Raw genomic sequence first — 69,828 nt, forward strand, 5'->3', positions numbered from 1 at the left:
AGTTTTTCTTTTCCCCGTGCAAACAAGAGTAGCTTGAGGACGAAACTGTGTATTTGGACAAGGGTAGGAGCCGCCCGGAATTCCTCCCGGATGCGTCAACCACTCCTCCCCCACACGCGGGCCTGCACGAAAATTGTAGCCCGTGTCCTGGCCGCACCGCCCCCCGCCCCCCCAACCCCTCGGCTGCGGGGCAGGCGACCCCAGCGGTCATTTGGAATAAAGAACCGGCGCAGCGCTCACAAAACAGCGCCACCGCTCGGCCGGACCTGGCAACACTCTTTGCTGTGTGGTTTCACTTGGGTTCCGTCCCACGGGAAAAAAATTAAAAAATAAAAAAAAAAAATAAAAAGCCCTGAGCCTGCAAGATCGAAATCGCAAGCATGGCGTGTAACGAGCACACCGTTTGTATCTTCCTTTGGAAGTCTCCCTGGAGATGCCGTCCAGCCTGGGGACTGAGTCCAAGTTTCTTCCTTTCCTTTTTTTCCTTTTTTTCTTTTGCCTTCACGTATCTGATGCATCTTGCGCCCGATTAATCCAAATACGCTCATCGATCCACCCTCCCCAACGCCCTGCCTCGAAGCCATGGGGAAGGCTGGAAGGTCCCGCCTTTGTCAAAGGCTGTGAAACCTTCTGAGAAAGGGGGTCCCTGCCCGGGGAAAGAGGAAAAAAAAATAGCTCCCAGTTGAGAAAGAGTTTCTGACTCCCCAGAAAAGCGGCACAGAGGCCAGGGGGAGCCGGAAGGAGAAATGAGTCACAGTGGCTTCTGACTTTTTCTGGCACCTAGAGTGTCTTGTGTTGGCTGATATACCGTATTTGACCGTGTACGATGTGGTTCCTCCTAGAGTGATGGATATGGATGGAATGCGAGTTTATTTCTGTGCCCGTCACACGCAGGATTATTTACGCTCACGATACCCGTGGTATCTAATCATTATACCCACGGACGAGGCTCATCCTTAGTTTTTCCCTCAAAACTTTGGGCAAAAGGGTGCACATTATACACGGCAAAATACGGTAAGTTGCAGTTTGTGCCAGTGGGGAGAACCTGGATTATTCAAGGAGTGGTTTGGGAATAATGGGATTATCCCAGTCAGGGAGTGGTGGGGAGAATTATACATTCAGGGGAATCTCTTCCTCAGCGCCTGGGCAAATACGAGTGCCTGTGGCATCACATGTCTTAATGTAAAAGAATAAAACCATGAGCAATAGGAGTTTCTTTAAAAATAACAATGGTAGTGTGTTTATTTTTGCTTTTTTAGATTCCACACGTCAGTGAGATTATATGGTGTTTGCTTTCTCTGGCTCATTTCCCTGAGCATAATGCCCTCTAGGTACAGCCATGCTATTGCAAATGGTGAGGGTTTTGTTCTTTTTTATGAGTGAGTAATATTCCTTTATGTGTGTGTATATATATTATTTATACACTCAGAATGCAGCTTTTTTATTCACTGTGTATATATACAGTGTGTACATATAAAAATATATAAGTTAATACTATATAATTATTAATATATTGTATACCAATAATTAATAAATATATCATCTAATGCAATATAATTATTGCTATGTTATTTCTATGTGAATAAATATATAACTTAATATGATAATAGTTATATACACACACAGCTTTTTCATTCACTTGTCTATGCCATACACCCAAAACTAATACCACACTAATTTGGGATGTAAACTGTCACTGAAACGCGAAATTTAAAAAATGGAGAGGAAAGGAAAATGTCTTCATGTTTCAAATAGAATCATATCCAAAAAGGGCACATTATAAACTACAATTTACACTCAGAAGTGCTCATGTTCAATAAAGGGACATTTTTTATGTAAAACAATAATGTCAGAATGATCGATGGTTTTTCTCAGTAGGACAGTAACTGATTTCACGACATAAAAATACCAAAGACCAGAATGGGCAAAACACCCGTTCAAAACCCCAGAGACTAAGGAAAAAGCATGCTTGCTCCCTAGTTCACAGTCTCGTGGCACTACCCTTCATATGTAAATTGTTCCAACACATCAATAAGAAAAGGAGCGATGACACAGCTACAAATGGGCAAAGGGCCCTACTCTGAGAACTTCTCCAGGAAAAAAGAACACCAATAGATTTTGCCCACGGAGATTCTCCGTCTCACTCCTGGTAAGACAAATGCGATGTAAAATAATCCATCGAACACGGCATTTCAACACACAGATTGGCAACGACCAGAAAACTTGCAGGGGTCCCAGGAAACAGATCAGCATATAATTGGGGCTGCTGAAAATTAAACACCCACACACCCTTTTGCGTAACAAATACGACGTGAGGCATTGCTGGGACGCAGGCGTTTACTGGCAAAGTTCCATGCGTACAAAGATATACGTTGTAGCATTTTCTTGAGAGCAAAAAGCCGTGACCACAGCTCACGGGGGTTGGTTCAGGACATTAGGACCCAGACTTGTAACAAAACTTGTGCTATTAGCCCTGGCTGGCGTAGCTCAGTGGATTCAGCATGGGCTGCGAACCAAAGTATCGCAGGTTTGATTCCCAGCCAGGGCACATGCCTGGCTTGCAGGCCACGGCCCCCAGCAACCGCACATGGGTGTTTCTCTCTCTCTCTTTCTCCCTCCCTTCCCTCTCTAAAAATAAAATAAAATAAATCTTTAAAAAAAAACTTCTGCTATGTCACTCTCACCCCTCCACGCTTACATAACTTTTTTATCCTGATTACAAAATCCACTGCTCTGGGATTTCTTTGCCAAGAGCGCAAAGGGATGAAACCAAACATTCTTTTTTTTTTTGCGCCAAACTATTCAATGATGCAACAAACCACTTAATTGAAACAGCATTTTACAGAAGGTCCATGTTTGATAAAGTCATGTGTATTTTTACATAATGTGAAATTACAATGACTCAAGGAAAATGGACATAACACACTCCACAAAAAGCTAGCCTAGCAGACATGTTTCTTAAATGTACGGAGTTATTTAGGAGGCATAATTCCACACACTGTTATTTTGCCATGGACAATGTGCACCCACGTTTTTGGCCCAAACTTTCAGGGAAAAAAAAAACAACAACATACGTTTCAACCTTTGAATTCAATTTTTTTATTGATTTATATTTGGAAACAAAACCAATGCTCATATTCCAAGGTATTGTTTTGCACACAGAGATATCATTATTGCTTTCCACAGTTACACTTTTAACGCCTAAACATACATAAAAGAATTAAAAACATGGATATCGATACAGAATGAGTAACACCCGTGTATCACGTGCATCGTCATTTTTCTCTCGAAAATTTGGGCAAACCCAGTGCGTATGATATATGGCAAAAATGCAAGTCCTTTTTAAAAAAAATACCCACCCTTCCACAATCACCTTCTCTCCACGAGACACGTACACTCACTGCATACCATTAATGCGCTTACAAAAGTCAGTGTTATTCCGGGCAACAAAAACACGCAGGTGTAAGTACCATGGACAAAGCCCGTCGGCGCGCACAGTGGGACCGCAAAGGCCGTCGATGGCTGATCGGGGAGGCAGGTGCATGGTCTTTGCCGCCTTTATAAGGCAGGTGGTAACCGGTCCCTCGGCAAAGGGTCCTGGGCTCCTCAGCTAACCTGAGCTCTGGGGGACGGGTTGGCCCGGCCTCTGGCTCACTGAGAATGCATATGGGTGATGCAGGTGTCCCCTCCCTGGGCATCCAGAAGAAGGTCCCAGCGCCAGCTGCACACACCTGAACCCAGGGGCACCGAGCAGGTATCTGCATGGCCGCAGAAGATCCCCGGGCGGGGGGGGTGCTTGATCACTTTTTTACACCCTACTTTTGATGCCGAGAAGTTATCTCGGTGTCAGAGGCAGAAAAGGGACTGAGATTCCCCGTAGCCAGACACCAGTCCTGACAAGGAAGCTCTCGGAGGTTTTAGACCAGGAAGAGGGGAGCAGGGGCTGGGGGGGGCTACAGGGGGGGCGGGGCACGGGGCATCCTCAGCAGGAGGGCGGGTGGCCGCCTCAGGAGCCCGCTCCGCAGGCCACCAGGGGCAGAGTTGACAAGTTCCAACGTGGGCAAGACCCTCACGCAACGGTGGCCCGGCCCTTTCCCCACCTCTGGCTGCGGACGGTGGCTGCTCCAACACCGAACCCTCGGACAGGGACACAGGCGCCTGAGGCTTGGCTCTGATGACCAGCAGTGGCCCTGACGGGTTTAGGAAGACGCCCTCACTCTCCAGGGGACAAAAACAGGTCAAGGACGTCCACACCTTTCCAGACACTGGGGCTCCCACACTTCAGGAGATACGCACAAAACATCACGCACAGTCCCCTCCACGCAGTCCTGTAGAGTAAGCCCGTGCCAGGCCCTGTGGGTGCAGGTGGCCTCACACGGGGAAATGTCTCCGGCCGTGGCAACATCATTGTTCACAGCGAGGAGAAAGTGAGTGCCTGGGGTTCCTCCCACGGCATCGGGGCGTGGACAAGGGGGTGTTTCTGGCATAAAGCTGTTTTGCCCCTCACTCAGAATGAGATCTCTGGCACCAACGCACTCACAGCATTTCGTAAAGCTGGTGCCGACCTTGGCCCTCCTAGGAGGAGGGGTGTATCTCAATGCTGGGGGGAGGGGGTACCTGCATGCAGGGGGAGTATCTGAATGCAGGTGGAGTATCTGGGTGCAGGGAGTACCTCAGTGCAAGAAGGTAGCGGAATGCAGAAGGAATCTCTGAATGCAGAGGAGTATCTGCATGGAGTATCTGCACGCAGGGGGAGCATCTCAATGCAGAGAAGTAGCTCCATGCCCGGGGGTACCTGCATGCAGGTGGAGTGTCTGAGTGCAGGGAGTGTCTGGGTGCAGGAGGTATCTCAGTGCAAGAAGGTAGCGGAATGCAGAAGGAATATCGGAATGCAGAGGACTGTCTGCATGGAGTATCTGCACGCGGGTGGAGTATCTGGATGCCATGGAGTATCTGGGTGCAGGGAGTACCTCAGTGCAAGAAGGTAGCGGAATGCAGAAGGAATATCGGAATGCAGAGGAGTGTCTGCATGGAGTATTGGCATGCGGGGGAGTATCTCAATGCAGGGGAGTATCTGGGTGCAGGGGATATGTGCATATCGGGGAGTATCTGAGAACAGGGCAAAGAGAAAAACCTCGCGATTGTGAGCCAGGACTCAGGCTGACCCCTCGTCTCACAGCCCCAGCCGTCACTCACCTCGGGGTCCATCCCCCTGGGTTCTGGAGCCTTCTTTACAAGTCGCCCCCGGGGGGGGGGCAAAATTATTTCAGGAAAAAGTACGTGGTTTCTAATTCCTTTTTATTCGCCTGCCGTGAAAAAAAAAAAATCCCCAGACACGAAATTTTGAGGAAGCGGACTGCAGGGTCCTCTCACGGTGTATGAAAGGCCAGTTGCTGGGGAAGTTTCCCGCGTGTCCGGTGAACATTCAGTGCGTCCGTGGCGCGGGGCTTCCGAAACCGGAATGGCGCCCGGGGGGGCGGGGGGGCTTCTCGGTGGACAGTCGGTCCCATCCCGTGGGGACCCTGGAGGGCCTTGGGAGAAGGCGTGGGAAATTTTCCCCTCCCGGATGTCGGACTCCTGGTGGGTCCCCGGCATTGAGCCAGCACAGCGACAGGCGAGCCACTTCTGAGATGTGGACCCCAGGATCCAAGGTGAGCAGGGGGCGGGGCGAGACGAGGCTGGTGCAGGTGGGGCCCTGCAGGGGGCGCTGGTGCAGGGGGCGCTGGTTCCCGGCAGGCTGCCCGGGCCGGCGCCGCCCCGCCCCGCCCCGCCCCATCGTTGGAGGCGCCGCATCCAAACCCCCCTAGTCCCGGTGCGACCTCCAAGTTCAGTGCGCTGGCCGCCTCCTACTTCCCGATGACCGTCTCTTGAACTGCCGAGGACAAAGAGACGAGAAAAGACACGTCAACACGGCGTTCCCAGCCCCCCCCCCGCCCCCCGCCCCGCCCCACCCACGAGGATCTGCTGCTTCCAAGCTGGAGACTCTGCCCGTCTGAGATAAAGGGGCTCATAACCGCTCACGGGCAGCGACAAGCATCCGTGACCTCTGTGGCTGGGTACTAGGTTGATACAATTGTAGCCAAAGACACAATAACCCCTTCAGGGAAAGGACAAGGAAAGGGAGAGAAAGCATGCTGTCCTCGCCACTTCTCTCAGACAGTGGGACACCTTTGTAAGCTCCCCAATTTCAGGCTCGATAATTGCCGGACAAGGGTCCCTGATTTTTGCTGTTGCTGTTATTTTCACAGTAATTTGTGGCTGCACGTTTCTCATCAGCTCCTTGGAGAGGGAGAAGTCTCTGTTGCATTTGTGGTGCTTTCCAGACCACAGCACCCAGAGTTCCTTTTAAATATTCCCCCCCCCCACACCCCGGGGGGTTGGAAGTAGCCCTGAAGTAAACACGAACTTCCTCAAGGTCTCTATTTTTAGAAGGCGGACTACTTTAAAATTTCATTCGACACAGTTGTCGTCCTACTATAGGTGGACGCACGCTTTCTTTCTCTTTGCCGTTTTCAAAAGGGGTCCGAATCTCCAAACACGGGCCTTTCGCCCCAAGAGGTTCCCACCATTGAAACCATCTCCTCGTGACCCCACTCTGCACCCCCCGAGAGAGAGACAATTCCGTCCAAGGGGCCTCGGCAAGGGGGCGCAATGCGGTATCTCAGAAGACGCCCTTGGCTGCTGGCTGGCTCCCCGGCCGTGTCGCCAGGGGGCGCCACTGGGAATATGATCGCCACCCCGGGGTATTTTTTTTTTTCAAGTGTCTGCAGCCTCAAGCGCAGGGAAGTTGAAACGTCACCTCCCTCCCGAGCACATCCCCGCAAAAGGAGTGACAGAGAAAGTGTCACACAGGGGGGTTGGAACAGGGTGGGGGGGGGGGGGCAAGACAGCACGACCGGACGCCGCTTGGAGAGGTACAGCGACACCCCGAACCGGCCGCGGGCCAGCGCAGCGCCCCCCTTCTCACCGAGCGGCTCTGTGTTCATGGTCGGATTGGTCTCCATTTGGATGTCGGTCTGGTCCGCTGCAAAGCAGAGCACAACAGCCCCCCGGTGAGCACGCAGAAGACCCCCCCTCATACCGTCCCCGCGCTCGGCGGGCCCCGCCCCTTCCCCCCAACCCCCCAACCCCAGCGGGAGGCGGCATGCGGCTCCGGGGGCTGCCTGCCTGCGCCTGACTTTTTTTTTTTTTTTTAAAGAAAACAGCACAGGCCTTTATTTCCGTAATGATTAGGACGACATGTTTTGCTGATATGAAAAGTATCTTTGTGCAGCCCTGGCTGGTGTAGCTCAGTGGATTGAGCGTGGGCTGCGAACCAAAGCGTCGCAGGTTCGATTCCCAGTCAGGGCACATGCCTGGGTTGCAGGCCACGGCCCCCAGCAACCGACCGCACATGGATGTTTCTCTCTCTCTCTTTCTCCCTCCCTTCCCTCTCTAAAAATAAATAAATAAAATCTTTTTTTAAAAAAGTATCTTTGTGCCATGAACAGGTATAGAATACCTGTGTATTGTATATAATCAGGGAAACATGAAAAGTTACAGAAAAGAAAATGGAACTAACTGCCCTTAACATTCTGACAGAGATCATTCCAGTCTCTTTTCTAGGAATGTGCTTATTTTTTTTTACAAAAAAAAAAATTATGCTGCCTGTATTTTGTATCTTGCTTCTTTAACCTGACATTTCTAATAGTTGAATGTTATTCTATGACAGGCAAGTGCCATAGTGTGTTAACACATTTTTGCTTCGTTCTGCATGTTTGGATTGTTCCTAACAGTGTGTCGTGGAAATTATGGCGACATGAAGACCTCTACCAACACATCTTTTGTGAGAATGAGTGTTTCCCTAACGTGCATTTCTAAAATGGGGATTCTTGCCCACAAGGTCTGAAGTCTTTGCATGTTTTGACTCTTGACTAGGAAACATTTTCAACCAACAGAAACGTAGAAAGAATGGTAAAACAAACTTCTATTCCAACCGCCTAGATTTTGTGGTTCCTTACATTTTGCCACATTTCCTTCACGTATCTTTAAAACCGTTTTTTAAAAATGCAGAACAAACAAGTTCTCTGGCAGGGCTGCTTAAACATCAGAACGGTATCACGGCGTTCCACACGTAAGAAAACAAACCCCAATTCCTTACTATCACGTATGACTGGAATCTATTTTTTTTTTATTTCCAGAATTTTGCAAACACACAGCAACACAGCCACGACCTTGCGCCCCCACGTGGTCCCCAAGGTGCACAGCCTGAGGTCATCAACCCGACGGCAAGGAGACGTTCGCAGTTCTTTTGTGCACGGGACGACACAACAAGCAAGGCACTTCCCACGGGAAGAGAGACCCGGACAAAGGCATTGGATCCGTGAGAATCCGTGAGAATCCGTGTCCCGGGCACCAAACCGCAAGCTCACGGAAACAGGGACATCGGCGCTGAGAACACCTCCGCCAACAGACACGCAACTTTGCATCCAAGTCACCGAAGAACACGCCATGGCGTGTCGGAAAGGAGGCCGGGACACAGGCACCCTCCCCCAGCCACCAGCGACCCCCGTGTCAGACACCGGACGCCTGCGATTCTCACAAGGAGGAAGCGGACCCAAAGCGGAGGGGACGCCGAGGACCGCGGGGCCCCGGCGTTGTCTGGTGGGGCGGGCGGCCAGCGGGCGGCCAGCGGGCGGCCAGCACCCGCCGGGTTTCACAACACACTGCCTGGAGTCTGGAATGTTTCGTGTTCAAAACGTGTTTATTGGACTTCCTGGGGTGGCATGGGTTCATAAGGTTACATCGATTTCAGGGGTACAGTTCCGTAACACTGCATCTGTACGTTCAACTCCCCAAGCCAAGTCTCCTTTTCACCCCCTTCTTCCTCCCCACCCCTCCCCTCCGGCCGTCACCACACTGTCGTCTGTGTCTACGCGTTTATTATTACTTTTTCTTACTCCATCCCCTCATCTTTGTCACCCAGCCCCCGTAACCCCCTCCCCTCTGACAGCTGGCAGTCTCTTCTCCGTCCCTATGAATCAGCCTGTATTTTATTTCTCACTTTATCTTATTCATTGCATTCCTTACAGGAGGGAAATCGCGTGGCACTTGTCTTGGTCTGAGCGCCTCATGCCACTGAGCACCATGCCCCCCAGGTGCATCCCTACTGTCGCAAACGGTGGGATTCCTTTCCTTTTTCGGGGCTGCGTAGTATTCCACCTCGCCAATGTCGCACAGCTTTTCCATCCACTCATCCACCGATGGGCTTTCGTCACACAGCACACCACTGGTGTCTACCAAAATAAAACGTGAGTGGCTACACAGCCCAGAGATTCTGACAGGACGGTCAATCAGATCTGGACACGTTTTAGACGACAAAAGGAAAAAAATCCCGTAGGATCTAGTACGGCAAGAGCAACATTGCATGCATTGTGGGTGAACGTTCATTTGCAGCAAGCAAAAGCGCTGTGTCCTGCGCTGGCCTCTGAATAACCACTAGGGGGCAGCATGGTGAAAGGACGTGGGTGTCACAGCCGCCAGCACCGGGGTGGGGTAGGGGGGTGGAGGCACCTTCCGAAGAATCAGGTTTAGCGGATGCATCTTGTCGGTGAACAAGCTGGAGGCTTCCTGGGGTCTCCACCCTCCAGGTGAGCCAGAGATAAACCTACGCCCCCCAGACTCAGCCCGTTTCGGGGAACAAAGCAATCACGGGGCACCCCTGGCTCGGGTCGCAATGTGTCTCCATCCCCAGAGTCATTTGGCGAGACCCCCGGACTCTGAGCTGTGGGGGCGAGGTTCAGCTGCAGCTCGTGGGACCGCTCTGGACGGGGGCCTTGTGCTCGGAGCAGGAGACCCCCCCCCCGACGCCGAGCACCTGCCCCCACCGAGAGACAGCAGGGTCCCAGGGGGCCGCCCTCCACGACACCCGCCGCAGCCCCCAGAACCGGCGAGGCCCAGCCCACACGTGAAAAGAAACCCAAGCAATTCCTGCGCTTCTGCGGGGGGTGTGGGCGTGGGCAGGGACGGTGGGTGGCGGCCACAGCCAAGAGCCGCAGGCGTGGGGACAGCGTGTCTCTAACTCATGTGCATGCCCACCACGCGTGGGGACTCGGAGACCACACACCAGCGTGGGTCCGCCTGTAGGCTACGTCAAACACTGTGGGCTTCTGGGAGACCCACAGACACTCCACACAGACGTGGCCCCCTGCTGAATGGGGCGTGGGTGTCATGCCCCCAGAACCGGGCTGTAAACACCTAGCAGGCTGTCAGGGTCACCCAGGGGACTGCTGAAGGGGACCACACCCACTCGGGAGCCTACAGGGTCCCCGCTATAGGGGTCTCCACCCACCAGCCCCCTCCACAACCCCCACCCGAACCCCAAAACCTCCGCCCCAAGTCACCAGCAAGGCACGCCGGCCCCCCGCCCCAGATGCAAACAGGAAAAGGCGTTTCGACACCCAAGAAGCACACGGCCGAGGGTGAGGAGGGAGCGAATACCCAGGGATGCTTTCTTGCTTATGGGGGCACACACGGACCCGAAAATTCTCTGAGGCCAGCAAGAGTAGGCTGCCTTAAAAGGACAACGCCGTGACATCGTCAGGACGCCCCTAAACACATGGACTTCCCCTCCCCCCAGCATGGAGACATCCCCACGTCTGGACAAGCTGATTACAGAGAGAGACGGAGTTAGGGACGGCTTGGCGGGAAACGGAGTGATACATGCACCATCATCAAAGTCTACAGGCTGCGACGCATCCAAGTGTCCGAATGGCATCCGTGGTGTGAAAGGTCAGCCCCGATGACCCCGGTCAGCGTGGCCCCAGGACGACGCAGGGACCACAGTGGCTGTCCCCTGCCCTCCGGCCAAATGCACGGCCAAGGACGACTGTGGCGACGAACTTGGTTCATGCCTGGAAGCCATCCACCTTCCTTCTGTCTGTGGGGTTTCACGCGGAAAGGAAATACCGGCGTGGATCTTCACGTCCAGCAGGGACCCGTGCATTAATACCTGGAAGCGTCCAGGTATGACAAAGGGACAAAGCAAGGGACACCACGGGACGGCGGGGCGTCCGGCAGCAGGTGACCGCCGAGACGTTCACCAGCACGGGAGGGGAGGAGGGTTGGGCGCGCTTTGGCCCTGCGTCTCAGGAGACAGACACCCTGACCAGACAGGAAGGGTGGTCTGCCGGCCCTCCCAGCGGGTGCCGCTCCTCCCTACATCTCCGGTTCCTCCGGAAGGGAAGGTTGGGGAGGAGAGAGAACGGAAGTAAACTGTCTGAGAGGTCGGCTCCCGCTGTGGGCCAACACCCCGGGCGGCAGACAGGAGCGGTTGGAAGGGTTAGGGTTAGAAACACGGGAGCTTGTCTCCGAGGTAGAGCAAGAGAGGGCTAAAGACCAAAGAGCCACAGGAGATAGAGTCAGAGTGGAGACCAAAATTGAGGAGATAAAAAAGGGGGAGGGAGGGAAGAAGGAGGGAAGGATTTGATGGAAGGATTGGAGGGATGATGGATGGATGGATGGATGTATAGATGGATGGAAAAACTGGTAGATGGATGAATGGTTAGATGGGTGGATGGTGGATGGATGATGGTTGGATGGATGGACGGATGGACAGATGGTAGATGGATGGGTGGTGGTGAATGGATAAATGACAGATCAATGGATAGATGGATGGATGGTAGATGGATGGGTGGTGAATGGATAAATGATGGATGGATAGATACATGGATGGACGGACAGATGGTAGATAGATGGATGGCCGATGGATGGATGATGATGGATGGATATAAGGAAACATGAATTGAAGAATGGATGGATAGGAGTAATGTACAGATGGAGGGAAGGAAGGAAGGAAGGAAGGGAGGGAGGAAGGAAGGGAAGGAGGAAAGGAGGGAGGGAGGAAGGAAGGAAGGGAGGGAGGGAGGAAGGAAGGAAGGAGGAAGGAAGGGAGGAAGGAAGGGAGGGAGGGAGGGAGGAAGGAAGGAAGGAAGGAAGGAGGGAAGGGAGGAAGGACGGAAGGAAGGAAGGAAGGGAGGGAGGGAGGAAAGGAGGGAGAAAGGAAGGAAGGAAGGAAGGGAGGGAGGGAGGAAAGGAGGGAGAAAGGAAGGAAGGAAGGAAGGGAGGGAGGGAGGAAGGGAAGAAGGAAGGAAGGTAGTTCTAGTAGCCCATTCCACCCAAGCCTCAAGAGACCACTCCCAAGCAGACGCCGGAGGGAAGCCGGTGGTGGACGCGCCCCGAGCGGCAGGAACCAGCTGCAGATGCAGGGAGCGGCATCACTCACACCCAGCGACGGCAGCCAGGAGCTGGGCCCGGTCAGCGTGCACGTGAGGAGCCCCGTCGGCGGGCGCTGGGACCGGTGACCCGAAGCCAACACGCCAAACCACAGAGGCCCACGGCAACCTCACGCCTGTATCCGAGACCGCGTCAGCTCCGCGAGCCCCGGATCCAAGTTTCGGGTGTGTGAATTCACGTCTTTATGAATCAAGAACAGAGCGACCAACGCTCGCGGGCTGGAGACACACACACTTTTCTGTACTTGACCTCAACACATCCTGACAGAAAGGCTCCCACGCAGACACTGGCCAAGACGGGCGGCGTCCGATCCGCGGGTCTCCGCGGTGAGAAAACAGCTCTGTTCCCGCCCACTTGCCCCAGGCTCATCTTGATGCAAACTCAGCAGACACCACACACTTCAACACAGCGACCGGGTCCTGGGAAACCGCGCCCCGTGTAAAATAACGGCCTCCCCAAACTCACGGGCTGTTTAAACACCAGGGCACGCAGTACTCGTGTCCTTCGTAGGAGATCTCCAAGGTCACGGTCACCCAGGGGTTTGTTCTTCACGTGGCCATCGCAGAACAAAGACCCCCCGAAGCGGTCCTGCACACACAGCCTGCAGACCCTGGGATTGCTCCGTGCCCAGCACCTGGATTCCGCATTTTACTTCCCTCCCTGTCCGTAAAAGCGTGTCCCTGATACTAAACGCTAAATTGGTTGTATAAGGTGAGTGGGAAAGCCTGAATGTCCATTCACGGAGTCAAGAGAGAGAGAGAGAGTCACTCTTCTACATTAGGCAGCGTCGAGGAGAATAGCACCTAATTTTCTTTGTGTTAACGGCATCACCACCTCTTGTAGCGGGAGACAGGCGTGAGTAATCGCCGACATCGCGAGGCGCGGCCTCCTTCTCTCCTTGACCTTGCCTTTTTCTTCTCTGCATCTTCGACAAGCCCCAGGTCATGAGTCTTACAGAAACTACAAAGAACTAAGTACCAAAGTTGCGCCTGATGCTCACTGAGCCTCAGAACAAGAGACTGTAGAGAGAACATTTTCTAGGGGAATAAACTTGGCTTGCTTTCTTACTGCCATAAGTGGACTCCCAAACTTTCCTAAGCCAATTCTTCGGAAAAGAGGCTTTCGTTTTTGCAAAATTACAAGGGCAACTCTTTCTACCTGGGGAGCTGTCCATTTTCAACACCATCCACCCCCTCCCCAAAACAATGGACCAAATGCTTCCCCATCCAAACCAATACCCAGGGACGGGGTGGGTGGGACAGACAACCGTTGGTTTTCCCCAATTTCTGAATCCCGTCTCCAAATCGTGGATGACATCAAATCTATTCAGACCTTTTGGGGGGCTTCTCAAATCCCTGTGCCTTGGTATATACATACCCCCACTAGTGCCACGGTATCCCAAGGCTCCATACATCCAGTAGGCCAGGTAGCAGAAATGCTTCGTAACTCCAGGATCTGCCTGGGTTTCACCCAAAGATTTTGGAAAATCTTCCCGCACCTCCTTCCCTAGCGAGCCCGCCTGACCCTCTGCCGGCCGGACATCGTGCTCTGAGCTGAGCATCGCCAGAGAGGATGGAACATGTAATTGATAAAGAAACACGCCCTGGCTGGTGTGGCTCAGTGGATGGAGTGTGGGCTGCGAATCAAAGCATCGCAGGTTCGATTCCCAGTCAGGGCACATGCCTGGGTTGCAGGCCATGGCCCCCAGCAACCGCACATGGATGTTTCTCTTTCTCTCTCTCTCTTTCTAACCTCCCTTCCCTCTCTAAAAATAAATTTAAAAAATCTTTTAAAAAGTACTGGAAATGGAAAAGGTTTCCTTTAAAAAAAAACCAGAACGTTCAGACACCAGGTCAAGTCGAAAGTCACGCAGGAACTTTTTGCACAGAAGGCATGAAAACACCCAATGACGGAGTTCCGGTCACGGAGCCGGTCACGGCGGCATTGTGCCCCTCCCCCTTGATGCTTTTCTCTTCCACCTGAGGACGCCCCCCAGGGCCTGCTCGTGCCGGGTTACAGCGGAAAGGGACCCACTCGCTCTGTGTTTCGATCTTAATTCCATTAGGTGCAGAAGAAACGCAGTAGCCCCTTGGGGATGACGGCGATGTTCAGTATTAAGTAAAGATGACTACCTCCTCAGAGCTAAGAGTTCTTCCGTGCTCACTCGGTGCTGGGCCACCGACCGAGGCGCTCACGCACCATCTCATCGACCCCCCACGGAAATTCTGTGGAGGAAGGACTACCACCTCCTCCTTTTACAGGTGGACAACCAGGGACTGCAGTAGTTAGTAACACGTACGAGTGGACACAGCTGACCACCGGGGGTGCGGGGGATCAGAGACCATTTGATTCTAGTATTCTACTGATCAGCCAACCTCCTCAGGTTCGGTCTCACGTGAGTACTGCGTCTCTAAGTGTTTTTTTGTTTTGTTTTGTATTGTTTAGAGAAAGAACGTTTTTTACACGCGCAACACACAAGACAGAAGGAAGCAGGCGTGGACGTCTTACTGTTTTCCTTGAAGCACAGCTTCTTCTTCTGGTAGGCAATAAAGCTGGAAATGGCCCCGGCCACAGCCACCACCACGGCCCCTATGATGCCAGGGACCACGCCCTGGGGCTCGCCTGGGGGAAGAAGGCAGGGCACAGTTACCCGACCGCATCCACTGCGGGACGGCAGGGCCGCTCCAGCTGGCCGCTCAGGGCCTTGCTGAACACCCAAGGCCGAGGTGTCAGACACCAGGCAGACGTACCTTGTCCCTCCCCGTCATGCCGCTGGTTTCCTCCGCCACCGCCTGTGCCAGCACCACCGCCTCCACCGCCTCCGCCACCTCCTGCTCAAGAGAAGGACAAACCGGTCGACCGATGACACCACAAAGATTTTTGGTGGAGAGAAACTGACACCGAGGAGCAGGTCCTGCGACCTTGAGTGGTGAAGGGACCTTAGGAGAAGAGGCCACGGTAGGGACAGGGCACTGAAGAGCAGGGAGTCACTTTCCATCGTCAGGCAGGTTGTCCCTGCTCTGCTGAAGGTGTCATCTGTCTCACTCACTTTTATCAAAAAGGAAAAAATATGGACTCAAAGCATCCTGGCATGGAGGGGAGCTTCAGGAGAGCCACCATCTAGCGAGACCTGAAGGTCCCTCAGGGATTCTGTCCCCTTATATTGGGTCCAGAGACAATCGAGAACAAGGTCTTAGACCCCACCTGAGACCCTGCCCCTTGTGATTGTGGAGGTGGGAATGCAAGACATATTTCTGGGGACCCTCAGGAAATATAGAAAATATATTAAGGCAGTCTATAAATATAGCAAATGCCTATAAGTACATTCTAATAATGATAAACAGATGGTATCATTCCTTATTGGTTGGCTGATAACTTTATACACTGTCTGAACCGTAACATGACCTAAGATTTCAAGGACAGAAGCAGAAAACAGCTTTTCTAGCTGCAGTCGGGGTGGTGAGGGTCCCTTGGGAAGGTCACGTCACTCCGTTTCTGGAGTCACGATTTCCACACTCGTTCGTGACAGGAAAGAACACAGGAGCAACCTGAGATAATCACAGAGGACACGGGGGCATGGGTCAGTTGGGACACGTCTTGGTAGATCCCAGGGAGCTCCATCCGGCTGGGAAAGGAGGAAAGGTCCCCTAACCATCAACAGAACAGCCAGGCACCAGCTTGTACAAGGAAGGACGTGGGGTCCCCACCCTTGATCCGTTCAGAAGGACGCATCCAGGGGCTCAGCCTTTGCACCCTTGGCGATGCTGCACAGCCCTGAGCCATGGGCTCTGACAGAGCAAAGACAGAGGAGAAGCAACTAACCCTACCTCCACCGGACGTCTGGTCGCCCAGGTCGCTGTCTGAAAACCCACCTAGGAGAGAAAAACAGTGTCACCGGTCAGACGGAAACAACTGGCAGGGTCTCGGTGTCTCGGACCGAAGGAGACACACCCTGAGAACCCACCAAGGGGACCCCACAAAGGTCCTGCCCCACGGAAGCCATCTTCCAAAGAGGCAACGACAATTGAATTCCGTGTCTGTGGCGAGACTCCTAAAGCCAGTCTCGGCCCAAAGAGCGCTAAGAAACCAGAAAAAGAACCCCCTCAAGAAATGGAGAGTGGTTCCCCGTGTGTTTTGATGGATATAAACGTAACAGCCGGAAAGGGCTTGATCTCATGGAGGTGCCTTTCAGTTACGACTGGTGGTTTCCACGCTCTGCATCGTGGGTTCTTCCCACGCCTTCCACTCTGGACCCAGACGGGAGACTCACTGGGCTGGCCAAAAAGTCCGTTTGGGTTTTTTCCATTTGATAAAAGATGCGTTTTCCATGTCCTCCAATAACTTGATTGATCTGGGTGTTCTGAGTAGGTTGGCTTCTCCCACGTGGTAGAACATTGACTGTTCTCAGTGAATGTCTTGATTGGATCACTATCTATTTCTCGTCCGGCGAGACATCTCCCACACAAAACGTCCTGACTCACTTCTGACGCGTTCGATCCATCCCAGCACCTGCTGCACACACCGCACAAACCTTTTCTTTGCATTTCACTTGTTTACCTTTCTTGAGATAATAAACCCTGATATGCCAACAATGTTGCATATTTTCTTCCACCTTCAGTATTAGAATGGCTGCCCCCAAATTCACCAGTTTTGATGTGTGTTTTCTTTTTTGAAACATTGCACACACTGATAAGACAGCTGTCACAATACAATCTAACGAAATTGTTCAGAATAAAGTTGAAGACAACTAAGCCCTACTAGAGCCATCGAATGGAAAAAAAAAAACAAAGGAAGTGTTTGGCCAGCCCAGTATTTTGGGCAACAAGATGGTAGCAACAGGAGACACCAAGCAATGTTTTTAAACAGCCTCTGTGGGTTCGTTGCTCCTGCCCCATAAGAATGAGCTCACGTAAAGGTGGTATCAGGGTGTGACAGACACACAAGGAAGGGACCCACCAGCCCAGCCGAGGCCACCCCAGACAAGGTGACCCCACCGGAGACAAACTAACCTCAGCCCAGCCCAGCCCAGGCTGATTAAACACCATACCTTTTTTTTAAAGATTTTATTTATTTATTTTTTCGAGAGGGAAGGGAGGGAGAAAAAGAGAGAGAGAGAGAGAGAAACATCGATGTGAGGTTGCTGGGGGTCGTGACCCACAACCCAGGCATGTGCCCTGACTAGGAATCGAACCTGTGACACTTTGGTTCGCAGCTCGTGCTCAAACCGCTGAGCTACGCCAGCCAGGGCCTAAACACCATAACTTTTTAAAAGCTTTCAGCCTCTGCATTTAGGAATGGTTTCTCAGCCCACAACACCTAGTCGACACCCACCACATGTAACCCATCCGCTTCACAAAACCTATCACGATTCACCAGAGTTTAATCCATGAATTCAAACGTAGATGTTCTATAAAAACATCCTTCTGCATAACTCATCACATTCGTGGGTTCAAAGGAAAAAAAAAGACCATCTTTGCGGACCACACACATTTGCTAGCATGTACTATTATTACTCCTTTTTTAGGAAGCAAAAGTGAAGAGGACTGGGAAAGACACTTCTGTGAAAGAGTATCGGTCTTTCCAAAAATATTTCTTTAGCTGTCAGCTAAAGTCAGGCGTGACCGATGTCTGCACTCTCAGATGGTGAACCTGTCTTGGGTTTTCTAGCAAACATGTAAAGATACAAATACAAGTAAATGGTAAAAAGAAAATATACATATAAGAAAGGGAAACATTTCAAATCAATCATTGGGCAATGATGTGACCGTGTTAGGAAAACTAAGAAATGAGAGAGAAATTATTACACATTAAAAGGCTGTTCATCGTTAAGCATCTAGTTTTAAAAATCTACCAGACAGAAATAAACAGAAAAACAATGCACACAAAAGGTATTCACAGAAATACAGAAAAACTGGGAGAGACAGCGTGGCTCGGTTGTCTAAGCATCGTCCAGCAAACCAAAAGGTCGCTGGTTCAACTCCCGGTCAGAGAACGTGCCTGGGTTGGGGGCATGTGAGGGGCAGCTAATACATGTGTCTCTCTCACATTGATGTTTCTCTCCCTCTCTTTCTCCTTCCCTTCCTCTCTCTCTAAACATGAATAAATAAAATCTTAAAAAAAAAAAACCTACAGGGGTAATTCACACATACTGACCTAAACACAGCTACACTTCTAGAATCTTTTTTAAGAAAAAAAGTTTTCAATGCATGAAGATGGCTTAAATTTGCTTTTGTACTTCGTAATTCCAAAATTTCAGAAGAAACAAAATAGAATGTTTTCAAACTTGGAGATTAGTTATAATAGCATAGAGCTGCTATTAAAAAGCTATAGGATAAAAACTATTAAAGGATATGAAAAAATGTTTATAGATTATTAATAAGCAAAAAATATTTTATGACCCAAAATACATAAGATTAACATTTTTACTTAATTCATTTTATCTAATACCCACATAAAATACTGAAGAGAATAACCATCACAATGTTAACAGTGGTAGACAAACAGTATTTGTTTTTTTTCTATGTTAAAAAATTAAACAAATATATAAAGAAAAAAACACTTGAAATCTGAAATTTGAACAGGCATTCAATTAAAAAAAAAAAAAACTGTGTTAGCCAGGTTACTCGGAGTATATTGTGATGTGCCAAAAAAGGCAAAAAGGATTAAAAAAAGCAAGCTGACATTTTTTCTTGTACCAAGTCTGCATATTTAAAATGTTGCTGCACACGTACACAGTGGGCTCCTACTTGGCCGTGAAAAAAAAAAAAAAGAAGAAAATTTTACCCTTTGCAACAGCACGGATGGATCTGGAGAGCATTATGGTAAGAGAAATAAGGCAGGCAGAGAAAGACAAATACCGTATGACCTCACCCATATGTGGGGTCTAACGAACAAAGTGAACGAACAAGCAAAATAGAGACACACATACATGGAAAACAGATGACACCTAGTGGGGTGGGGGGGCTGAGGGGTGGAGGGATGGAGCGAAAAGGGAAAAGAACTCACAGACATGGACCACAGGGTGGTGATTGCTGGGGGGAGGGGTGTAGGAGGGTAACGGGAAAAAAATAATGAAGATTAAACAAACAAACAAACAAACAAACAAACAAAAGTCTTGCATGCAGTTCTTTAGAAGGCCCATAAACGCTCAGAAGTAAAATAAGCAACTGCCCCGTAAAAACCACACGCAAACCCAAAATACCTTTTCCGAGCCCGCCCTCCAGACGGGGAAGACTGGAGTTCCCCTGCACAGAACCTCCGCGGGTTCTGAATCTAAAATTACCCCAGGGATCGGGGCAGTGGTGCCCAGGGATGCGCAGGGACCACCAGTGAGGGGACAAGGTTATACTCTGAAAACCACGCAGGGCCACCCGCAGAGCTCTGGGGTCTTACCCGACGTTCCGGGGTGCTGGGGGTTTGGATTCGGTTTTGGTTTCGGCGGCCCGGGATACATGGGATCATCTGTCGGCAAAAGACGGGGAGAGTTGCAAGAATGAGCGATTTTCGGCAAAGACGGCGAAGCATCCAAAGAGGGGTCTGCTCAGCGTGCCCTCGGCCTGGCCCCCCGCCCCATTTCTTTCCATTGCCTTCCAGCCGCCATAGTTTCATTCACGTGCCTCCAATAGAAACTCAGTGCCCCCGTCGGGACCGGCGCCCGTAGGTGTGGGTCCCCAGGGCGCCGTGGAGAAGCGGGGTCCCCAGGCCGTGCGATCGGTATCAATCCCACCAGAGTTGCCCAAAGTGAAAGCGAGCACTCGGGTAAAACTCCACAGTGAACCACACCGCCGCCCGCATTCCCTATAGGTCTTCCTGCTTTTCAAAAGCAACGACGACCCTATGTACCCCCTTTGAAAAGGATGAAGGTCTCTGAGGGCACACCCACTGGGCGACCCTGATCCACGGGGCAGAATGACCGGAGGGACTCACCGTGGCCTCCACCGGGCAACGCGTCTTCTAAGGTGAAGTCGTCGCCTGAAGAAGGGGCGGGAGTGGTTAATACCCGCGTGGTGGGGCAGAGAGCAAAGGGAAAGGCATCCTTCGGATACACGGGTGTCCCCAGCTCGCTGAATATTTCTCTCACTATCAGTCCGAGCAGGACGGCAGTGGAAAAACACATTCCCCGCCCCCAACCAGTTTTCCCATCGTCTATCTCTCAGAGGAACAGCACTTGATGCCACAAAAACGGGAGTTACGTATCGGTCCGCAGCACCACACGGGCCTAGGTGGATTTCCATCCCCGCCTCCAGGAAGCCCTCTCTGGTTCATTCCCCGTCCTCGGGTCACTGCCCTACAGCTGGCCAGCCACGGCTTCGGGGTGGGATGGCACAGACACAGGGTCAGACACGGGGGACCAGGTTTGTGGGACGAGGTCCCTCAACAACAGCGGCCCTGACCCGGGTATCCCTGATGAACCGGCATGACGATTCCGGACAGCTCCCCCCAGACGCCTTCTTGGTTTTAGGAACCGTTTCCCAGGGCCAGTTCACGTGTAGGCACCGGCACGTCCGCCCCCGCACAACACACCGGACGAGGGTGACACGCACGGGTAGGGTCTGACGTGGCGCCTGCCACGAGGAGCTGGTGGTGGCGCAAAGACGCGTGTCCAACCACAGCACGCCCCGCAAGGTGCGTGAGGCGTCCCGACCCCTGGGTGCCAACCAAGGCACGTGCAAACCCTTCCCTCAAGGGACAACCTTCTACAAAGGAGCCCAAGAACTAAGCGGGTGTATTATTCCCGCAAATAAAAACTCAGAAGCTCGGTTGAACTTGAGGCATCGATTTTTACTCTGAGTAGCTAACCACCACTGAATCAGAGCCTTGACCAATTTCAGTGTTTGTCCCTGAATGCTGCGTGTTATTTGAAAGCAGCAGTGAGCATGAATGCAGGGACACTGAAGTCCCGGAGCCTGCAGTATGAATTTTGTTATGGTGTCTATGGGGGGTCCCAGCCCCTAAAATTATTTCTCCCAAGAGTCAGGCACTCGGGGTAAAGACACCGAGAAATACTTAGTGTCCAAATGACCCAAGAGTGTCTCACAGGGGAGATTCCCCATCCTCTCCTGCAGGAATCACTGGGCATCACAGACAGTGCACATCTCAGCCAGACCATACACAGAGACCCCGGATTCTGAGTTTTCTATTTGTCCATGTGTCACCCCAGTTTTCTGGGAAACTGGGGTGCAAGACGGTAACTCGTCCCCTCTCCTTGCTCACAAAGCACACTTGCTTCTTACCAGAAGTGGGTTTTTTTGGGGTTGGTGTGGGTTTCTTCTCCGTGTCTAAAAAAAAAAAAAAAAAATACATTTTTTTGTCAGTGCAACTTGCAGCTTGGAAACAAAGTCAACTCCCTAGAATGTTCCGTGTTCAAAAGAAGAGTCAAATTATGTGGGTTTTTTAAAAAATTTTTTTCAACCTTTCCCTTTTATGAAGTCTACCCATAAGCATGAGAAACCCAAAAGGCTGAAACTGGGGATCAGGAAGGGTACTTAACACCCTTCAGATCTGCCTCATCATCTAGTGTATTGTCCCCGACAACGCCATTTCCCACACAAACACGTTCGGTGAAATGGCAACCGTTGTCTATCTAAAAAATATTATCGTAACAACATGTCCAATGTCTGAAGACACTCTTCCAAGGTCTTCACAAAAGCAAGGCACCCTGAGTGGAGAACTAGAGACATCGGTGGACTTTGTAAGGTTTTTAAAAATTTTTATGTATTGATTGGAGACAGAGAAAGAGAGAGAGAGAGAGAGAGAGAGACATTGATTTGTGGTGTGTGTTACTGATGCATCACTGGGTGCTTCTTGCATGCGCCCTGCTGGGGATCGAACCCATGACCTTCATGTATCGGGACGGCGCCCTAACAACTGAATGACCTGGCTGGGGCTACATCGAGGCACGTTCATCCACAGAATTTTAAAGGACATCATTTGTTGTTCCCGAGATCCTTCACATCCAATAGAAATGCACTTTAAAATAAAATTCCCAGCCCTGGCTGGCGTAGCTGAGTGGATTTCTCCCTCCCTTCCCTCTCTAAAAATAAATCAATAAAATCTTTTAAAAATTAAAAAAAAAAGAAATATCACTCGCTACCCTGGTTGGTGTAGCTCAGTGAATTGAGTGCTTGCCTGTGAACCAAAGGGTCGCCGGTTCTATTCCCAGTCATGGCACATGCCTGGGCTACAGGCCAGGTCCTCAGTAGGGGGCACCAGAGAGGCAACCACACATGGATGTTTCTCTCCCTCTCTTTCTCCCTCCCTTCCCCACTCTCTAAAAATAAACATATAAAATCTTTAAAAAAAAAAGTTACTCACCATCCAGGGCATCCGATAAATCAAGATCACCTAAGAGAGAGAAAGAGGCAGGTTAGAACTCAGGAAAACCCAAGTAAACTTGAAACTTAAGAAAAGGATACACCTGGCTGGCGTAGCTCAGTGGATGGAGCGAGGGCTGCGAACCAAAGTGTTGCAGGTTCGATTCCCAGTCAGGGCACATGCCTGGGTTGCAGGCCACGGCCCCCAGCAACCGCACATGGATGTTTCTCTCTCTCTCTCTCTCTCTCTTTCCCCCTCCCTTCCCTCTCTAAAAATAAATACATAAATCTTTTTTTAAAAAAAGAAAAGAAAAGGACACGAAGAACGGGGCCGGGTTGGGCCGTGTCTGGGGTATCTGGCAGCTCTGGAGAACGTGCGGATGCGCCGCGATGCGTCTTCTCAGTCTAAACCCTCAGTTCCACGCCTGCGACGGATGCGTCCCCTTACCCTTCAAACAGCTGCTGCGAAACACGGTCATTGCGCCCCGCGCCCTGCTCTCCAAAAGGCCGTCCCTTGGAAATAGCCGCGGAAGGATTTCCAACCCCTGGAGACCGAAAGCCTCCCCGCGCGCGTTCGCGGGTGCGCTCTCCCACGGACACGCACCCACGCACGTTTACGCTTCCTGCCCCCTCCCCCCCCTCAAAAAACGCTCTCCCCCCCCCAACCCGCCTGAAGCTACGCGCCGGGAACTTTCTCCCACGCTCGCCTTCCCTCACCACGGGGGTGGGGCGGTGACTTCCGAATCGGAGGGGCTCCCCGGGGAGCGTGGGCAAGGCGCCCACGCAAGACAGTGGGAGAGGGCACGGAGGGGCGTTTGCGGGCGTAAACAGGCCAGGCTCTTGGGCATCTGAAATTCAGAGGAAGGGGCGGAGGCCGGTTTGGGTGCCCAGCCAGGGAAGGACCCCTTGAACTCCAACCGCCCCTGAAACGTTTCACGCCAGCACCCCCCCGCGGCGTGGTGAGGTCCCCGGGCAGGCGGGCGGGCGGGGAGTCTGCTGCTGGGGGACCTGCGGGGCCCCAGTGTCGGGGCAGACCGCAAGCCGTGGGCCCCTCAGTGGAAACCCCGGGTGCCCGCGGTCTCCAGCCGGCCCCTCACAGCTCCCCGCACGGGGCACGCAGGCGGTGAGTCACCCTGGGCGAGGCCCCCGGCCCCAGGGGGCAGGGCTGAGTCACCCCGACTGACCCCTCCTTTCTGACTCCTGTCTGATTCTTGTGCTTTCCCCTGGGGCCAGCCATCCCGGGGAAGCACACAGGGGGAACCTGGACGAGTCCCCAAGAGCCTGGTATTTGGGCTGCCTGGCCGGGGGTGTGGACACGGTCACCTGAGACAGATGCTCCCCAGGTAGTTGAGGTCAGACTCCCCTAAATTCTGTCACCATGGCCAAGTGCTTGGGGAAGGGGGGGGCATGGAAATGCTCACCACAGGGACCTCTCAAAATTCTACAACTCATCTACACAGCACGTCTGAGTAAACACAGATAGAACACAAATCGTCACGGCAAAAGCAGAACAGAAATAAAATATCTATAAAGTACCAACGTGTATGACTCATGCACTGTGTACAGGGGACGTACACAGTATAGAAAGAAAGGTGTACGATTAAAACTGAAATAAATTATAGAAATACAACTGGCGCCCTGGCTGGCATAGCTCAGTGGATGGAGCGCGGGCTGCGAACCAAAGCGTCGCAGATTCGATTCCCAGTCAGGGCACATGCCTGGGTTGCAGGCCACGGCCCCCAGCAACCACAGATGGATGTTTCTCTCTCTCTTTCTCCCTCCCTTCTCTCTCTAAAAAAAATAATAAGTAAGTAAGTAAATAAATAAATAAATAAAATACAACTGGGTTAGATAATAGCTCCAATAATAAATTATAAAAATTAAAAATTATGCAATTTACATATAGGATGTGGTGTGTAAATTATATAAATCTACAAAACTAAAATGGAAATAAATTGGAATAGAAATCAAACCTACTCAGTAATAAATTATAGTGATTACCAAATATATAACTTGTTTATATATAAAATTTAAATATAAATATAAGACAAAAATATAACTATATAAAATTTATGCATATAAACAAACATAAAGTATAATGGTAAAAATAAAATATGAATGCTTATAACAATAAATGATATATAATTACAAATCACATCATTTATAAGGTATTCACAGAACTTATACATCCTATAAGTAAATATATAAATGAAAATAAATAAATTTGAGGCATAAAATTAGAACAGAAATGACTGGCAATGTATAATCATCATAAGTTGTGGAAGAGATAAGCGATATCACTTCAAAACAGAACTTAAAAATTATATAAGAAATCGAGGTAAAAATACAGGAGAAACCACTTGTGGAGATAGAATCAGGAGCGCAGGAAACCTCGGGCAGTGGCAGGGTGCCCCAGACTTTCCGGCTGTGCCCCGAAGAGCATGAAAAACACACTAATGACATAATTACAGCACGAGGCGGCGGGGATGAATTTCCTCAGGGCCTGCTCCGTTCCTGGAGCTTTCTCGATAGGACGGCGGAATTCCACCGCGCTGCACTCAGGACCGGAGAGAAGGAAACCCCACCCCCACTTCCCACCCCCGACCCCCTACCCTCACTTCTGGGCTGCAGCCCCCACGCCCTGCACCCACCCGCCCTGCACCCGGTGGGGCGGCCACACCTGCTCCCAGATTCTGCAGCCCTGCCCACGCCCCGCACCCCCATCTCTCCGAGCCCAAGAACCTCAGTTGCACAACAGCCCACAAAGCCAGGAGGACGAGACACAGAGGCCAGGCATGCACCCCACCACACCCGTGTCTGCTCACCCCAGGCAAAGGTTTTCCGGGACAAAACACCAGACTTAGGGCCGAACCCCTGAACACTTGGGCCTCCAGGTGTGTGCGTGCGCATGGCGCTGGAAGCAGGGTAGCCTGAACATACAGAACATTCTAGTACCGAGTTCAGGCTGGGAGCCCAGAGCACAGGTACAGATGGAACCCGAAATCCCCCTCTGACCAGGGACACAAGAAGAAGAAGAGATCAGGGCAGTTGGCTGCATTTTAGCTTCTTTTATTTTTAAACATTTGACACACCCCGATGTTTCCGGACAGCTTCTAAAAATCTATCTTTCCACGTCCACGTGATGCCACGTTCTGGCTGCCTCAGCCTGACAGTCACGCTGGTTTTGGGAGCTGTGTCGTCCCGGGCGCCTAGACGAATTCGTGTCAGGAACGAATGTTCTAGCGGAAAAAAACCGCAGTGCACAGCTCTGTGAAGCCCAAGCTAGCCATGTGTTAAATGCTGACACTGTGCTCCGTGGCTGAACCCCACGGGGACCGGGAGCCCCGGAAGGCGGAGCTAGCGTGGCCGCCGTAACCGGAGTGGCCCTCCCCGGGTCCCCAGAACATTCTCTGCTGGCCCGGCGTGAAAAAGAATGAACCTCGGGGACACAGCAAGTTTGAGATGCGACTCCGTGGTTTTCGGTTGTAAAGCCGCACGCAGTTGCGGACTTGACCCTGGTCTACGGTGACTTCAGGAGGACAGGGGCAAAAGCCTGTTTCCTCCTCACGGGGACGTGAGCACCAGGGTGCAGAGAGGGCCGGGCGGGGTCCTGCAGGTCATTCTACAATAGACTTGACGATAGCAGGTGAACTTGCATACTTGCCTGGGGGACCCTGACCCCACTGGCCAGGGGAGCCGTCCTTAGGGACATGCCTTGTGAGGCTCAAAGGGAAGCAGAGACCACCATGCAGAGTGCAGCCCCCAGGACCCTGCCGAGTCCAGTCTCTGCTGCCCGGAACTGACTCCTAACAGTTCCTGCGGTGTCCCATAGATGTCACCGTGTGGTGCTAGGCAATGTACCATCGTCCCCAGCATCTTGGGAATGAGTGGTGAGACCCTCAAAGTCACGGAGTTTGGGCACCTGCCCCCTCCCCGGGTCTTCACTTGCATGCTCCACTGGGTCATCAATGTCAAACCCTTCTTCTCATACCAGAAAAACTCTTATGGATGCCTCAAAGCCCTGAGAAGATGACACCTCCTCTGGGAAACCTCTACCATTTCTCATGGATGCAGGGGTGCATGGATAAGTAAGTGGATGGATGGATAAGTGGAAGAATATGAATGGATGATGGATGGATAGATGGATGGGGGATGGATAAATGGATGGATGGATGGATAAGTGGATGGACAGTTGATGGATGGATGGAGGGAGGGATGGACAGTGGATAGATGGATGATGGATGGATGGAAGGAAGGAAGGAAGGAAGGATACATGGATGGATGATGGATGGATGGATAGAAGGAAGGAAGGATGGGTGGATGGTGGATGGATGGATGAGTGGATGAATAGATGGATGGATAGAAGGATGGTGGAGAGATGGATGGATGGATGGTGGATGGGTGGATGGATGATGGATGGATGGATGGGTGATGGATGGATGGGTGATGGATGGATGGATAAATGAGTGGACAGATGGATAAAGAGCTCCATCTGTATATCTCTATCTTCCATCTATCCTGTACCATATAGCTATCATCTATCATGTATATCTATCCACCCATCCACCTATAATCTATAATATCTATCCCTCCATCCTTCCATCCATCCATCCATCCCTCCAACTACACATCCATCCATCCATCCACCCACCACCCATCCACACATATATACATCACCTGTGATGTCCATCCATCCATCTGTCCACCGTCCATCACGCCCAGTGTGTGCTATGTTCCTCCAGCCAGGCCACGGTCCTTAGGTAACGTTCTCAGCAGGCAGAGGCCCCCCCTTCGTCACCCATGCCGCAGCCACCCATCCCTGCGAGCGCTCTGATCCTAACTGTCTTTGCTCTCTCCGAGACCCAGCCTAACCCCCGCTCCCTTGCCTGCCTGCACGGCTGTGTCACAGCCCCAACTAAGCTCCTCACCACACACATCCCCCCCGTGGGTGGCGGGGGGGAGTCCATGTTCTGCTGAGCACGTGGCAAACGGCACCCCTTTCTTGCACATCTTGGACCGAGCCCACGCCCTTCTGGACGGGAAGGGCGCTAAGGAAAGCAGAAGTGGACCGCCCGCCACATTCTGGCTTCTGGACGTATTTAGATCATCCCCATGCCCGCAAGGCCGTCTGCCCCGCAAGACGGCAGGAGCTATTTCCGCTCCGTGCACAGGTTTCTCGGGCACGCTGCGGTCCCGCGGAGATGCAGGCCTTCCCGGGTCTGCATCCCTCCCTGACCCGACACCCCGTGGGCGGCGAGTGGCGGGCCCTGGTGTCGCCGAGTGACACAGAGAAAGCTGGAACTCCGACGGGGCGCCAGCTCCAGCCCTTCAGAAAGGCATCCCCTCAACAAATGAACACGAACACTTTTATTTTTTATTTTTCCAAAAGCAGCCTTGGAGCAATTACTTCGCTCTTTGGGGACGAGCAATTTTAAGCTCTTCCCCAAGAACTGAGGGATTGTATCCAAACCATCAAGTGACGGCGGCAGGTTATGTTCTGTATCGGGGTTCAGGGCGCCCAGACGCAACTGGAACAAGGCCCCGCCGATGCTGACGGGGCAGGGCTGTGCGAAGCATGCTGGCTGGTGTTTTTTTCCACTGTATTTGCTTTTCTTTTCTCAATGCCGCCGACCCCACACCACACCCACGGCCCCTCCGTGGGCCTCCCCTTGCTGTTAGAGAATCACCGGTTGGAGGGCTTGCCCCTGCCTGTGGGCTGAGTAAAAAGGAAGTCTCTAGCTTCCTGTTGAGGAGATTTAAAAAAAAAATAGAATGACTAGCAAGAGAATGCACGAGGGAAGGCGGCAACTGTGAGTCATTCTAAGAGAAAGCTGAAACACACCCAGGTGTTACGCTCCCAAAACCGGTCAAGTAAAAAAAAAAAAAAAAAGTAGGCAAAGAGCAAGAACAGGAATTTCAAGAAAGGGAAGCCCGGGGCAGGGCTATCTACAGAAGGGAGAGATACTGTCAATCAGGTGCATACAAAGAGGAATTTGATGAGTTAGCACCTTTTCAGCCAACAGATGGGCAGAGGCCAGAGAGACCAGCCTGGTGGCTGGTTGACCAGTTGTCTGTACGACAATGACACTGCACTCAGAACCAGCGGTGATTTTTCCAGAAGGAGCAAATTATAACAAAATATTCTCAGAAATGTGTGTGTGTGTTATAGGCATCTTGGTACGGCTTAAGGACAACATGTAGACTACACCTAACAGTCCCTGTGGAAAATCAAGAAAGACAGTTGTCTTTCACCCCCTTCCCTTCCAGAATTTCTTCCTCTGTCCATTTCCGATGCATGCACCTCTTGCAAGGGCTGCAGGAGCCTCTGTTAAAACATACAGCGTTGGGTTCCATCCTTTCTCTTTCTAAAAGCCAACAAGAAAGAGGTCTCTCTCTCTCTTCCTTGGCGACCTGGCTGGCCTGTCTGTTGTTCTGTGTATGTCCCATTCTTGGAGTCTTAGGAAATCCCTGTGTCTGTAGGAAATATTTTCCAAAGTATTCTATCCGCCCCCCCACACAAAAAAATTTGGGAGGTTCCTCTGTGTGCGCACACACCAGAGGATTTGGGAAGGGGGATCACAGGACAGTGTCTATGGAACCCCCGGGGACAGGCCCCCCCAGTGTGAGGACAGAAGGAGACCTTCAGGGGGGACCAGGCATTGCCTGAGGCGTCCTGCAACTATCTGGGCGTCTGAACAATTCAACGTGGGCCCAGAATCCTGAGCTGTTGTCTCCAGCCTGAGAGACACGTCAGACTCATCTGCAATCCAGGCCTCCAAACAGGTGACCCTCTTCCCTAAACCAGACCCTCATGATGGGAAAGTATGAGTGGAAAGGGACACCAGGAAGTCTCCCGTGGAGGACGCATCGCCTGGAAAAAAAAATCTACATTGTCTTCTGTTGGGAACCGCCCTGGCTGGTTTCAGAAGCTGTAACCCACCCACCCCCCACCCCACCTCATGGCTAAGGCTGGGAGAGTGAACTTCAGGCCGGCCGCCAGTAAGGAGACAAAGCTTATCTCCCTGGCACTGGCACCGCCTCTGCTCCTTTTACTTCACCCCGCCGGGCCCCCAGTGGTTGACCAGTTAGCCAATGACGGGTAAGATTCCCCAAGGGGGGAACAATCTAAGACAGGCAGGATCACAGGGGGCCTTAAGGGAAGGACTTGGGGGGCTATAGAAAAGGGGATGATAGACCCTCACCCCTCGGCTTTGACATAGCCTGAGTCCTCATTCTGTCTGCAAGGAAATCTCCTAATCTCTCGACTGCCTTACTTCCCCTGTGTGATGTAAGCCCGAAACAATGACACAGGGCGGTGCAGCCCAGTGCTGGAAAGGGCAGGTTCCCCGAGGGCCATCAGGCCTGAGAAAGAATGCATAAAATCCTGTGCAACCTGCTTTGTTTAGAGTGCTCTCCATTCGATGATAAGCGTCCGAGCGGGAAATGAGTTTGCCTCCCAAAGTTTTGTAGCCCTTTAGCTAACAGACCGTGGCTCAGAATAGGCCCTCGTAGTTCTTTGTTATCTATTGTTTGATCGTTACTGCCTGACAATGATTGATGAGCTTTACCTGTGTTCTTGTGCAAAATGAACCTGATAAAAGCCCACTGAGGAACAGGTTCTTGGCCCTTCTCCTCTGAGAGATCGGCCACCTTTCCTCCCCAAGCAAGTCATGTCTTTGTAGACTCATTCTCATCGGCAGTGGACAGGGGCCTCTGCTGGCAAAGCCCCCCCACAATCCTACACACAGTCCTGCCAGGACCCCTGTGCTGTCTTCTTTCCTACGTGACAGTCTGCCCCCCGCCCCCGGGCCCAATGGAAAAAAGGGCTCCTCCTTTTCCATGAACCAGTCTCATATCACGAGATGCAGACAACACATCTGGAAGCATCCTAAAGGCAGGACACGGTGAGGTGGTCCGTGATGAAGAGCAAGTCAACCGTATCAGGGCCCAGCGCGCAGGTGGGACAATGGGTGGCTTTTCTCGGCGGGGAAGGCAGAAATGAGCACCCTGGGGGGGCAAGGCCCCCACGAAAGTCTGTGCTTGTTGGGTGGGGACGGCGGGGAATCCTGACACCAGCCATGAGACATCGGCTCGGGTGGGAGCTGCAGCTTGCAAAGAGGGGAGACACAGACCTGAGTTTGGGATGAGGGTGTGTGCGGACCCGTCGCACCCATCCTCCCTGAGGTCACCCCGTTGACCAGCGGCGGACAACCTATGGTGCAGACACCAGAGTCACTCGCCCTGTGCCCTGCGGTCCTCTGGGGCTGCAGGACTCTCTGGTGTGACGCATCCTGGGCCCTGGAGGCTGTTGATCAGAATCCCCGGCCCCCACCCGGGGGCAGATACCAGGGCCGCGCCCGCCCCAGGGACCACACCCAACAACACTCCCAGACAGGAAGTGCCTTCTCCGGGGGGGAAGTCTGTGTCCTCCTCGAGTTGAAGTCCCCTCTTGTGTCCCATGGTCTGTCTCATCTGCACCCCTCAGGGTCCCCCAGGAATGGCGGGCGGAACCTGGGAACCCAGGGGCCCGGGGGGCCCAAGGACTCTGGGGTCAGGCCAGTGTCACTAGCTCCAGAGGGGACACCTGTCTCCAGCCTCACAGGACACTTGTTGCAGCGGGAACGGACACCGAGGCAAGCAGCATACGTCTGTAACCAACTGTTTTCTGAGTGTCACCGGCCACAGAAGAGACTTTGCTGCAGATACAACCCATCTGCGTCTTCAGAACAGCCTGTTCTTAGCCCCAGCCCCAGGACGGGGGTGGGGAGGGGGCTCCTGGAGGAGGCCAACGGCTACTAAACCTCCGATTTCTCTGCATTCTTTTTTTTGGGGGGGGGGCAGGCTGGCTCCGTGTCCCCACACCCACGGCTGCCACCAAGCCAGCACCCGGCATCTAAAACACATCAACCAACTTTAAGTTGCTAAGCACCATCCTCATCAGAATTAGGCCATCCCTGGCGAACAGTGCTGTGGGGAGGATTTTTTTTTTCTTCCATAATTTCTCCGCTCTCCTTCCCCTAAACACTTTCAAAATGAGTTGCCTGGGGGCTGCCCTGAGGCGCAACCGCAGGCTGACCAGAACACCTCCACCACAGAGCCGGTCACACTGGCCCACTGGGACCACTTCCCCTCGGGGCCCTGTCCTGTTCACCTGTTTGGGTATTTCTCTCTACCACCACCCCCCACCATAGATGGCTCCTGCTGGGGCAACTAGAACCCCCCCACCCTGGCTCACCCATTTCCCTGGAGGCGGGCACACAGTAGGTGCTCAGAAAAACAAACAAAATCCATCAGGAGACAATCACCAAGTTGCAGACACGGATCAGAGAGAACCTTTGGGGGGGGTGGATGTAGTTGCACCAAACGCAGCATAACACGGACAATGAAACAAAACAAAGCAAAATCCTATCAAGAAACGGGAGACCACGCAGGGATATATTCCAGAAGGAAACACAGAGGTGGCGAGACGTCTCTCCCCCACCTCCCCCAACCCAACACCGCCCCCCCCGCCCCCCCCAAAGACCCCACAGCTCAGGCTTAATTTGCTCCCAAGTGCAGCCAGGCCTTGCCTGTCTCCTCGGCCCTATTTCTGGCTCCAAAAACACACCCCGCGCCCAGCAGACCAGCCCCGAAACTCCCTCGCCCGCCTCCCCGGCCCCTGAGAAACGCGGCCGCGCTCACGAGGGCGCAGAACGAGCACCGTTCGGTCTCACGCGGCTCGGCCTGCCTGCGGGGGAGGGACCGACGAAATCCCGACTTTCCTTTCTCTGCCGAGGGGGGGCGGGAAGAGGGGAGGGGGGCAGAGCAGCCCCTCACCTCCCCCTTGTTAAACCCCCACACCAGAGCCCACCGCGGGATACAGGCCGGGCGAGCTGCGTGGGATCGCGGGACCGGGTTCTGGCCACGGTTCCTGCTGCGCAAACTTTTTTTCTCTCTGTCTCCGGAACGGACTCGCCGGCCACGCTCTCCGCTGAGAACACGTTTCGTATCTTCGCGCGGCCGATCCCCCCCCCACCCCCCACCGCGGGCCCGTGCTGTGGGGCGCGCCGCAGCCCCCGAGGCCTGAACACTTAGGCGGGTTTTCGGACTCCTCCAGCGCCCTGATTCCTTGGTCTAACGTTTCCCTCCCCTCCCCCCACCGCGGGTGTCAGGCTCCCCGGCGGCGGCGTCCAAATTTAGGCCCGGGACACAGGGCGTGGCTCGGAGCTCCCACCGCACCCCAGAACAAAGGCGTGCGCTGCGGCGCCCAGCCCCCGGTGGGGGCGCCGAGGCGGGCCCCCGGGAGCGAAGGTGGCCCCTCGGGTGGGCATGGCGACTGTCCCCGGTCCCTCCAGACCCCCCGCGACTTTTCACAGGCGGTGGTTTGGCTTTTTTTTTTTTTTTTTTCCCAACCACAGCTGACGTTCCTCCTCTGGGCTGAGCCCAAAATGGCCCGGGAAAAAAGTTGGAGGAAACGCAGCGCCGGCTGCCTCTCTCTGGGGCGTTGGCCACCCGCGGACACCATGCATCCCGCCCGGCGTGGAGACACTCCCCAGGGGGGCCCGGGGCACCCCCTCCCTGCGCCCCGTCCCAACACCGGACACCCGCGGGACTCCGGGGGGGGGGACACCCGCGCCCTCCCCCAGCCGCACGCTCACCCTGGTCGGACACCAGAGTGTTCAGCAGGCCGAAGAGCAGCAGCGCGAGGACAGCCCGGCGCGCCATGGTGCGCCCGGTGCGGCGCAGGCAAGATCCCCGGAGTGGCGCTCGCGGGCGGAGGCTACACTCAAACCCCCCCCCCCCCCCCCCACCCCCCACCCCCCACCCCGGGGCGGAGCCCGCGCGGGACCCGGAGAAGGGGCGCGGCGCTATCACCCCGCCCCGGCCCGCGCTCGCCCCGCCCGTGACCACCGGGCCCTGCTGCCCCACAAGCAGCCCCGGGTGGCGCACACCGAGCTGACCGCGGACCGCACGGCTCCCCACTGGGGGGCCTAGGCTGGGGAAAAGAGCCCCGTCCCCACTGCGGAAAGGATGGGGATACCCCCCTACCCGCCCCTAACGGGAACCCCAGGGCCGCATGGGAAAGAAACAAATAAAACCCGCTTGTACCTCCGTTTAACGGGGATCCCCCAGCGTGGTGTCTCTGAGGAGCACAGCGCAACCGCCTCCCTCGTCTGGAAACGGTAGGGACCCTCCTTGTCTGTACAGACTGTCACGGGACACCCCCCCCCCCCCAAGAGAGACTCCTTAGGAAAACAAAGTGAACTGCTCTAGCTTTGGGGGGCGGGGGGAGTGGGGGCGCACCGCCTCCCAAAGTTCTCTGGAGACATTCAGAGGCCCCTCGGCCGCCTTTCCCTGCGCCAGGCTTACAGTGCGTTTCTTTAATGAAGACGTGAGCTTAAAATTCTGTCCGTGTGGCCGCCGCCGCCGCCGCCGGGGCCTGGGCGAAAAGGATTCCTGAGTCACAGTGCGGCCATCCGCCCGCCAAACCCGACCGAGGTCTTGGGAGCCCAGCTGTCCCCTCCGCCCAGCGAGAGTCAAGGCCTCTGGCTCCAGCTCCAGGCCCTGCCCCCCGAGGAGCGCGTCTGCTGCCGCCGGTTCTTCACGCCAGCCCCCACCCCCCCCCGCCCCCACCCGGGTCAGACACAGCCACGCGCCAGGGCCCACCTTGCGCCTGTGGGAGGGCTCAGCTTACACCCTGACGACTCCTGCAGCCAGGCTGCGGTTTCCTTCGCCAACGGAATCTCGAAGACACGCAGACAATGTTTCCTTTTCGGGGAGTGAAAAAACAAAGCCACAAAACGCCCAGCCTTTAAAGCGTTACTTCTTCTGAACAAGCCTGCGTTGACCCCCTTAGCAGCAGAGCCCCGCCCCCTGTGCCTGGGTCAGGCCTCCTGAGCCCACTTTGCATCTTTTTTTTTTTCTAACCCTGCCCCATGGACACTTGAAAGTGACAATTAGTAGTTGCCATTTGCCCCCCCACCCCGCTGCCACAGTCTTGGGGCCAGTGGAGGGTGGAGACCCTAGGCCCGGGCCAATGGGAGGACCTCAGAGCTCTTATGGTGGAAGAAGAGGGGATGTGGGAGCTGCTGCAGCCTTTTTGGCACCTTGAGGTCAAGCAGCCTCAGAATGAAACATAGATGATTTTTTTTTTTTTAAATGTGCTTCCTGCAGAATGCAGAGATTCTTTCCTGGGAAATTTCCAGTTCACGCCTATTATCTTCAAAACACATTCCTACCTACATTATTCCCAAGCCTCTTCCGCGTGGCTGAAAACTCACTCTTTTCACCATTGTAATATCCCAGAAAGTTCTGGAGTCTGGGTGCATCCTATCACCGAGGGGCTAGGTCCCCATCGCCCGCCGTGATACATAAAGACACCTGGTCATTCTCCAAACGGCAGGCTGGCAGGCATTCACTTCTGTGGTCACGGAGAGGCCTTGTGAAGACTTCTCTTTCTAGTTCCTTCGGCTGCCTTGGGGGTTATCATCCAGTGCCGCCGCCCTCGGCTCCGAATTAAAACGTCCGCCACAGTTCACCGACGCTTTGGTGACAGGGAAGCTTTATCTTCCAGAATGGCAATTGAATTAGTGGAAGAAGCGTCTTGGGTTGTGTCCAGATGGCAGGGGAAGCGTGTGGGGTGGCCGTTAGCTCGACTGAGACAGGGAAGGCATGCTTCCTGTTCATCGCACCGGCCGAGCCTTGGGACACGGCCAAGTTGTGACCGTCTCTGACAGTCTCCAGGGGTGCTCTCACACGTTTGTTTCAGCGTGAGCCTCCGTAGCTCCCAGCCTCTGAGGGGCCCTTGCCTGCCTCCCGAATGGGTAGGGTTAATCCCCCTGACTTTGGTCTGGTTATATAGCCTGTTCTCCAGGCCACTGATACATGTATGTGCGTATATTCCCTCCGCATTTACATGCGTGTCATTATCCATCCATGTACCTGTCTGCGAATGCATGCATCCACCCATCTGACTGCCATCCAGCCGTCCAGCCGTCCATCCATCCACTTTTTCACCCATCCATCCATCCGTCCATCCATCCGTTCATCCATGCATCATCCATCTGTTGTGCATGTGAGACTATAACTTTCCCATCTCACATCCTTCCTACTTTCTCCCACAATCAGAGACTTTGAGTTTATTTATGTTCGCAATATACCAGCTACAGGACTATTGGCTCACTCTCCCTTGGAATTAAAAAAAAAAAAAGAAAAGAAGTTCTGTGGAATAAAATTCATGTCAGCAGAAATTGCTAGGGAACACTTCTGAAAAATTCTTGGAGAGGTAGAGCAATGGCTGGGAAGGGCCCCTTTGAGCTTTGTCCGCTTCATCTTGTGGCTGCCTGGAACACGGAGGTGATGTCTGGAGCCCCAGCAGCTAGGCTGGGGCAGGCGGTAACCTAGAGGATGAGAGGCACTCTTGAAGAGTGACAGAACATGGAAAAGGACACATGATGGCTGGCGACACTGCGGAATGGCCGTGCCCGTCCCGGACAACTGCCTGCACCTCTGTCATGGAAACGAGGATACGCTTTTATCTTACCTTTGGTCAAAGACAGGTTGGCTTCGGTCTTATTTAAACCACTTCTGTCTCTGGTCCTGTTGCCAGAGGCTGGGTCCCATTCAGCATAGAGAGTAAATGGGAGGTCCTTGTGTTGAACGAAGCAGCCGAGACATCTCTTGGCAGCACTTATGGTACCCGCTGTGCAGATGCACAAGAGAACGTTCTGAACTCGTAGAATGGATGGTGGGTGGGTGGGTGGGTGGGTGGGTGGATGGAAGGATGGATGGGTGGATGGATAGATGGGTGCATGGGTGGGTGGATAGATGGATGGAAGGATGGATGGATGGGTAGATGGATGGATAGGTGGATGGATGGATGGGTGGGTGGATGCATGGATGGGCAGATGGATGGATAGGTGGGTGGGTGGATGGATGGGTGGGTGGTGGATGGATGGATGAGTGGGTGGATGGATGGATGGATGGATGGATAGGTGAGTGGATAGGTGGATGGATGGTGAATGGATGGGTGGATGGATGGATGGGTGGGTGGTGGGTGGGTGGACAGTGGACAGGTGTATGGATGGGTGGGTGATGGATGGATGGATGGATGGACAGGTGGGTGAATGGACAGATCACTAGTGGATGCATGAGTGGAGGGATGGGTGGATGGATGGATGGATGATAGATGATGGATGGATGGGTGGGTGGAAGGAGGAAGGGAAAGACTAGATGGTTGGACAGATTAGTGAATGAATGGGTGGGTGGAGGGACTCATGGATGAACATACAAACCAGGGAACTGTTCACCTGATACCTGTGCACTCTTCTGTAATTAACTAGCAGTCGCACACTGGGAAACAGCTATAAAGTAGGAACATTGACTTCATGAGCCCACTCCTGGGGTCACAGAAGTCTCGAGGGGTGGGCTGGGACCAGAAGCAAGACTTCTCAGCCCCCGCATCGAGGCTGCTTGCGCCTCTCAGCCCCCGACCTGCCCGACACCACGGGCATGTTCCAGAGATGAAAATGCGTTCACAGCAGCCAGAGACAAAGAGCCATTTGTCACTTGGAGTTCCCGTCTTGGAAACTTTGTGGTTCCTGCCCCTCCGTGGTCCGACCCCTTTTGGAAACAGTAACTTCATTAATTCAGCAAAACCCTGACGCAAGCCTTGTGTGTGTGTGTGTGTGTGTGTGTGTGCATGTGTGTGTGTATATAATATATATATTATTTCCCTCTTCAGCGTAGCCTGCGTTGGGTGTGGTGCAGAAGCCAAGGGAAGTGAGGGGAGCTGCTCCATCTCTGAACAACTCCTCTGTCGAGGAAGTGGCCGCCTGTGGTTCCTCTGGCTCGGGACCAAGCGTCAGCTTCCAGAACCCCGCGCTGAAGTCATCCGTCGTGTTTGTCTCTCGGCCTGCTTCGGCCGGTCAACAACCTTCTCTGTTAGGACGGTGTGGGGGCGCTGGCCCCGGGGCCCCGGACCTCGGACCTGGGGCGGGGGACTGGGGTGGGCCGGGACGGTCACAGTGATGGGGTGGAGGCGTCCCCAAGACGCGGGGCGGCGGCAGAGCCGTCGGGAGGGACCGCTGTGGGTGTCTGTGACTCTCAGCGTGCTGACACCTTTCCCGAGTCAGCCCCCGGCTCGGAAGCCCCGCCCAGCCCAGGCCCAGGGCCCTTGCGATGGATGATGGTTCCAGAACCAAAAGCATGCAGAGAGCAAAGCTCCTTCTCTTGCTGCTCTTTGTCCTGATCGGCCACGCACACCGAGCCCACACGTGAAGGTTGAGTCACGTTGGAGTCTGAGGCAGCCACCGTCGGGCAGCCAAAGGTGGGCACGTACGTCTTGGTTTCCCCTGAAACTTAACTCCTCATCACCTGCTGTTCGCAGCCTGCCTGACGGACCTCGTGAACACTCTACAGAACATGCATCGTATCCTGGATTCTTTTTTTTTAAAGATTTTATTTATTTTTATGTTTAGAGAGGGAAGGGAGGGAGAAAGAGAGAGAGAGAGAGAAACATCCGTGTGTGGTTGCTGGGGGCCGTGGCCTGCAACCCAGGCCTGTGCCCTGACTGGGAATCGAACCTGCGACACTTTGGTTCGCAGCCCGAGCTCCATCCACTGAGCTACGCCAGCCAGGGCTCCTGTATTCTTACAACAAAACGAACTAGGAAGAAGACCGTGTTGGCAAAAACACTACAAGGAAGAGAAAATACATATAGATGCCTTGCTGACATATCTACATGTTTACTTAATTTTCAACACGGCTAGCATGTTTGTTTTCTGGGTTTCCTCACACACCTCCCCGGCACTTTCCAATACACGCCGTTGACACATTCTCCACGCGGGAGGGCACCTGCGTGGGCCCCTCCACGGCGGTCCGAGGTCCTCCTGGGCCTGCGCGAGCAGGAAGCTGGCAGGCGGGTGAAGCAAGCACTCGGCTCCCTTCTGAAACGCTCGTTGATCCTCCCAAAACCGCTCTGTCTCGTGAGAGATCCCAAAGCTCACGAGTGAGGTCAAGTGTGGCTCGCGCACGCTGGTGTGGGGCCTGAATCCTCAGCAGACTGCGGCATCTGCATTTCCTTTTTTTTAATCTTTGTTCAAGTACAGTTTTCTCCCTTTTACTCCCATTCCAGCCTGCCCACCCATCCCTCCCCACTTCCCTCCCATGACCACCCACCCCTAGTTTTTGTCCACGTGTCCTTTCTACTTGTTCCTGCAAACTCTTCCCCTTTTCCCCTGAAATTGCCTCCCCTCTCCCCTCTGGTCACTGTCAGCCTGGCCTCTATTTCAGTGACTTTGACTATATTTTGCCTGTTTCTTTGTTTTGTTGATTAGGTTCCTGTTAAAGGTGAGATCACACGGTATTTGTCTTTCACCACCTGGCTTATTTCACTCAGCATTGTGCTTTCCAGCTCCATCCCGTGCTGTGGCAAAGGGCAGGTCAGAAGGCATGTCCATTTCTGATTGTTAGGGCTACCCTGTGGGCTCAGGTGACGACCAAATGGACAATTTGTGGAGTTAGAATATCAATTGTCACTGCTTTTTTTTTATTTTTTCTTTTTTTTCTTTTTTTTTTTTTTTTGCTAGAACTCAGCAAAGCAGGCTGCCAGGGCTGGGTGTCTGTCCAGGTGGAGAAACTGGCGGGTCCCAGCCAGCGGGACAGTGGTTCGTTAAACGCCCTAAGGCCGGTTGTAAATCATTAACGAGAGTTGGTGGTTTCCCGTGATAGGAGCCCACAGGAAACGCCACCCCCAGATTTCCGTTAGGGTTTTCTCGGAGGCCCCCTTGGCCAGGGGAGCGCCGAGACCGCCCTCCCCTCTGTGGTCCCAGCCCCTGAGCCGTTACTGGGGACGCTGAGACCTTCTGCCGTCACACCTGGGCCGGCCCCTGCTCGCCCAGGTCTCCTGGATTCAGCATGACCTGCAACCCGCCCCAGCGCACCCCAACACAGCTGCAATTCCAGATGGACGGACCTTACTAGGCAGAGGCTGCGATGACGGGAGATCCTAGACCAGGCAGATAAGGAACAATGGGCAATTACTTCTCAACGTGTGGAGGCTGAAGTCCAAGATCCAGGTGCCGGCAGGTGCGGCGTGCGGTGAGAATGCTGGTCCTCAAACAAGACCGGCAGCTTCATGGTGGGTCTTCACCCTGTGGGAGGACCCCAGGAGCTCTCAGGGGGTCTGTCTGATAAAGGGCACTAACGCCACCGTGGGGTCATCACGTCCCAAAGAACGCACCTCCTAATACCATCGCTTCTGGGGCTGGGGTCTCAACCTCATGAATTTGGGGGAGGTGGGGGGCGGATCCATGCCTCCAGTTCCTAAAAGAAAGGGTCAGCGAGTGAGTTAGCACGGTCCACCCTCTGGTCATCTCACCAGAGTTCGGCCAGAGCGAGAGCGAGATGGGCCCTGGCGCCTCCGCGCACGGCTGACGCCCACACGGAGAGACTGACAGGTCGCCGGCCGCGAGGGAGCAGGCAACTCAGAAATGCGAAGGGGAGTTCGTTTTGCAAATCCAGGCGCTGGTGTGGTCGAGGGAGCGCCCGCCACGCTGTGGGGTGAGCCGTGCCGGCCAGCTGTCCCTGCCTCCGTCCACATCTCCCCGGGCTCGGGGTCTCTGCGGGGCGGGGGGGGGGGCTCCAGGAACAGGGGGTGCGCAAGGGGGCGTGGTGCGCTTCTGCCCAGGGTCAGCGCGGTTCCAACGGTGGCTTTCTGGCTTCTGCTATCACGCAGCTGCAGGGCCACGGGCCCGCCCCCTTCTGTCTGCTGCAAGATTGGCATTGGCACTGGCCAATGGGATGCCGCGGAGGTGCTGCCCACGCTCTGCAGCTGCTCACTCGTGGGAGTACCTGCAGCTCAAGCGGGAAAAGCCACCTCCCACCGCCCCGGGGCCTGACCCGGGACTCACCAGAAGGTCCTCCCCGTGCGCCCCCACCCCAAACAGCCGCGCCACGGAATGGAGAGCACGATCCATGGTGACGCAGTTCTTGTCTTCGACTCGGTTCCCCTTACTTCGCCAAGAAAAACAAAACCGATCTAGACACACACAGCATTGAGCATACAGAGAGAGCGATCACGGAGCAAAACGGTTCGGAGCCACTGGAAGTATCTCTACGTATGACTATGGGACCCAGACAGGAGAAATCCAGCCGTGCTGGTGTCTTTCGGTGGTTTTCGTTCAAAGCATGCCCTTAAAAATTCATTGGCTGCAACTAGAGCTTTGCTTGGTATGTGATTGTAATCTGAAAAGACACCGGCGTTCGGGCTGCCTGTCACTGCCAAACCCAATAAGCAATGACAGCGATTGGATCTTTGATGGGCGCTTTATTCAGATCCGAGGAGATGGCGGGTTCACACCCTAACAGACCATTTCCTGGCCAGACCTTTTATGAGGGGGTGGGGGAGGGCACGCAAGGTGGGGTGAGGGCTTTGAGATTCAGAAGCTGCAACATTCCTGTCCTGCGCAGTTACCTGTTCCCAAAGCGTGGGGTGGTCACACAAAAGGCCCAGGTGCCTCCAACGTGTCCCCAGGCGGCAATCTCCAGCCAGTGCCCCAGGAGGTCGGCTGCTTTTCCCAGGAGCCAGGACGGGCCTTATCTGCAGTTTCTGAAACAAAAGCTTAACATACACATGCCTTGCTAGACTTACGGCTTTTTACCTCCAGCTAAAATTTTCCAAGTCTTGAGTCCCCTATCATGATGTATCTTTTTTACAATTTAAAACGTGGTTTTTTTTTTTTTCAATTACAGTTTCTTTTCAATAGGATTGTGAGTGAGTTTCAAAGTGCAGGGCGTAGCAGCTACACATTCATAAATGTTGCAAAGTGATCTCCTGACGTTTGCAGCACCCAGGAGGCGCCACACCTAGCTGTTACAATGTTACTGACGCCGCTCCCTGGGCGGCACTTTAGATCCCCGGGAGCGTTCTGTAACTGCGGGGCTGTACTCCTGGGTCTACACTGTTATCCTTTTAAGACGCCAAGTTGCGGGGAGGCTCCTGGTGCTGAGGAAGCCGACACACACAGTGGCCTCCAACTATGAGTGGCTCTGGCATGACACGTATCTTTACCCAGGACTCACAGCACTCTGCACGGGCTCCCGGGCACCTCGGGGAGCTCCGGCGAAAGGCGTCCTGAAGCAGTTTGCAATGCCTTCGGCTTCCAAGCCAGGGGCAGCCTGCAAGACGTCCGATGATGCATTGTCGTGCGGCAATCTCTCTGGCTTTTGCTTGCACTCCCAAGCATCTGCCGGAGGTCCAGGTCCGGTGGGCCGGTCTGGGGTTGACAGGTTCTCCTGAGATTCGAGGCGTCTTCCCCTAGTGGGGCCCTACTGGCCACTGGTGAGCAGAGATCTCCTGGCTGCATTCCCCGGGGGGTGGGGAGTCTTTGCACCCACGTTCTAAGATTCTTGAGAAACAGCAGGCTTCACTTGGATGCAGACACCGGCCCGCAGTGTCTGCATCATCATGGATGAAGTGAGACATTCTCACACGGACCGCCAACTCCAGTGGAGGAAAAGGGACAGCGTGGCTTTTCTCTCCAGGGGAGCAGAAGCCTTGGCCCTTGTCGTGACCGGCCTTTATGGGGTTTCTCCGCCCATTACACTGATGGTCCTCATTTACTAGGCACAGGCTCACTTTAGGGGGTCACCTTTTACAGAAAACAAAGGAGCCAATGCTGCTCATCCCATCACAGAAGAGGGAGATTTGCAGATGAACAGGCAAACGTGGTTGAACCAGTTACAGTCAGTCATTCTTGGAAGGTTTAGCACGGATTTTAGGAAGTTGCTTTGCAGTAAATGTCCTCAATTCAGGGTGAGGGAGTTTTTTAGCAAGAGCAAGACTCAAAGCGGCCTGGGCACATGACAGGCCTGATTCCCCACGGGAGAACCTCTCCGTGGGCGTGGGTCCTGTGCCTCTGTCTCCGAGTGGGAGCCGGGCCCACGCCCACGGAGAATGTTCTACTACAGACTTGACTTTGGGTCTCTGGGGGCTGCTTGCTCTGGAATGAGCGTCCCAACAGAAAGACGGACATGCCAACATTACTGGCCTCTGATGGGTTCCCTCAAAACAGGGTGCAGGCCCTGGCTGGTGTAGCTCCGTGGATTGAGCGCGGGCTGCGAACCAAAGCCTCGCAGGTTCGATTCCCAGTCAGGGCACATGCCTGGGTGGCAGCCCATGACCCCCAGCAACCGCACATGGATGTTTCTCTCTCTCTCTCTCTATCTCCCTCCCTTCCCTCTCTAAAATAAATAAATAAAATATTAAAAAAAAACCAACAGGGTGAAGGATGTCATTGGTTGGAATATAACCTGCAACATTCTCTTCGGGGACCTGGGTACTTTACACTTGGGGGCGGGGGGATTGAACCACGAGACTGAGGATACGTCTCATGTGCTGTTGGAGCCGTCAAGGGCGTGAGTAACACTCTGTGACGACAGCCGGGAAGTGCTCTGATGCAGGTAGGTGGTGCAGTCACAGGGCAACGCCCGCTGCGGAAGGCCCACCTCCCGCTCCGGGGCGGGGGCCTGACACCTGGTCACCCGGCTTGTCTGTCCTTTTGATCCGTAAACGAGTAACCGGCCGTCCTCTCCCTGCATCCGAGTGTGTGCGCGTGGTGTGTTTGCACACACCCTCCCGTGTGTTCCCGTCTCCTCACGGGCTCTGGTGAATGGTTAACCCCGGCTTCAGCAAACACGCCACGGAATCCACGACTCAGCACAGTCAGCGTTCCTCCCGGCACAGACAGAGAGCCCGGGTGAGTGAGTCCCAGACGGAACACGGGTTCCTCTTTCTCTCTTGCTGTGACGGACACCGGTGCTGAAAGAGGCCCTCCGGCAACACCCGATGTCACCGCGGTTCCACGAATGGTGAGTCGTCCGTTTTTTGTATTTTGAGGTGATTACCGAGTCGCAGACGGTTGCACAGTGTCGGGGGCCAGTCGGTGCCTACGCACCCAGAAACCCTTCAGGCAGCTTTGCCTCCTGGGGGCAGGAACCACGATGGCCGCAGGACAACACTGGACCCGGAATGGCGCCCTCGCCGGCGTGGCTCAGTGGGGCGAGCATCGTCCTGCAAAGGGCAAAGTCACCGGTTCAATTCCCAGTCAGGGCACACGCCTGGGCTGCAGGCCAGGTCCCCAGCAGGGGGCGCATGAGAGGCAACCACACATTGCTGTTTCTCTCCCTCTCTTTCTCCCTCCTTTTCCTTGTCTCTAAAAATAAATAAATAAAATCTTTTAAAAAAGTATTTTTTAAAAAAAAGCAACCCAAGATATCAGCACTGCACATTCTTGTTTATGAGACTGCAGACTCCAATGAAGGGAAGACTTTTTACCAATCCATTGAACTTTATTTTTTTTATTGTTTTATTGTTTTTAATGTATTGAGGAAAGAGAAAGAGAGAGAGAGAGATTTGTTGTTGCATTTATTCATGCATCACTGGTTGATTCTTGCACCGGCCTGGACTGGGGATTGAACCCACAACCTCGGTGCCTCAGGACGCTGCTCTAAGCAACTGAGCTACCCGGCCAGGGCCATTCGGTCCACTTCCAGTGGACACATTGCCTCAATGTGTGGCCTTAACTAACCCTCCGCGCCCGGAGCATTCCACAGCGGTTACCATGCATCAGCCCAGCAAGACATGTTGCGTGACATTCTGGGAGCAATAGCAGCTCACGTGTTCTGTGCTCCCGGCCGGACACGCTCCGCCTCCCTGCACCATGCAGCCTCTGGGGGCTCTCGTGGCCGCACACACGCAGGGTGGGGGACCCTTGAGGGAGGGCAACGGCTTGTGTACCTTGTTCTGAGTCAGCGCGGGGCTGGTGTGTTTAGAGGCACGGTCACCAGACCGGGGTGCGTGAGACACTATCATCTACGGTCGTCCATCGCCGCCGCCATGGCAACCGGCCCGCATCTGGAAGGGATCAGGAGGGACTTTTCTGGAGGGGGAGGTGAGATGCTGGGGAAGACAAGGGTTCAGGGCGGGTGGGACCCCGTCAGGAGTCTTATAGGGGAGGACACCCCATGAAGGAAACACAGGGGGGAGACCTCCGAGGGTGGGCAGGGGCTCCCCAGAAATGGCATCCCGTGGGCTGGCTCCTGCAGCTGGGCAGGTGCTGAGCTGCCCGGAGGGGTGTGAGCAGCCTCAGGACCCCGGGATGAGGGGAGACTCATCCTCCTCAGACGCCCCCCCGCCCGCCGCCCCGGACCCTTGTGGAAGCCACAGGAACCCCCGTCGCCTGAGGCCCAAGCTCAGCATCTGCTTCTGGGGAAGCCGGCGTCCATCACCCACTTTGGGGTCTCCCAGAGACCTTGAATTGGCTGTGTATGTGTGTGTGTGGGGGGGGTGTGGGTGGGGGGGTGTGGGTGGGGGGGGTGCTCCCAGCCCTGCCCAGCCGCAGAGAAGCTGCCCCTGGTTCCCCATCCGCCCAGGCCCTCCCCCCACCGCCTGCCAGGCAAGCCCGGGTGGGTGCTGATGAGTCACCCAGAGAGTGCAGGGCCCTGCCCAGCTGCAAACCCCGTTTCCTCCTCAATTTTCCTGAGGCCTCGCCCAAGGCGCCCTGGCTGCCGGCCGGCAGGCCTGGTGACCGGGAAACACACAAGTCCCCCTCCCGCTGGCCACAGCAGTCAGCGGTTCCCGGGGACAGGCCCAACGGCCCGGTGTTTTTCTGCAGACGCGGCGCGAAAAGGACCAGCGTTAATCCGCCCGGGGGGGTGGGGGGGGGCCGTCCCCTAGAATGGCCCTGAGTGAGCGAGGGAGCGGAGCCCACGCGGCCGGGAGGCAGTGCTGCGTGGGCTTTACCCCCGGGGCCCGCCCCGCGGAGAACCGACTGGATCCGCAGAGGCACTCGCCCAAGGACGCAGGACCCAGGAAACGGGCCCGGAGGTGGCCCTGCCCCCAGCGCGGGCTCGGGAGCGGGAGGTTGTGTTGTCGCCGTCTCCATGGAGACGCGCGGCTGCGGAACTGGTTTCCCACGCGGCGGAGGGGGTGCAGGCCGCTGCGCATCCGCCCGCTGGGGGCAGACTTCAGCGGAAAAAGCAAAGCAAAGCAAAACAAAGCAAAACAAACCAAAAAAAAAAAAAACCCCGATGACAAAAACTGAAAGTTTTAGGTCGGGTAGCCAGTGTGTGTTTGCACCCGTTGTCAAAACATTGATTTTTACACTTGTTTTTAGGGCAGGCGCCGGGTGACCGTGGATAATAATATTCCACAGGTTTCAGGGGGCACGAGTCTGTGACCCATCCTGCGTGCGTCGTGCTGGGGGTTCGCCGGCCCGAGCCCCATCTGCATGCGTCCCCAGGGGGCCCCCTGCACCCTCCTCTGCCGCCCCACCCCCGTCCCTCCGGTCCTCAGGTCCTCAGCGTATGGTTGTCTGACTCTGAGTTTTTTTCTTTCTTTTCTTTTCTTTTCTTTTCTTTTCTTTCCTTTCCTTTCCTTTCCTTTCCTTTTCTTCTCTTTCTTTTTCTTTCCTTTCCTTTTCTTCCCTTCCCTTCCCTTTCCTTTCCTTCTCTTTCCTTTTTCTTCTCTTGTTTCTTCTTTTTGCTCAACCCCTCCCCCTTTTCTCCCGGTCCCCCCCCCCATCCCCTCCCCTCTGGCAGCTGTCAGTCTGATCTCTCCATCTACCTGGGGGTCCGTCTCCGTTTTGTTCGTTACTTCCTTCCCTTCGATTCCCCGTGGAAGTGCCATCCTGTGCTATGGGTCTCTTCTCTGACGGCCTTATTTCACTAAGTGCATTTTTATCCTAAATAGTATTTCCCTTTTCAGTGGATGTTTTGAAAGGCACGGTACGGAGCCAGAGCAGAGAATGACACTGGACATGAGTGTGTGGCCCCCACCGGCCACCACGGGGAGGGGCCACTCCGTGTCTCCCTGGGGTCCCACGGGCTGCCCCTCCGCCCTGCGCCACCAGCAAGACGCCCATCGTGTTTCCGGCACATTCCTGCGATATCTAGATAACATATCTCTCGTATCTGTTTAGGCGCGTGTGTCTCCAATCTAAGTAACAGACGTGTCTGGTCCCTGTTCTGGACACTCGGTCTGACATCATGCGGAATGCCATCTGAAACGGGATGATAAAACTGCTACACAGGAAAGTCAGCCCTGGCCGGGTGTCTCAGTGGGTTGGAGCGTCATCTTGGACACCAAAAGGTTGCGGGTTCGATCCCCAGCCAGACCTCATATGAGAGAAAAGCAATCGCTCTTTCTCTCACACTGATGTCTCTCTCTCTCTCTCTTTCTCTCTCCTTCCTCTCTCTCTCTCTAAAATCAATAAATATACCCTTGGGTGACGATTTAAAAAAATAAAAACAAACAGAAAGAAAGTCAGATAATTGTCTGAGACCCAAGGCCCGTGAGGCGGCCCCGAACCCCCCCTGCTGGCTAAGGGTTCCTGAATGCAAAGGGCCAGACACTGACCACCCATCACCGCGGTGTGGAGACACGGCCCATTTCACCCTCAATGGCTTCGTGCACGAGAATGGGCAGCTGCCAGGCCCAAAGCCACCCTCCGTGCGGTGGTGTGTGCAGGGGGCAGATGCCAGAGAAGCACAAGGCACCGAGGGCCCGGGGCTCAGGGGGCATCATCCACGCAGCTCCTCTGAGTGGTCTCCCGGCTGGGGTTCCACATTGGGGGTGGGGGCAGCTGAACCATCGCTTTCTGGAGTGTCAGAAGGGCCCCCCTTTGTGAATTTCGGACCCCGTCACACTAAGGAGAGGCCTGGAGAGCATGCGTCCTGTTACACAGTGCTACATGTAACGGCTGCTTGAAGACGCCTCCCACTTCCAGGATGCCGACACAAAATTGTCTGTGGCGATGGCTGGCACATGCTCCGCAGGGGAACAGGGAATCTGTGGGTTACCGCCCACCTCCTCGCAGTACCGTCCCCTGTCGGATACGAGGGAGTGACCAGCAGGGAGGGACGTTTCTCCCCCTGCGCGTGCGCCCAGTCCTGGGCGTGCCCACGCTCACCGAGGCGCGGAGAAGACCTCCAACACAGGGTCACCAGAAAAAAACAAAACAAAACCAACGCGCCCAGAAGCGCGCGCTTACGGAAACACCACCGAGACCCCGAAGGTACAACACAGACGATCACCACGAAATCACCAGGGAGACGGCTACGTGTTCGTCGGGATTCACCTCCAAGGTGGAGCCCCCACCTTCCCGAGTTAGGACGCGAGGACCATGCCGTGCCGGGAGGAAGTCGATCTGCCCGCGAGAGCGCGGCTGCACCTGCGAGATAAAAGCGAGGCAGCCATCCCGATCCTGTGCGTGCGGCCAGCGCGGAAGGACTCTGACCCGCCAGGCCTCGCGGTCTCCAACCTGGACGCGCCTCCGCCCCGGGGCGCATCGGGAGCGCGGATTCGTTAGCAGTGAAGCGCTGTCTCCCTGCAGCGAGCTGCCTGCCCGCAGCGAGGGTGAGATGGGGGACCCCATCTGGTCCGAGCTGGTAGTCCAGCTGGACTTGGCCCGTTTCTTTCTTGCTGGACAGCATTCTCTGCGCTCCCAAGGCACGGCTCAGAAGCAACAGGCGAGCCAGCAGCGCAGAGGGTCGCCGTGGTCTCCAGAAGCACAAACAGCTCCGGCGAAGGCGATGCGGGTGCCAGGACCATGCGTAGGCGTTTCGGACGCTGGGACTGATGATGAGCAACGTTTGCAAACGTGATCCGAGCAGATTCCTTCTGTTAGCTGCGCGATGATCCTGTTCTCGGTCAACCCAGCACCGTCAAGTGTGGGACGTGAGCGAGACCAACCCAGAACCCAGACCCCAGGGGGCGGAAAAGTCCCCAGCTCCCGCGTCTCTACACTTGCCAGCCTCCAAAGCGGGTCTCCTTGTCCATCCCCGCTGGGGCAGGCGGTCCACGCTGGCCCAGGAAGACATCCGGCCCGCAGCTGGCCACGCACTGCATCGCCCGGGGCCTCGGGACGCGCACGCCCGTTCTCCACAGGACGCTCGTGCGGCCGCCGGAGCCACCGCGATGGAAAACCTTGCAGGTGAGTCCAGAGCCGCTAAGGGAAAGAAGTCCCGGTGGCGCCCAGGTGTGTGGCTCCGCCTGATCAGGAGATCGTAGAGGCTGGGGCAGATGGCACCCGTCGAAGGAGAAGCCGCCGGTTCTCCCTTAGCGTCTTTACGGATTCAAACTTGAAATGGCTCCGTGGGCGGAAGGGACTGGGCTCATCAACGGGCATTTCCACGCGTCTGACTCGGTTTAAATTCACACAGCGTGCATTGCACTAGTTAAAGGGTTCGATTTAGCAGCATTTCGCTCCTTCACAATGGTGTGCAACCACTGCCTCTTTCTGGTTCCAGAACATTCTCCTCACCCGAGAAGGAAACCCGCTCCCAGGAGTCCTCACCCCCATCCCTGTCCCCCAGCCCCTGGCAAGCACTGACCCCCTCTCTGCCCCTGCGGACTGGCCTGGGCGCTTCCCACGCTCGGAACCCACACCAAGAGGACCGTGGGTGTCTGGCGTCTCTCACGGAGCCTCCTGTGTTCAAGGCCTGTCCACGCTGCAGCCTGAGTCAGAGCCTCGCTCCTGTTCCTGGCTGCGTACTATTCCACCACGTGCCAGCACCCACTTCTGTGTATCCACTTATCCATCCATGCGCACTGGGGTCGTTTCCACCTTTTGGCTGTTTGGGGCGGCGTCTCTACGAACATTTGTGTACAAGGTTGTGTGGGAACGCCCTTTCTAAGTCCCTTTGGCCACACAGACCTAAGCGTGAACCACGGTGTAATTATGTGGGAATCTCTTTCAGGAATCACCAGCTGATTTCCGCAGGGCTGCCACACCCGCTCCCCACCAGCGAGGAAGGGAGACTGGAATTCCTCCCCAACCTCGTCGACAGTTCTTACACCCCTCCCTTTTTAAAAATGATCAGCATGTCAGTGATATGCCCAGGCCGTCACAGTGGCTCGCAGCTGTCTGCGGTCCTCTGGGTCTGAGGGTGTAGAGAACAAAATCCAAGTTTTTGTTTCCATTTCGTTGTCACGTGATGGGAACTCAAACTATTGCACTGTGGATTGATGGTCAAGAGGATTTTTTTTCAAGATTTTATTTACTTATTTTCAGAGAGGGAAGGGAGGGAGAAAGAGAGAGACACAGAGAGAAACATCCATGTGCGGTTGCTGGGGGCCGTGGCCTGCAACCCAGGCATGTGCCCTGACTGGGAATTGAACCGGCGACCCTTTGGTGCACAGGCTGGCACTCAGTCCACTGAGCCACACCAGCCAGGGTAAGATAATTTTTTTAATGCTTATCTGACGATATGCGTATTCATTTTAGAGAGTGAGACAGACAGGAACATCCTTCTGTGTGCACCCTGACCGGGGATCGAACCTGCAGCTTTTCCCTGCCCGGGGCGACGCTCCCACCAACTGAGCCACCAGGCCGGGGTGCCAGCTGGTGTCCCTTGCTGCATTTATGAGTTCGGGTCCCCCGAACCCCAAACTCCTTGCAGGGAACGTGGGCATTCTAGGACCCAGACTCCGCGCAGGGACCCTGAGGGAGGGCTGCTCTGAACCAAACCTGAAAGACCACCCCCCCCCCGTTGGCCCTTCCTGCCTCCCCACTCCCCGGCACCCACGGGAGCAGACGCCGCACCACCGCAGCTGAGGACCCAAGGCAGACCGGCCCTGACCCGGGTCACGAAGGCCGATGCCTACAGCCACGTTCTCGGGAAATCCTTGTGCCCTCCGATCCCATGACACCCCTTTCCACTGTGGGCGCCGTCGGGGCACAGAACACATACGCGGTCCCCCCCAAAAAAGCTGAGTGGTATGGAGGTGTCCTTTCCTCTCTTCGTTCGGGTGCGGTGACCCTGGGGGACAAGGGCGCCCCCTTCCCCCGGGAATGGGGAGAGGCCCGCCTGCTCCAAGAGAACAGGGACATGAGTGTGCAATTTTCTGGGGCAGGAAAGGGGCACCCCAACCGTCCCAGCCCCCCGGGGCCACATTTCATGGGTTGCAGCTCAGCCTCCCTACCAGCCACTCCCCAAATCATCTGGCTGTTGAGCTCGGGGACCCATGCCTGGCTTCTCGCAGACACTGGACCCCCAGGCCCCTCCCCGGAAAGGGGGCATGTCTCCAGCTGCCCTGGGGGCAAGGGGGGGGTCCCCACACACTCTGGTGTTCCTTGTGCTGGCAGCCCCTGCGGGAGCCCCCACCCCACAAATGCCTTCCCTCACCCGTCCCTCACTCTGCTCTCTGGGCCCAGCAGGCAGCCCTGACACAGCCACCCTTGTTCAGAACCGGCTGAGTGGGTGCCGTCCCACCCGCATGGGAGCCCGGGAGGGTGCCGCTGACCTCAGGACATTTTTTCAAAAGTCACAGCAATGTCTTCATCTTTTCCTGTCTGAGGGCACATTCCACGCGCGTCCCACGGGGCGCCCGCCCGCCAACGGGAGCCGCCGGCTTCTCCCGGAGCCCCTGGGTGGGTCATGTCCAGGGCGAGGGTCCTGAGACCTCCTGGTGCTTCCGACGTGGTCGCCTGGGGTGTGGTAGGGAGCCAGGTCAGAGGGGATCTCCGTGACAGCAGAGACAGCTGAGGTGGCGTCTGTAAAAGGAGGTGGTAGTGTCTCCCACAGGGCATGGCAGGGAGGGCTGGGTGTGGCCCTGGCCTGTGCAAAGGGCCTGCGGCAGACGGGGCTGAGGGTGTGCCTGTGTGTGTGTGTGGGGGGGGGCGTCTAGGAGCACCAGACGAGGCCGGGCGTGCTGGGTACGTGATGAGAGCCAGGTGCATCCACACTCACTCCCCGGTCGTGACAATGTCCCTTTGTCCCCAGGAGCCTGTGTGGTTTTATTTCTTGAAACTGATTTCAGAGAAGAAAAAGGACAAAGAGAGAGAGAGAGAGAGATTTGCTGTTCCACTTACTGATGTTTCATCCGTCGCTTCCTGTAGGCGCCGTGACCGGGAATCGAACCCATAACCTTCGTGTACCGTCACGATGCTCCCGCCTTTGCCTTTCATGCCACTGTCTTCCCCCTGCGCGCCCTGCCGTCCCTACCGGCCACCTGCCTCCCTGCCCTTGTGTCGGGCTCTCACATTCCTGAAGGTCCTGGTCACGACGCCCCTGTGGCTAAATGTTTGCGCTTTGAGCGCAGAGTTCATTTTCTGGCCTCGAAACCAGCGTGAGCTCATGAAACCCCAGGAACCAAGAGACCTCAGCCCCACAAAGCACCCCGTCCACGTTGCCATGGCAGCAGCCCTGGGTGGGGCCGCTGGCGCCCCCCGCCCCTCTCCGAGGACGAAGTTTCCTGCGGCCGTGAGCTGCTGAGACAGGCCCAGCTGTCGACACGCCTTCCGCTCCGCGTGGAGGTTGGCGCCCCCTCTCGGCCGGACGCTCGCAGTCCGCGTCCCAAATCTGCTGGGTGCCACCACCCTGCACGGCCCCCGGGGGGGCCCCCAGCGTCCTGGACCTCCTGTCCTAGCAGCTCGGTGTTTCCGAGGACTCGGCCGCGGAGGGGACATCGTCTCCCCCCAGCCTCTGGGCCCCATCAGCGCTCCCGACCCCAGGGCGGGGCCTGAACAGCGGTCCCCAAGCGCGCTCAGGCCCTCGTCCGGCGAACCTGGGGAGGGAGGGGTCCCCTTCGGCCACCCAGGGGGCTTGGCCGGTGGGATTCGGTGGAGGGTCTTCCGGAGATATAATCCTGCACGCCGTGGGTGGAAATCAGAAGCTTGCTTCCCACAGACGCGCGGAGGGGTTTGGAAGAGGGTCCCCCACATCCGCCCCTCTGGGCCGTGCCTTCTGTGGCGCAGAAGGCCGCGGGGACACAGAGGCCCCAGAGGAACTTGCACCCGTGCCTGAAAGCATCTCACGGGGGCTGGTGCCCTCGCGTCTTTGGTGAGACCAGGGGCTGGGCGGCAGGCCGCTCCTCCGTCCCCAGTCTGACCCCTGGCGGACGGAGTCTCCGGTGCGCCCCCTGGCTGCGCTTTCCATCTCTCCGTTTCTGGGGTCGCGTTCACACCTGCCTAAGAGTCAGACGCGCGGGAATGGGACAGAGCCCAGCCCAGGGTGGTAGTTCCGATAATCATCGTAATAATAACAATAATAATAACTGTTCTAGACTGAGACGCAACAGACCAGCCCCTCCCAGCTCCCGGGCAGCCCCGAATTCCAGTGACCTTGGCTCTGAAGGGCCCAGGCAGCACCCTGAGAAAAAGGGCGTTGGTGGGCATGCAGCGCAGTTTCAGCGGCCGGCACCGTGGGAGCCACAGCTGCGTTCTCGCGGGCCTCCTTATTCCCAGACGGAGCCCGGGGGCCAGGCACAGCGCGGAGGAAAAAGCGCTTCGGTGCCTGAAAGCAGGAAGGCAGAGGGAGCGGCGGTGAGTTTAGCGTGTCGGGGGAGGCATCTCCGCTCCCCCCCACCCCGGGGGACGCTAGCACCCCCCTAGGACGGCCTCAGCGCCCTGTACCTCACCCGCAAACGAGTGGTATTGCGTGGGCCAAAAGTGTTGCTTGAATTTTCCCGTCCGGCAGCTCTGGTAGCACCTACCGGTCTTTAACTCGATTCCAAATAATTCCGTGAGATTGGATGGGGCCAGCCGTGGTATCAGCACGCGTGTTTTACAAACTCACCAAATGAGCCCTGGCTGGCGTGGCTCAGTGGATGGAGCGCGGACTGCGAACCAAAGCGTCACAGGTTCGATTCCCAGTCAGGGCACATGCCTGGGTTGCAGGCCACGGCCCCCAGCAACCGCACATGGATGTATCTCTCTCTCTCTCTCTCTCTCTCTCTCTCCCTCCCTTCCCTCTCTAAAAATAAATAAATAAAATCTTTAAAAAAAATAAAAACTCACCAAATGGGTGAATTTTGGTGCGGCCATTTGAATATGGAAGATGCAAAGAAAAGACACAATATTTTTTAACATATCACGCTCTATTATTTCAAGAAAGGTAAGAATGCAGCTGAGATGCAAAAAAAAAATTTTGTGCCGTGTACGGACACGGTGCTGTGAGTGACTGAACCTGTGGGACGTGATCTCTGAGGTTTCCGGCCGGAGGTTTCTCGCTGGACGGTGCTCCACGGTCGGGTGGACCGGTGCAGGTTGCCGGCGATCCAGCCAAGACATTCACTGAGAACAATCAATACTCCACCTCCTCGGACAGAGCCGACATACTCAGCATAGCCCCCATCCATGCAGCAATGATGGGTGAAGAGAAAGCAAGTGTCTTCGATTTCACAGAAAAAAAAAAAAAACACTGAACAGACTTCTTGGCCAAGCCAACGCTTGCAAATCGAGGGTTGGCAGCAGCCAAAGCCGGGCAGACACAGTGGCCACAATTCCCTGTGATTACGGGGCTCGCGCTGGCCTGGGGAGCGCCGCGTGCCCCTTGCGGCATCTCGTCTGCCCACACACCGAGACGTGTGGACACCCCCGCTCCCCCCACACGCCAAACAGGCCTCTCTCTTCTGTCTAAGTGTTTATAAATGAGCAGAATCAGAGCGGGTGTCCTTTTAGTGACAAGATCCTAAGGGGAAAAAAAACTCCTCCTTCTGCTGATAAAAAAAAAATGCCATTCACGAAACTGCTCTCGTTGCTGAGGAAGTGACAGGCACACAGGGCGGTGACTGATCCCTCCCCTCTCTGCCGGGGACAGAGCAGCAGGAGCCACGGAGGACACCGTGCGCCGCGGAGACACAATGGGGTCACCCTCGGGCGGCCGTGACACCCTCAGGGCGCACAGCTTCCCGGCGGCGGCGGAGCAGCCGGGGCGTTATCAGCCAGGGGCAGACGCCACCCGCGGGGGCCAGAGCCACCCCACGGGGCCGATCCCTACAGCACGCAGGGCCACCCGCAGGGGCAGCTCCGAGTGTCCGTCGCATGCACGGCGGCAGCTGGAAACTCCGCAGCGAAAGTCTGTGTTGCGTTTCCTTTCGTGACTCAGCCAATCAGGTGCCCCCGGGAGCCAAGCTCCTCCCAGGCGGATGAGCGCACACACACACACACACACACACACACCTGTGCACACATAGAAAGAAGTACCCCACCTGCATGTCATACAAAAGGATTTTTTTTCCCCTTTCCAAACACACCCCGCCGTAGCAGTGGATGCATCTTATTCAGGGGGTGGGGAAGGAGACTCAGGAAGAACAAGGAAGGTGACATCCCCAAAGGCACCAGGAAAGGCACCTTGATCCCAGCTCTGTAAAGCGACCCAAGACCGCAGCACAGAGCATGCAACTCATCCTGGCTGGGTTGCTTGGTGGGGCGGAGCGTGGTCCCGTGCACTGAAATGTTGTGCGTTCGATTCCCGGTCAGGGCGTGCACAAGAGGCAATCAATCGATTGATGTTTCTCTCTCTCTCTCAGATCAATAGACAGATCCTCACGTGGGAACACAAACTCAATACAGCTCTGGCGCTGAGGGAGGCTCTGAGACATGCACAAGGGGTGTGGCTGTGTCGGCGGCCAGCTCACGGGCTCAGGGGAGCATTCCACACGATCTGTGCAAAATGGGAGGACTCACGGCTCCCGGTGTGAGTGTGAGTTGTCCCCTCCATCTCTGTGCGCCCGGCAGGCACCGGGTCACGGGGGTGGGGGCGGGGGACGCCGGAACCTTTGGCCCCGAAGGAGCTGGTCCGGCTCCTCCTCCCACACCACTGGCCTTTGGTTTCGGGGGGCTTTGCTCGCTGGTGGGTTCCCCACCGTCCCTCTGGGCGTGTGCGCTGTGGGGGTCTGTCCCCTCCTCCCCGAGACTCCGCCTGACGCATCTGCCCACAGACATGTTGGGGAGAGCCGCGCCTTGACGGCCTTGCTTCGGGAAGGCACAGGAGTCCGAAGGCCGTCGGTCGTTGCAAAATCGTCTGGGCAGGGAGATGAGAAGGGGGACGCACTCCCGAGGCCCTGTCCCTCCTCCAGGGGTGGAGGGGTCGTTAGCCCCGGTCTCCGGGCTTGGGGGCAGGGCCCGCCCACAGGGACGTCTCAAGTCTCGCCATTTCCTTCCACTGGGACATGCTCGCCACACGTCACTGCCGGGTCATCCGTGTTTTATCTGTCCATCTATCTGCTGCCTGCTCGTCTACCCGTCATTCACCTGTGCCTCTGTCCACCTGTGTGTCTGTCCACCCATCCCCCCATCTCTGGGGCCACCCATCCACCCGTTTCCCCAGTCCCTCCTTCCTTCCTCTCTCCATCCGCCCACCCATGCATCGATACATCTACCTACTGACCTATTCACTTACAGTTCACTTGTCTCTATACCTGTCTATCCACCCATCCACCCATTTCTCCACTCCTTCCTTCCTTCCTTCCTTCCTTCCTTCTTTCCTTTCTTCCTTCCTTCCTTCCTTCCTTCCTTCCCTCCTCCCTCTATGCATCCACCCACACATCAATACACCTATCTATTTACCTATTCACTTACAATTCACTTGTCTCTATACTTATCCATCCATCCATCTATCCCTATGTACATCTACCTATCTAGATATCTTCATTCATCTCCTGAGGTAGCTAACTACCTCTCTACCCTTACTGATGTCTTCACCACCAATCACACAGGGGACAGCCACTCGCACACGTCCTGGGATCGAATCCCAAGTCGTGCCCAGCCGGTGGCCATCAGGAAGAGGAAGGACCTGCCTGCGTGGACCCCAGACCCCAGGGCCTGCTGCGTGGGCAGCGTGGGCCGCAGAACCAGGGGCCGAGGGAAGAGGGAATCCCGGCAGCCGGCGTAGAAGGAGGGTTCTAATCACGCCCGTGCGCGTGTGGTGTTTTGCTCAACATTCGCCACAGCTTCGTATCCTCGAACAGCCCCAGCCCAAACCTCAGGCTGGGCCGGCGGCGTGAGTCAGCTGCACGAGGCGTCCTTCTGTGACCCAGGCTGGGGCCCGCCCCCCCGCCCCCGGCCCGCCGCCGCCCTGTTCTGGGGAGGAGACCGAGCCGTCCGAGACACTGTGTGCCCTTCCGGTGACTCCGAGTACGAAACGTTAACATGTGGTGAGTCATTTCGCTGAATAATTTAAAAAGAAAACACAGCCCGTGGCGAGCCATCTGTGCCTGAGGCGCGCAAGGCCACGGTCCCTTCTTCAGCCACCCGTCGGTCCCTCGGGCGTTTGCAACGCAACGGAAATCTCCGCCGCGGTTTTGCAGGGCTAATGAGGCGTCACACGTTTCTGTATGGCTTTAATATAAAAGGAGGCAGTCTCTGCGTCTGGTGCGGGGGGGGAATGTTTATGAGAAACGGAAGGACACGAAGGTCCAGCTTCTCTTTTTCTGCTGCAGGTACCAGAGCATCCCGTTCTTGGGGAGCTCTGACCGATCAAACATGGAAAGCCGTCTTGCTGTCGAGGTTTAAGTCCTGAAGACCCTCCAGGGGGCTGGGCAAAGGAGGAGGGTCGGTCGCTACCTTGCATGTGCGCACCGTGGAAAAGATACCGCAGTCTCGATGCAGCTGGCCGTGCCAGCGTCCCTGAGAAACGTCAGGCCCTGATCCTTATGTTTTCCAGTGCCACCTGCCCACTGCTGGCTGTCAGTGTTATAAGAAAATAACACTAATGATCTCTGGCCTCTTGGAAATGGAGTTGCAGCCTCCAGCTGGGAGGAGCTGCATCCAGTGTCGGATGCCTCCACCCCGTGGGCATTAAAACAGGACAAAGTGACCTCTGCTCGGGGCCGAAAGCCACCGTGTGTCCCACAGAGCTGCCTGCAAAGGGGACGGGGAAGCAGGCGGGGTGACGCCTGGACGGAGGAGCCCAGGACGGAGCATGAAACACGCCGTGGAGAGTCAGCGTCCCGATGCCGTGTCCTCTGCGCCCACAGCCACGCCCCCCTGCTGGGGGTGTCCCTGTCCCCTCCCCTTTCTCCTACGTGAGTGCCACCCCTTTGTCTGCTCCTCGTGGGGACCCCGTGTGGGCTCCTGCCTGAGTCAGTGCTTCCCCAGGAGCAGTCCTTCATTAATCCCAATAAATGCAGCCACCTCTCCCCCTTCGAAAGCCCTTCATTTTGCCCCTGGCTGGTGTAGCTCAGTGGATGGAGCACGGGCTACGAACCAAAGTGTTGCAGGTTCGATTCCCAGTCAGGGCACATGCCTGGGTTGCAGGCCACGGCCCCCAGCAACCGCACATTAATGTTTCTCTCTCTCTCTCTCTTTCTCCCTCCCTCCCTTCCCTCTCTGAAAATACATAAAATCTTAAAAGAAAAGAAAGAAACCTGTCCCCACGGACCCATGAGTTCCCATCCCCCTCCCCCAGCCCCTGACCACCACTGACCCCCTCTCTGCCCCTGTGGATTTGCCTGCTGGGTGCATTTCACACACGTGGAATCCACACCACCGGACCGTGTGTGTGTGTGTGTGTGTGTGTGTGTGTGTGTGTGTGTGTCTGGCATCTCTCACGGGGCATCTGTGCTCCAGGCCCGTCCAGCTGCAGCCTGACTCAGCGCCTCGCTCCTGTTCCTGGCTGCATACTATTCCACCGCGTGCCTAGATTCCCCCCTCCCATGCATCCATCTGCCCAACCACAGACATCTGTGCTGCTTCCCTGTACTTTGGGGCAAACAGACGTTTTCACGTCCGTCGCGTCTACCCCTAGGGACGGGCTTGCCAGATCCTGTCGCGAGTCTCCGCTCAATCTCCGGAGGGAGCACCGCCTCTGTCCCCCCGTCATTTCAGTCTAAACGGGCAGACCTGGCTCCCCCTGGGACCCGAGGTCTTGTTTGTGGTTCCTGAATCTGGGGCGCGCCCTATTTCCAGGTGACTGGGGAACTGGTCCACTTCACACCGAGCACAGACATGAAGCCCCCCCCACGCCCCCCACCCACACGAGCAGTGCCCTGTGAAGTCCTGGGGGGCGGGGGGGTGGGTAGCAGGGCTGAGCATGGGGACCCGGGACCTGAACACCAGCCGCCCTGGAGGGAGCCACAGAGCCAGCGGGATTCGCACCAGAATCTCTGCCGCCTTCTCCTGGCACCGACCCATCAGCACCAGGACCTGGGCCTCCCTCCCTTCGCCCCTTTTTGCATCTTCCTGCGCCCCGCCCCCCGCCCCTCGACCCCCTCTGCTCCCCTTTGACAACCCACCCCAAAGTCTCCTTTATCCTAGAAGCTTCAATGCACACTCTTCTGCACTGAGCAACCCGCAAAACCCACCTGAACGAGGGGGGCCAGGGGAGGACAGGTGGTCCCAGGGCACAGCGTCCCTCCTGCAGGTTCGCAGGTGAGCACCCGCGTGGGGGGCTTCCCGGGGTCCCCACAGCAGCGCCCCCCGCAGCGGATGGAAGACTCTGGGGCTGGCAGCCGTGGCGCCGGCTCGCCAGTAGGTGGCGCCATCAGACAAGGGAATCCAGCTTACCTTGGCAGCCGGCGCGCAGGTAAGTTGCTTCCCCGCCCTCCTCCACGGGAGCCCAGTCTGGGAGCTCCCTCAGGTACGCACAGGTGTACGAACCCAGCAGAAGCACCCGCTCAGGACCTTTGCGGTCCCCCCAGGGAACCCAGCCACGGTGGGGTCCACCCTGGGCCTCTGGGAGTGCAGCCGGCCTGGTGCAGAGAATTCAGATTTGTCAAGGTGCGTCATGGAGACGGGGTTACAACCACGAGTTTTCTCACGCCCCACCCGGGCTCCCCAAGCCGGCTCTGGACTCGCGGGATTCGTGTGGGAGACGGGGCAGGTTTCCGAAACCCCACTTCTGTGGGACCCCCTCCCTAGCTGACACCTTTTGGGAAACAGAACCTCATTCCTTTTTTTAAAGATTTTATTTATTTATTTTTAGAGACGGAAGGGAAGGAGAAAGAGAGAGAGAGAGAAACATCCATGTGCGGTGGCTGGGGCTTATGGCCTGCAACCCAGGCATGTGCCCTGACTGGGAATCGAACCTGCGACACTTTGGTTCGCAGCCCACCCTCAATCCACTGAGCTAGGCCAGCCAGGGAGAACCTCATTCTTTATTCACACAGAACCGCTCCCCAAACCGTCCTCCGAGTAATTTGGGGGTTCACACTGCCCCTTTGTCTGGCTGCTCCCAGAGACCTCATCGGAAAAGGGGACGCCGCTATGCCCCCCTCAAAGGGCTTTACGGAAAATGGTTTAACACGGCACACAGCAGCACCAGAGAGGAGTGGATTCATCCCTCTTGCCTGCACCCCCTAAATTCCACGGTCCCCCATTTTCTCAAAGTGCAACACCCCCCCTTCCCTCTCAGGCAGTCTGCTGGTCAAGGATACCGGTCACTGGGGGCCTCCTTCCCCAGTGGACGGAACATTTACAGAGACCAGAACATTGCTTCTCCGCAAAGCAGCCGACAGAGCCCCCAAGTTCCCCTGCGGTTCTCGGGGGTTCCTTCTGTCCATGGGAGGACCCCGGGTGCTGGGCTTGTCACACGGGCGGGTCCCTTTGACTTCCCGTTTCCTGTCCAGGGTTTTCCCGCCAGCTGGCCCCGGGGCGCCCCTGTGCCCCAGCTCACACTTTGCAGGCTTCTCCGAGATCTCAGTGTGCGGGAGGACCACCGGGACGCACGGAACTCCTTGCAGACGGAGCTGTGCCCTTTAGCTCCCCGACTCGGAAAGAGATGGTCAGGTTTTTTTCTGCGCCCGGGGACCCCGACGTCAGCCAGGGCGACATTTCAAATTATGGGTGAAGTGCATTCTTCACACGTGCCCGTATCTCCCCCGATGGGACCCCACGCACCAAGCATGGATGTTGCTACGGATTCCACATGCTCTGAAGAGTGTCCTGTTAAACGTCACGGGTTATTATTACATGCAGCTCACGACCGTTTTATTAGGAAGCATGACTTCTGAGACTCCGCCTCGCACGGGTGTTCCGGCGAATGACCCACATGACTTTGGGTGTCTAGGGTTCATAGGCAGGTGGACCCACACATTCATTAAAGGTGAGCACTTAAAGAACCCCCCACGTCCAAAACACACCCCACAGCCCTTAGCCGAATGCCGAGAACCAGATGCCAACTGAACTTCAGATCTTCATTAGAACAAATGCATGTCAAGCGGCTCATGTTCCCCCCCCCACCCGCCTGGGCTGGGTGGCTCGGTGGGGTTGGAACGTCGTCCCCAAAATGGAAAGGTGGTGAGTTCGATCCCTGGTCCGGGCACATAGCTGGGCTCAGGGTTCGATGCTCAGTGAGGTTGTGTACGAGAGGGCAACCGATCGATGTTTCTCCTTCTCTCTCTCTCTCTCTCTCTGCCTTCCTCTTGGAAAGCAAAAAAAAAAAAAAAAAATGTCCTCAGGTAAGGATTATAAAAAAGAAAAAGAAAGACTTACCAGCGGAGAAAATGCAGAACATACACTTGCTATCCTAGGGCCCCTGTCTGAATGCATCCATCACTCTGCAGCCGAGGTACACGGGCCGCTGTCCGTTATTGTAAAAGTAACATGTCCCTTTCCCTGGAGTTTCCTCTAACGCGGTCGCCAGCTTCCAGTGGCTGGAATAAACCACAAGGAAATTGCGCTCCCGTCTGAAGGTGCCCCGAGCAAGCACAACTGCCTCCCGGGAAACTTTCCCCAGCTCCGAGTTGGAGTTGACCTCGGGGACTCATTTCCTGGAACAAGATGATTATCTCCGGGGTGCGAAAGGAAGCCGCTTCCCTGTGAAACTACTCCGCTCCGAGAGAGGCGCGTGGGCTGACCAGCTCCCCTGTCAAATGGAAGTCACTCCAGTCCTCACCCTTCCACTCGCAGACGGAAACCGGGAACGTCTGAAACAAGAGTGTGAGCCTATTCGGAACCTCGACATAAACGCTTAGCTCTGTTCCACGGGGCCGCCCTGAGCCAACTTGGATCTGAACAAGGAACGAAAAGGCGTGTGTATCCTCAAGACCACAAAGCTCAGAGGCAAAATAAACAAATAAAATAAAATAAAATGTAATAAAATAAAACGTAATAAAACATAATAAAATATAATAAAATAAAATAAACCAGGAACCTGTCCTGTGTATAACGCACACCGACGTTTCTGGCCCAGACTTTCAGGGGGAAAAAAAAAAAGAATCTTTCATTCAATTGTTTTATTCATTGCTGTTTAGAGGCTTCTATCTTTCTGTGTGTGTGTGTGTGAGAGAGAGAGAGAGAGAGAGAGAGAGATAAACGAACGTTAGCATTGACCTTTGAACGTCTTCCGGTACAAGGAATTTTATGCAACAAATAATTACAAGACACAAGAACAGAAACGAGGCGTCCAGGTATAAATCCGAGTCCTTACCCGTCCCTCAGAAATCTGGGCCGAAAAGTGCACATTATGCATGGCAAACTGCGGCCTGTCTGCCCCTGAAGATTCCCGAGAGACCCGTACAAGCATCGGCATTTGGTTCATTAGGCTTTCTCCCTGTTCCCCTTTGCTTCATTTTTTTTTGCCCAAGTTGGCAGGTCGGCTCTTGCCTACGTCAGCGCGTAGCGTTGACACGGCCAAACATGGTCCTCCTCATCCTCCTCATCCTCATGAAATCGACCAACGTGGCAAAGGAGCCCTGGTCCCAGGGCCCCGACACTCCGACACACTCACGCACACGCTGACCAGCTTCCTGTGCAGACACCAAAGGGCGGGCGGTTGATGAACCGAGTTTTATGAACATGAACGTGAGTCCCGGACCCGCAGACCGAGTCTCGGCGACCTCTCGGCGACCTCGGCGACCTCCGCCTGGGCTGACCCTCAGGGTTCCAAGACCCCGACATCCTCCACCCTCCTGGGGCCCGCGGCGCGGTGCAGACCCCGGGCGAGCTCCGTGTGGATTGAAACACACGTTTTCCCGCCCCCAAAGTGGAGCAGGCGCGGAGGCAATTATAATTGCATTACGCCAGGCAATTGAGTCCTGCCAGAGCAAGGCACCATCCCAACAATCTTCTGTATAAAAAGCTGGGCCGGCGCCAGCGCTCTCCAGGGACCCGGGACGCATTCAGGAAAAGGCGCGCGCGCGCGCGCGCGCGGTGGTTCTTGAGCGCGCCGACCTCCATGGCGATGGGGGCCGGCCTGGGGTGCGGCGCGCCCAGGCTTCTCCCGGTGGGCCTGGGGCCCCGGGGAAATCTTGTCCTTCCTTGCCTTAGTCACGCGTGACATTCTCATCACGCACGGTGCGGAGGGCCTTCCTGGCTCTTGTCTGCCTCTCTGAGCGTCTACGTGCCACTGGCAGCTCCCCGGGCAGCTTCCGTGCGTGGAAGGCACATCCTTGGATCAGCCGTGTTCGTGGCCTTCCGCACGAAACTCGAGGGAGTGGGCGCGCGGGCCGCCCGGCGTCTCCGCATTCCCTCCGCACGGGGGCGCTCGCTGCTCTCCCGGCACTGGGCGGGAGGTGGACCTCAGCGGTGGACACCCTGGCCCGTGTCCCTTGAACAAAACGAAAGCTTCTTCGTGCAATGTCCAGGTTTGCTGTGCACACACGGACACCCACTGGGTGGTTAGAACAGGTCCCTGCAGCCTCCCGGCCGACGGGAGGGCCTCCCGCCGGGTCGTGGTTTGCCAAGGCAGTGCCGGACCCCCCAGGATGGCACGCCCGTTTACCTGCGCCCACGTTCTGACCTTGAAATGACCCCTCCGGGTCTGAGTTGGACCTTCTGGTTCCGTTCTGTCCGGAGGAGCAGTAGCAGGCTTCTTGGGTCCAGGGTACGCAGATTGAAAAGGAGGAAGGCTTCCTTCCCAGCTCAGCGTGCATGGGTCCATCTCACCCTGCCTGCCGCCCGCCACTCCCAGACTCGCCCACCTCGAGAGACGCTTTGGCAGGCAGCGGGTGGGTTGTGACGGAGGGAGCCCCCGTGGACCTGGTTCCCCGGGGGGGCAGCCGGTTCACGGCCGGCCACGGGGCCTTCCTGTGGGACTCGGCTGAGGAACTCGAGGACGGGAAAAATCAATCAATAAAAGGAGGACGATGAAGTGTGGGTGTCCCCAACGGCAGGGTCACACAGCAGGGGCGACCACGGCAACAATTCCGCAGACCGAAATGCAACGTGTGTGCACCCAGGGGGACCCTTCTGGGTGGCGGGTGACGTCTGGGGTGTAGGTAGGGCACGGGCGGGGGGGGGGGGCGCTGGTCACCCGACGGCCCCGGCATCTGGGACAGGCGGTGATTCCGAAGGGGTGGGCCGCGACCAAGGGTCACGGTTGCCCCTTCTACCCACCGCAAGGCTCCTGCCCGCAAAGGCCATCCGGGTGTGCAGTCGGATTAAAGACACCCACGTCTTCCACGCACAGGGGCCCGCCGGAGACGCCGACGCTTCTGGAGGTGGTGGCGCGGGCCCCGCGCAGGGAGCTCTGTCTCCCTCCCTTCCAAGCCCCCCCCACCCTCCCAGCCCGTGCGGGGAGGAGGGGACGGGCTGCCCGCCCGCCCGCCCGCCCTCCCGGGCCGCGTCCACCTTCACACCTGGGTGCTCCCTGGCGCGGCGAGCTCCATTAGGCCGGGCGGAGAGCCTCGCAGGCAAAGTCGAGTTTAATGAGCGGTGCAGGACGCGCTGACTTTGCCCCCCCCGGCGCACCCTGGAGAATCAGGAGCTCTGTGTGTGTGTGTGTGTGTGTGTGTGTGTGTGCGCGCATCCTTGGTAAGGTCTCCTCTGCCCCTGGGGACAGGAGGAAGTCCCTGACGGCCGAGTTCCACGGGCTGGACTGGGTGGGCTCCCCTGCCAACCCCGTCCTTCCCCCCCACCCCCCGTTCTGACGGCATCCCTGTCCCAGACGGCAGGCTCAGAGAAGAGACATTTTCACCCCTGCCTTCTTGGTTGCCGGGCGCCCCTGGTGGGGGGCCCTTCTGACCTCACTGCTTATCCCTATGGGGGGGGCACAGGGGCGTGCGGAGCCGGACTCCTGATTCCGGCTTCCTGTGGGACCGGCTCAGGCCTTACTGTCCCAGCAGCCACGCGGCAGCACCCTGCACCCTCGTCCAGTTGCCTTCCGAGGGGACGTTGATTCCAGCACAGACAGCTCAGGTCCGCTGGGTGCCGGCTCGGAAGGGGAAGGATACCCGTGTCCGTCCCACAGCTCAGAAGCTGTCCTGGGGCCAGAGGCTCCAGGGACCAGGGCAGGGTCCCCACAGGGCCCACGGGAGGGCTTGTCCGAGGCAGCTGGAAACAAGGACCAGGGCCAGCTGGGCCCGAACCCCGCGTGCTGTGGGCCTGTCTGTGCCGGGCTCAGAGCCCTATTCCGGGGTGCCAGTCCCCATGTCCTGGTGCCCCCACGAACTCCATCCTGCACCCTCAGCAGGCGGACACCGTTGCCTTTCCCAGGACGCCCCGCGCAGGCACTTGGGGGCTCCTTCCGCCTCCCCAGGAGCCCTCAGCCCTGCAGGAAAGGAAGGCTCTTGGCCCGAGGACAGTGTGCGGAGCTGGGGGGTTGCGGGCTGCAAAATCCCTCCGCTCATCCACAGGTCCCAGGCCTGGAGCATGGGAGGCGCGTGTTTGGGGGGGCATGGGCGGGCTTCTTGTGGCGCGGAAGGACCTCTTCCAGAGGTCCCCCGCCTCGCCTCGGGGCGGTTCATCTCTGTACCCCGAAACAGTGACCCCCCACTCCCCTTATGTAAGTCCCCTGTTGTGGGCGCTCCGGGTCTGGAGCTTCCCTGCGCCGCATCCTCCACCTCCAGTCCCTCTCCTGCTACGCGGCCGCACCGCACAACCCTCTCCCGGGTTCAGCTGCACCCGGGAAGGAGGAGGAAGGAGAGAGGGGCCGCCTGTCTCCACCAGCCCCCCCACCCATTTCCCCCCACCCCTGCTCCATCCGTTGCTCTGTAATTACATCCAGCGCACCAGCCGCGGGGTGAGGGGTGGGGGCTCCGACATCAGGGAAGAAAAGAAAAGAGACGCCAAAGAGGAGGGGACCTGAGGGAGACAGAGGGCCAAGGGGGGGGCACAGCCGAGGTGGGGACGCAGCGAGGGGCCGGGAACGGCGCCGAGGCGGGAGGGGCGACGCGAGGGTGGGGGGCGCAGGGGGCGTGGCGCAGCTTCTCCCCCCCCCCTGCGCGGTCTGCGGAGGGAACCCCCCTCTGCGTTCCGCAGCCCCTCCCGCGCTCGTCCCCGCGCCTCCCTCCCGCGCCCTGCGCCCCCCGCCGCCTGCGGACGGCTGCGCGCCGCTCCCCGCGGGGCCGGGTTTCCACCTGTCACCGCGCGCCCGCCGTCTCGCCGCTGCCGCCGCCGCCGCCGCCGCCGCCCAAGTTTGCGGGGACTTGCCGGGCGCGCCGCCTCCTCCTCGCTGCCCGCCCGCGCCCGCGTCCTCGCCCATGGCCGCCGCCCCCGCCCGCCCGCCGCCCGCGCCCCCCGCGCCGCGCGCCCAGCCCCGCGGCCGCCGGGCCCGGTGAGCTCAGGCCGAGCGCGGGCGCCCGTCCCCGGCACGGAGCACTGCGGATGCGGCGCGGGGCCGGCGCGGGGCTCCGGGCGCGCTCGGGGGTCGTGAGCGCCGCGCCCCGCGCCCCCGCGCGCCCCCAGCCCTCCCGCGCGCCCCGCCGGGGCCATGCAGTCGCTCATCTCGCCGGTGACCAAGGCGATCCTGGTGGCCCTCTTCATCTTCGCCATCCTGCTCATCCTCTACGTGATCCTCTGGTACATCTGCCGCGATGTGGACTGCGACCACGGCATCTGACCGCCCGGGGCCCCGCGGGCCGCCGCGCTGAGGGCGCCCCCGCGCCGCCGGGCATGGGGGCTGCGCGGCCCGCCGGCGCCCCCCGCCCCCGGCCCCGCTGCGCGCCCGCCGCCGCTGCCACCTGGCCTTGACCTTCAGGGACGGACGGGGGAGCGGGTGAGTGCACTCCTGCGGCCGCCCTGCGGGGCGACGGCGGGGAGCCACAACTTCGCGGAGGGCGCGGGATGCGGGCGCGGGATGCGGGCGCGGGACTGTCCCCGGGGTGGGCGCTGCGCCCTGTATCCCCCCTCCCCACGGGGGGCGCAGGAGGTGGCGAGCCGTGGCAGGTGGGTGTGCAGGGGGCCGGGAGCCGGCCTGCTGGGCCGCCGCCGAGCAGTCCCGCCGGGCGCCCGGTGCGGCAGGGCGCAAAGCGCTCCCGCCTTCGCTCGCCACCTGCGCAGCGGCCGCAGGCCGAGTGGGACTGAGCCCGCGGGGTGCCGGGTGCCTGCCGCGCGCTGCCCGGTCCCCAGAGCTTTGCCTGCGAGCTGGGGGTGGGACCCCTCTCGCCGTTGTCCCCCCTGCCGAAGCCCGGCGCGGGTGCGGTAGGTGAGCGCGTCTGAGGGGACGCGGTGGCATCCGCCGCAAAGGGACTTGTGCGGCGGCGAGGCAAGCGAAAGGAGGTCTGAAGGCTCCTGCGCCCTGCTCCCCAGCCCAGACGCCCCCCTCTCCCGCCCCGGGGGTGCTAGCGGTGGGAGAAGGGGGTTTCCTCTCCGGCTCCTTGACCCCTGACGGACCTGAGCCGCGGGGATGAGAGGAGAATCCAGCTCCGGCCCCCTCCCACCCAGGGTGCCGGGCAAGTTTGCGACTGGCATAACATCGGGGCAGCGAGGAGAGACGCCCTCCCCGGGAGCGCGTCTCGGACAAGGAACCTGTGCAGGAGCCACGGATGAAGTCGGGATCTGCGGGCGGGTGGCCGGCCGCTGTGGTCCGGGCCGGCAGGGACATGGGGGTCCCCGCTGTCCCCTCCGGGTGGGGGGAGTCCCCCTCCGCTCATGCCTAGCCCTGCTTGGTGACGGCGGAGTCCTTGTGCTTCTCGGTCCAGCCCCTCCGTGTGCAGCCGCTGCAGGGTTAAGGACCTGGGGGAGCAGAGCCTCCCTGCCCCCCCCCCCCACACACACACGGAGAACAGTCGGTACCTCCAGGGGCCGAGACTGTCTGATGCGGGGTGATTAGCCGCGGCGTGCGTGCCGTGCCGCCGCCTGCCGTGGCGACACTGGGGCTGAGCCGGCGACAGCTTCTGCAGTGTCTGAGGCTCAGCTCCCGGATCCGGTGTGGGAGGCACAGGGCCAGGAGACCCAGTTTTTTGTTTGTTTGTTTGTTTGTTTTGAGGATGAACAGCACCCAGTGAGTGAACAAAGGGCTCTTCGTAGAGTCCCCCCCCCACCGGCCCTCTGACCCCCATGGACAGAAAGGAAATGCTTTCTGAATGGAGCTGGCCACGTAACTGCTGTCCCCAAACAGACCGGGCAGTGCAGCCCACCCGCCCCCGCCGGGACCGCAAGGACCAGACTCCCCCAGCTCAGCCCCACAAACACCCCTTCTGACAACTAGAACAGGCAGGTCTGGGAGTTTCCCAAAGCCGGGGCGCCCCACGGGGGAAGGGGGTGCCCTCAGCTCAGACACGCTGGAGGCGAACCGTGCCGCTGGTCCCATTCTGAACTGTGCCTGCCTGCCGCCGTGTCCACCCCCCACGGCGAGAAAACACCCCCCCACCCAGAGCCCCTCATGTCTGCACCCCACGCACAGCCGGGGACCCGGGACCCCAAATTCACCCAGCGTGTTTCTCACCAGCTGCTCAGGGGGCGGGGAGGAGGAGCAGAAAGGGGCTCCCCATGAAGTGCCTGGTTTTGGGGGATCCCCGGGGAGATGGGGGGGTGGAGCGAGCTTGCAGGCCAGTGGGGCATGTCGGGGAGGGACAGCAAAGGGACACCCTGCAGGACACTTCCCGGCGGCCGGCCGCTCGGTCTCCACGGCGAATGTTGCCAACCTGAACCCCGAGGCCCCCTCCAGTCTGGTGAGCCTTCTGTGTGAGTGTCCCCCCCCCGCCCGCCCCCCCGGGGCTGAGCTTCCCTCGGACGTATTCCCCTCCTGAGCCGTTTCGGTCCCCATACAGCGAGAGTTTCCCCAACGCCCCAAAGAATGGCTCGCAAACTCCGGCCTTGTGCCCAGGGCGGCACCCATGTTCACGGTCGTGGCCACGTCCGCCCCGACGCCACAACCCACGGAGGGTCTCGGCATTCCCAAGACAGGAAGCCCAAGAGAATGGATGTTCTTCTGCGGGAGGGTCACCCCCCCCCAAAAGACAGACACCCCAGTCACCCAGGGAGCCCGAGACCCTGCAGACGGCCTCCCAGGACCCTGCCTCCAGTTCACACGGCCCCGTGGGGTCTCCTCCGCCACCTTGCTGGGAAGGGGTCGGCGGCTCGTCCCGGCCCCAGCGTAGGCGCCGAACCTCAGGCCAGGGCAGATGGCCCCTTGGGCAAGGTCACGGAGCTGGGGAGGGTCCAACCGCCCCTGGTCGTTTGTGGGCAGTGTCCCTGGGGCTTCTAACTGGACACGGTGCTGTGTCTCCAAGATGGGAGGCCTTCCGCTGCTTCTGGGAAATCCACGCCGGGTCCCCCCTCCCGCCTGTCTGGGCGCCCACGGATCACTCAGCTCCCCAGGGTGCCTGCTGTGCGCTCGCTATGTGGTCGCTGTTTGGGCGTCTCATCTCTCGGGAAGAGGGACTGTTGCTCAGCCTCACAACAGTGTGTCCCCCCCCCCCGCCCGGAGACCCACCTCTGGGGGGGCGTCCGGGTAGAAAGGAAAACCAGGAGAAACCGGGAGACACGTGGGTGAGAAGGCAGGCCGGCCTGTCGGCTCTCCTGCCTCCTGGTCTGCGGGGAAACCGCAAAAGCGCGGAAAAGCCGGGGCCTCTGCCAGCACAGCCGTTCTTCCCCGTAAATAACGACCGCGCGGCCTCCCGGTGCCGGCCGCCTCGTGCACGGCCAGGCGGGGACTGGTTTGCTGGACGCTGCGTTTCCCGCGCCGACGGCGGCGGCGAGGAGGGTAATGATCGCCCCAGTTACGCAGAGAGAGGGAAGGGGGAGGGAGGTTGGGACGGGGAGGTTACGTAAGTCACAGAAACAGAACCAGGGAGGAAACGGCGTTCGCCCGCGGGGCCGGCTGGCGGGGGGGCAGGTCCTTCCCGCGCACCTGCTGGCTCCCCCCGGGTGTGCGTGGTGCTGGCGCGTGTCTGTGCGTGTCTGTGCGTGTGTGTGCGTGTGTGTGCGTGTGTCTCCCACCTCACAACACTCACAACACTTGCTTTCCCATTCACGCAAAGTTCTAGTTTGTCTGTCTCTTATCCTCTGTCCATGAGGGCTGAGGATTACAACTTCCCTAAAGATTTTTTTTAAAATTTTATGTATTTATTTGTTTAGAGAGGGAAGGGAGGGAGAAAGAGAGAGAGAGAGAAACATCCATGTGCAGTTGCTGGGGGTCATGGCCTGCAACCCAGGCATGTGCCCTGGCTGGGAATCGAACCTGTGATGCTTTGGTTCGCAGCCCGTACTCAATCCACTGAGCTACGCCAGCCAGGGCTGACTTCCCTTAAGATTGTAAAAACGTGTCCGGTGTATGACATAGTAAGCGTTTTTAGGGATGGCGGGATAACTGCTCTGTGCCTATGTCGAGGTGCTGCCTGCCCAGGTTTTATTATTTCTTTTTAAAAACCTGACCG

General features: G+C 56.6%; 1 protein-coding gene and 2 long non-coding RNA genes across 6 annotated transcripts; 2 read left to right on the top strand and 1 right to left on the bottom strand.

The window, feature by feature from the left end:
* Positions 1-5,281: 5,281 nt before the first annotated feature.
* On the bottom strand, positions 5,282-34,117 carry CD99 (CD99 molecule (Xg blood group)). 4 transcript variants are annotated; one of them, XM_045855892.1, is made up of 10 exons: positions 25,412-25,616; positions 22,588-22,617; positions 21,507-21,551; positions 20,200-20,244; positions 19,666-19,734; positions 16,101-16,145; positions 15,024-15,104; positions 14,782-14,895; positions 6,968-7,024; positions 5,282-5,872 (listed from the first exon to the last, which is right to left on the bottom strand). In XM_045855892.1, the coding sequence occupies exons 1-10, from the start codon at positions 25,494-25,496 to the stop codon at positions 5,847-5,849; spliced, it is 597 nt and encodes a 198-aa protein (XP_045711848.1). In that variant the 5' UTR covers positions 25,497-25,616; the 3' UTR covers positions 5,282-5,846. The 4 variants fall into 4 exon arrangements, with proteins under 4 accessions (XP_045711848.1, XP_045711846.1, XP_045711849.1 ...); XM_045855890.1 differs by lacking the exons at positions 5,282-5,872; positions 6,968-7,024 and adding an exon at positions 8,650-9,275; XM_045855893.1 differs by lacking the exons at positions 5,282-5,872; positions 6,968-7,024; positions 25,412-25,616 and adding exons at positions 8,651-9,275; positions 33,936-34,117.
* Positions 34,118-38,992: 4,875 nt separating this feature from the next.
* On the top strand, positions 38,993-42,750 carry LOC123829986. Its single transcript, XR_006787675.1, has 3 exons — positions 38,993-39,705; positions 39,949-40,127; positions 40,303-42,750. It is a non-coding gene; the product is annotated as an uncharacterized LOC123829986 (long non-coding RNA).
* A 367-nt stretch (positions 42,751-43,117) lies between these two features.
* On the top strand, positions 43,118-46,925 carry LOC123830041. The gene is made up of 3 exons (XR_006787683.1): positions 43,118-43,436; positions 44,400-44,518; positions 46,547-46,925. It is a non-coding gene; the product is annotated as an uncharacterized LOC123830041 (long non-coding RNA).
* Positions 46,926-69,828: the final 22,903 nt, after the last annotated feature.

This window comes from Phyllostomus hastatus, unplaced genomic scaffold (genome assembly GCF_019186645.2).
Source record: "Phyllostomus hastatus isolate PE091 unplaced genomic scaffold, TTU_PhHast_1.1 phas_scaffold_12, whole genome shotgun sequence".
In the NCBI taxonomy this organism is placed as follows: domain Eukaryota; kingdom Metazoa; phylum Chordata; class Mammalia; order Chiroptera; family Phyllostomidae; genus Phyllostomus; species Phyllostomus hastatus.

Excerpts from the sequence above, each read along its gene's own strand:
- CD99 (XM_045855890.1), bottom strand. The coding sequence starts at position 25,496 with ATGCGCACGCACACACCTGGAGGCCCAAGTGTTCAGGGGTTCGGCCCT. Across the intron at positions 16,146-19,665 it reads CCAGCACCCCGGAACGTCGG|GTGGGTTTTCAGACAGCGAC; the intron begins GTAAGACCCCAG and ends TTTCTCTCCTAG. Across the intron at positions 9,276-14,781 it reads GCTGTGCTTCAAGGAAAACA|ACACCAGTGGTGTGCTGTGT; the intron begins GTAAGACGTCCA and ends TTATTTTGGTAG.